This window comes from Leptopilina boulardi, unplaced genomic scaffold, assembly GCF_019393585.1.
Source record: "Leptopilina boulardi isolate dan_hultmark-lab unplaced genomic scaffold, ZJU_Lbou_2.1 LbouV2_221, whole genome shotgun sequence".
Lineage (NCBI taxonomy): Eukaryota > Metazoa > Arthropoda > Insecta > Hymenoptera > Figitidae > Leptopilina > Leptopilina boulardi.
This window is the reverse complement of record NW_026137776.1, coordinates 846,095-907,042: the sequence shown is the minus strand read 5'-3', so window position 1 is coordinate 907,042 and position 60,948 is coordinate 846,095. Positions and strand designations below refer to the sequence as shown.

General features: G+C 23.6%; 2 protein-coding genes across 10 annotated transcripts; both read right to left on the bottom strand.

Moving 5' to 3' along the window:
- Positions 1-1,356: 1,356 nt before the first annotated feature.
- LOC127279682 (ADP-ribosylation factor 6) lies at positions 1,357-14,424 on the bottom strand. Of its 6 annotated transcripts, none has more exons than XM_051302199.1 (6): positions 14,291-14,421; positions 13,774-13,848; positions 13,315-13,427; positions 11,290-11,393; positions 5,417-5,615; positions 1,357-1,615 (listed from the first exon to the last, which is right to left on the bottom strand). In XM_051302199.1, the coding sequence occupies exons 3-6, from the start codon at positions 13,394-13,396 to the stop codon at positions 1,473-1,475; spliced, it is 528 nt and encodes a 175-aa protein (XP_051158156.1). In that variant the 5' UTR covers positions 13,397-13,427; positions 13,774-13,848; positions 14,291-14,421; the 3' UTR covers positions 1,357-1,472. The 6 variants fall into 6 exon arrangements, with proteins under 6 accessions (XP_051158156.1, XP_051158157.1, XP_051158158.1 ...); XM_051302200.1 differs by having other exon boundaries at positions 13,774-13,821; positions 14,291-14,405; XM_051302201.1 differs by having other exon boundaries at positions 14,217-14,362.
- Positions 14,425-16,717: 2,293 nt separating this feature from the next.
- Positions 16,718-54,129, bottom strand: LOC127279680 (rho-related BTB domain-containing protein 1). 4 transcript variants are annotated; one of them, XM_051302194.1, is made up of 16 exons: positions 53,932-54,129; positions 52,978-53,124; positions 39,821-40,121; positions 32,072-32,175; positions 31,459-31,656; positions 30,934-31,141; positions 29,340-29,582; positions 29,161-29,246; positions 27,514-27,634; positions 25,628-25,762; positions 25,010-25,033; positions 22,903-23,059; positions 21,231-21,361; positions 20,834-21,076; positions 20,492-20,640; positions 16,718-17,501 (listed from the first exon to the last, which is right to left on the bottom strand). In XM_051302194.1, the coding sequence occupies exons 3-16, from the start codon at positions 39,998-40,000 to the stop codon at positions 17,318-17,320; spliced, it is 2,163 nt and encodes a 720-aa protein (XP_051158151.1). In that variant the 5' UTR covers positions 40,001-40,121; positions 52,978-53,124; positions 53,932-54,129; the 3' UTR covers positions 16,718-17,317. The 4 variants fall into 4 exon arrangements, with proteins under 4 accessions (XP_051158151.1, XP_051158153.1, XP_051158152.1 ...); XM_051302196.1 differs by having other exon boundaries at positions 52,978-53,048; XM_051302195.1 differs by lacking the exon at positions 52,978-53,124.
- Positions 54,130-60,948: the final 6,819 nt, after the last annotated feature.

Genomic DNA, 60,948 nt, shown 5'->3' with positions numbered 1-60,948 from the left:
TTACATGTAGACAAAGATTTCTGCAAATCAAAATAAAAAAAAAAAAAAAAATGAAATAGAAAACGAGATTTACTTTCGTTATTCACTCGGGCTGTTTTGGCACAAAAGAGAGAGAAAGAGAGATAAGAATAATGAAAACTTTTTGCTGGAAACCTTTGAAATTGAAAAAGAGAAATATAATGTGGTGTTATGGAATTTAAATTTCACCACAAGAGAAAATTTACAAAAATAACTAATTTATTATTCATGATATTCATAAATACGCACAAGCTAATAAAAAAAAAATCGCATTTTATTTAATTATAAGAAATTCCAATTTTGAAGCAAAAGTACCTATCGAAGACATTTTTTTTTTTAATTTTTTCGTACGTTTCATATTTTTTGGTGCATGAAATATACAACAATGGTCGTCAAGTCTAAAAATTACTTAATCGATTTAGAACAAAAAAAAAAAAAAATTATTTTTTTTTTTTGTTGCTTGTATTATTGGTACTTTGAGCTATTAACGTTAATGAATAAATAAGCCCCTGTGATATTCATTGTTCTCCTTAACCTATGAACTTTTTTTTTTTTTTTTAGCTTATTAAGGATCTTATTAACTATCAAACAAACAATTTTTTACATCTCATTGTGACAAATTTTTCAATCGTAGAGATACACGCTCCCTTAAATAGTTATTTTCATGTGGAAAGAATCTTCTATATATTTATATATATATAATACTCTGATATTTAACGTACATTGAAGATAGGGAAAAAAAAATTAAAGGCAAAGTGCTCATGGTCGAATATCGATTTTACATACTTAATGCTCCATATGAAGCAGGTTTAGATAAAAAAGAAAAAAGTTTAACGTTATTTTCCGTTAAACTTTTTGAATTATATATTTTATATAATTTCTCTGATATAGTAAAGGATGCAGCGTACTTGGAAGAAATTAGACACTGTTTATGAAACAGTTTCAGTCAAAAAATTTACATTAAAAAAAAAAAAAAAATTAAGATACATCGTACGTGCGAAGTATTTGTTTCTTTTTTTATGTATAGCACATTACTAGTTGAAAAAACATTACACTGAAAACATGTACAAAAACTAGAGTACGCTCCCATCTAACTTACTCTATTCCGTTTGGCAAAATTCTACAAACGTTGACACCAAGAAGTAATATAACAAAACGCTACATAAGCTTTTTTTTTTTTCTTTTCATTTTATATTATAAATCAATTCTTACCTAGTGCTTGATGTTTCTAAAATCGCCCCATTATTAAATACACCATTTTTTTTTTTTTTTTTTCTAAAAAGTTTCTTGATTTTATAATCGATGAAAGATTCTTATCACACACAAAGTTCTATTCGATTTTTCTGTTTTTTTTTTTTTGGAGCCTCTGCGTATAACAATAATGTTAAAAAAAACACACGAGGCAGGCGTGTAATCCCTGCTTTGAAATCAGGAAAACGTGACTAACTATTTGTTCATAATTTATGATTGCTAGTCAACCACGTAAGGCCTTCATATAGTCCATCACCTGTTGTAGCACAGGATGGTTGAACGTACCAATTTCTATCTCTTATTCTTGTTAACCCTAATTTTTCCTGGATCTCATGAGGCTTCATCGCTAGAAAATTTATGAAATTCATTAATTAGAATGTATTGTTAAAAGTGGGGAAAAAATTGGAGCGCATGATTATTCAATAAAAATCATAATTTAAAATTTTCATTTTAAAGAATTTTATTTAACCGCAGCTAATAATGAAAAAAATTTTTGTTTTTAAATATTTGAGTTTGTCACTTAGGGTAAATATTGTATCCTGTAAGTTAGAAGGTGGTGAGTATAATAGCCCCACAGTTGGGGTTATTATACTCAGAAAAGTTTGTTTATTTATAAAATATCCTCAACATATTGGGACGCATGAATATGTTCTAAAAATCATTAGTTAGAATTTTCATTTTATGAAATTTCATTTGTCATAATTATTTTTGAGCCGAATTTTTATTTGTTCGAATTTAGTATTTTGCAGAATTTTCATCAAAACAATTTTCTATATTTCACAATTTTTATATAACCGAAAATTCACTTCACAGAATTTTTCTTTATTTCGAATTTTTATTTAGTAGAATTTCAATGCATAGAATTTTCTTTCTTTCTTTTATCGACTTATTTTAATAAAATGCGACTTTTTTTTACATTTGGAAAAAAATGTAAATAAAATACATTTTTCAAGTATAAAATGTAAATCTTCTTCAGATCTTCTTCAATTCAATTATTTAACAAATTTTGAACTAAAATGATTCTTCACTAAATTAATTATTTTTAATAATTTTAATGAAATACAACACAAATTCAATTATATCAAAATTATTTTTCAATTAAAATTTTTATGAAATTTAACAATTGTTTATAATTTAAAAAAAATATATCACAATAAAATTGAATTATTTTTTTAAAAATTTCAATTCAAAATAAATTAAAATTCAATTATTACCCGAAATTTTAATTCAAAATCAATTAAAAATCAAATAATTATCCAAAATTATCAATTTAAAATTTAATTATTTACCAAGTTTTCAATTTAAAATGAAATAAAATTCAATTATTTTCTAAAGTTTCTATTCAAAATTAATTATCCAAATTTTCAATCAAAAATGAACTTAAATTAAATTATTATCCAAAATTTCAATTAAAATTCAATTATTTCCCAAAATTTTCAATACAAAATGAAGTGAAATTCAATTATTTTCCAAATTTAAAATCAAATAAAATTTAATTATAATCAAAAATTTGAATTCAAAATTAATTGAATTTTCAATAATTTGAATTTAAAAGCATCTAAAATTTAATTTTTTCTAAAATTGTCCATCGAAAATTTTTTTTTTTAAATTTAATAATTTCAATTATAACTCTAAGGAAATTCAATTATTTTTAACTATTTTAATAATATTCTTTGAAATTTCAACTATCTGAAACCATTTTTCAATTAAAAATGATTTTCAAATTATTGTATTTTGTCCGCATTTTCTAATAAATTTTTAGTGAAATCATCTAAAATTTTAATTAAAAATTACTTAAAGTTTCAATTAATTTCAAAAATCTCAATTTTAAATCTTTGAAAATTCAATTAAATTTAAAAAATGTTTTCCAAAAATTGTTTGATAAATTATTTTTAGTTCTGTAAAATTTAATGATTGTTTGAAAATTAACAATATCTTTTGAAATTTAATTATTTCTAAAAATTTCAACTTTAACCCTTCGAAAAGGATTATTATTTAAAAAAAAATTTTTATTTAAAAATCTGTAAAATATTTTTGTTAAAATAAAAAACAAATCCACTTTTTTTTAGGAATATAAATCGACTAAAACGACTTTTTGTGTCTTTAAGTTGATTCGAGGCCTGTGTTTTTATAATTAATATTTAATAGGTATTCGTTGGCCCCTGGTACCTTAAAAATTAATTTTTAAAAATAAATTTTTTTAAATTACTATCTTGTACGAAATTTCCTAGCGCATCTTTTTTCTCATCATAAATTTTTTGTATTTGTACACAATTTTTGAATCAATATACAACTTTTAAAAAAATTTCGTTGGTAAACGTTGTGTACTTCAGCTTCGTGAATTGAATTTTCGAATTTGGAATTTTAAAGAAACTTATTTCGAAATTTGGAAACACAATTATACAACTTTGGCAAAAATGAGAAAAAGAATAATTGTCAAAATTTGACACGTCATAAGATTACTATTCAACAAAATACATGAAATCAGAAGAGGCCAACTTCAAGTTAGGACAGAAGGACAGACCAAGCATTTTATTATTATATAATAATAATTGTGTAATATAGAAAATCAGTCTGATGAAAATTCTGCAAAATACTAATTCGAATAAATAAAAATTCGGCTCAAAAATAATTATGACAAATGAAATTCCATTAAATGAAAATTCTAACTATTGAGTTTTAGAACATATTCATACGTCCTAATATTTTTTTATACAGCTTTAGCTATATGAAATTTTTTCTGCAGTTAGTCTAGATTATGATTAAAAAAAAATATATAATCTAAAAAAAAATTGTATAGCAATTATTTAACAAATTTAAAAGTTAAACATTGAAATTTTACATTAAAATCTACATTTAATTTATTAAAAAGAGCAAATTTTTTTTAAATTAACATTTTTTAGGTTAAGTAAGCAACTCAATACAATTTCTAACAAGCTTTTATGTTATTTTAGGAGAAAAAGTTACAAAATTAACTTGAAAAACAAAAATATTAATGAAAGTTATTTTTTTGAGGTTATGTTCTGTGAAATCTTATAATTTACATATTTCTGGTTTTTTTTACACAAAAGGATAACAAAAATGTATACATAAGATGCACTATACACTTATTTACCTTCGACAATAAAAATTTTCGAAAAGTAATTAATTTTAAGAAATGAGTATAATTACCCAGAGAATCCTGTTTTTTTTTAGTTTTTCGCTCTTTTTTCTTAAAATATGTAATATAAAGTTAGCGCATCAAGTGTACATCATCAAAATTAAATTGACAAAACTTACTTGCAATATTTTGCAAAATACTTATAAAACTCTTCGAAATCCAGTACTTATAAAATTTGCAAACGTGTAAAAAAAATGTTCAGACTTTCATGGCTTTTTGAATTTTTTTCTGTATTTTAATAAAAAAATTAAATAATAAAATTTAGCCTTTAATAAAACTATTAAACAATATTTACACCAAGCGTCAAGTTTAAAAATTCAAAATAAATATTTTATTAATTAAAAACTGGCGCTGAATATAATAGCCCCTGGGGTGAGTAGAATAGCCCCAGTTGACGGTATTTATAATTTTTAAGCAAGATGTAAAGATTTTTGTTATATGTATTTATGATAGAAACAGAAAAAAAATCGTAAAGTTGCGAAAATTAGGTTAAAATTTTCAAAAGTGCGCAAACTTTATAGTATTTTTCATAAAATTTTTGAGTTTTTCGCCAAATAAGGCATAGGTAAATGTTATGTCAATTTACTTCGGACGATGTATACGAAGTTAGCTAACTTTTTATTGTTTATTTTAAGAGAGAAAAGTGTAAAAAACGAAAAAATCGTGATTCTCTGGGTAATTATTAACACTTTACAAAAATTAGTTATTTATTAAAAATTTTGTTTGTAGCATATAAATAATTTAAAAGTGCATCATTTTTATACGTTTTTATGATACTTTTATGTCAGAAAACTAAAAATAAGTAAATTATGAGAAATTCTGTTAAATGCTAATTCGAAAAATAAAAATTCATTTAAAAAAAAATTCTAACTAAAAAAAATTCTTTAAAATGAAAATTCTAATTAATGATTTTTATGGGATAATCATGCGCCCAACAAAATTAGAAAAATTTATTATTATTATTATTATTATTAATATTATTATTACCGCCTGGAACATCTTGTTTATTGGCAAAAATTAGAATAATGGCATCGCGCATTTCTCTGTCATTTATTATTCGATGAAGCTCCTGACGGGCCTCGTCAATTCGATCTCTATCCGCACAATCAACTACAAATATTAATCCTTGCGTTCCTGTATAGTAATGACGCCATAAAGGACGTATTTTGTCCTGCCCACCCACATCCTAAATGAAAAAAAAAAGTAATTTTTAATTAATTACATTTATTATTTATAGAAATTTCATCAAGTTTGTACACTTTTTATTGATTGTTCATTTAAAAGGTGAAATTATTTAAGGTCAAAGCTTCTTCTAAATATAATGAGATACTTTCACATTATTTTCAATATCATATTGTTTTTTTTTTTTTTTTTTTTTTTTTTATTAAATCAGGGATGGCAATCGAAACTGAAACCGAATACTAAAAAAACATAAATTTTTAAAAAACCGTAAACCAAAAGCCTTATTGTAGGTAAAAATTTAAAAATCGTTAACTCGAAATCTAAATTTTGTTTTCTCGGTTTTTAATATAATTAATAATTAAAACTTTGCAATTATGAAAACTAAAACAAATACAAAATTTTAATTAAAAAAATTAATATTTGTCTTGAAAATTCTTTATTGTATTCTATTCGACTATTTAGAGTTTTTATGTTCAGGCTTATAAAATAAAATAAATAAATTATGAGTAATTAATACATATATTTTGTTTTAATTAATTCAAATCCACACAAATATTTTTATTCATACTATTATTTTTTTATTATTAAATATTTATTATTTTACTATTAAATTAATTAATTTCATTCCATCAATAATTAAAAATAATTCTTAATGAAAACTTAAAGTTTGAATTGACTAAAATAAATTTTTAAAAATCAGGACTGAAATAATTTAAATAAAGTTAATTTAAAATAAAAAGAAAATATTTACTTTTTAAAAAAAAAATTATATTTAATATATTTTTTACATTCAATTTTGTGTATTCTAAGTTTTAAAATTCATCTTTTAACCTATTGGCAAATACTCTCTACTGACATTTTATTCAAAGTTATTTATCGTTTAAAAATAAATTATTTTTTAAAACATGACATTTTGAAGTATTTATTAAAAAAAATCTACATGTAAAAACTATTATAAACAGATAATAGGATATTTAAAAACGTATCAATTGATTTATTTGAAAAATTTTCCTATAAATTATTACAAAATTATTAAAAGTTTCAAAAATAAAAACATTTTTTAAATAATTTTAGTTTAAAATTTTTATACAAGTTTTGATACTTTAAAAAAAGTTATTGTTATTCAAACTTTACTAAGCAATTATTGAATTTTTAAAAATCAATTTTTAAAAAACATGAATTATTGAAGTTTTAATTTTTAAATCAAAAATATTATTTTCTTTGATAAAAATATAAATATTTTTTCTGATACTTGTATTATAAAAAACGATTAAGTATTTATTAAAAAACTAACTACTTAAAAATCAATTTTTAAAAAATTTTACGTGAGTAAAAATAAATTTGATTTAAGGAAGTTCTCTCGCAAACAGAAATGACGAAGAGTTAATTATCAAACTTGATAAACTGATAGATAATGGTTTAAAGAAGATGTAGTTAAATTTTTAGAGGTCTAGGTGGATTTTGACAAAAGATATAAATAATTTTCTCTTTTCACATTTAACACGGGTTCTTATGGGAAATTGAATTTTTTGGTCTGAAATCTCAAATTGTGAAAAATCTGACGAAAAGATATTACTGGAACTTTATATACATAAAGTTTAATAGCCAATGTTCACTTACTTTTAATAAAATTGATCAGACCTGGCTTAGGAGACTCACAATTAATTATTTTGTCTAAAAAAACACCGTATTTTGACAATCAGAAATTACTTAGCACAACGCTTGGCAACGTTGCGTCTTGTAGGTTAGGTATAGAAAAAGCGCGAAATTTGAAAGTAATATAAGTAGTATATACATATAATAGTATATTCTTCAAAGATTCATAATAATGAATAATAATTTGAATTTGCTTATAAAAAATTAAGATTTTTAAAATAATAAATTATTATTATTATTATTTAACGAAAATAAATCAAACAATAGCAGACGACACGAAACGGAACGGGGGAAATATAATCTAACGTTGCCAAGCGTTGAGCTAGTACTACGTGATACAAATGAAAACTTAAATGGGCATTGATTTGACTGACGTTGGAGGGAGAGAACTTCCTTAAATAAAAAAAAATCGGATTTATGTTTTTTTTTAATTATGACTTTTATTAGCCCTGAAAAAATGTTTGTATTTCCTTTTTTATTAAAAATTTTTCAAGTCAGAATTATTCTAATTCAAATTTTCGTCTAAATTTTTAAGATGAAATAATTTTGATTAAACATTTTTTAGCTAATGAAGTAATTTTGTTTTATAATTTTAAACAAATATAAAAAAAACTTTTTAATTATTAATTCATAAAAAATATTATTGCAGAGAGGAATTGAGAGTAAGCACGTAATGCAAATCGCGCTTTTCTATTAAAGTCTGCCCCCTCGCGGTCAAAATATCGAAGCTTAGGTGGTTAGCTATATATATTCCTTAAATCGGTGAGGCTACACACATACGCATAATGTAATGGCTAAGCCGAATGACGTTCGGAATTGATCGGGCGGGCTCGTGTATCTTTGCGTGAATTAGAGAAACAAACTGAAAACGAACCGTGCGGGCCTCATCCAATGTTTTGACTTTTTTTCAGACAAAGTATATGAGCCGGTTTTTGAAACAATTCACTAATCGACAATATTTTTAAGGTTAAATTTAGAAATTTTAATTTAAATTAGTAATTAAAATACAATTTTAATTTATTATTTAAATTTCATTTTAAATTTTTATAAAATTTAGAATTCTAAATGTTCTCTCTTCGAATGCATAGTTGAATAAATACGAAATTCGTTTTCAATAAATCTTATCATAATTATTATAAATTTTTAATTAAAAAATGTTTTTCTTAAACGTATGGGTGATTTCACGTGAGATTTCAGTCGACCCTTTAAATTGAGCCAAATTTAATTTTTTCGTGTTCTGTAGTGAAAAAAAGATACTTTCTTTATGCAAATTTTCGAGTTATAAATTTTCAAAATTTCAGTTTTGTAAATGTAGACAAAAAACTGGATTTTTTCAATTTTTGCCAAGAGAAGAAAAGTTCCAGTTTATTTTTTACTTTTCAATAATGTTAACGAAATTTTTTTTCATTTTTTATTAAAAAATAAAAAAAATTTATAAACAAATTAAGTTTTTTTAAATTGGAATATGATTTTTAAAAAAAAATTTTAAACATACCTGAAAATACTAAGAAATACTGGAAATAACTAAGATTATAGGTTTAAATAAACATTTAAACACTGCGCGCAGCATTGTGCACATTTCTGAAAAGTAAAAAAAATTGTTAAATTATTGTTAAAAAATTTTCTTTCATTTTTCATAGTGAAATAAAATTTCAGGTTTCAAAAAAAAATTTTTTAAATAATTTTTAACAATTTATCAATTTTTTTTACTATTCAAAAATGTGCACAATGCTGCAAGTGGTGTTTTTTTTAAATACATAAAAATATAAAACTTATTGACCGACTCTAAATTTTTTCACTAAATCTTCTTATTTCCAGGTATGTTTTAAAAAAATCATATACAAATTAAAAAAAATTTAATTTGTTTATAAAAAATTGTTACTTTTTTAATAAAAAATGAAAAACAAATTTTTTTGATAACACTATTGAAAAGTAAAAAAAACTGACATCATTTTTATAAATATTATCTTTATTTATTTAATTTAGTGAAACATAAATAATAATGTGAAACTAAACACCATAGAATATTCTATACAAATTAATAATGTATTAAATTGTGGGTAATTTTAATAGGTATTGACAACAATGTTTACAATTTAAATTTTAAGAATATTCTCATTTTATTTAAAATTAAATCATTTTTTACTTGGACAAGCCCAAAGAAAAAATAATTAATTAATTTACAAAAACAATTTTTCTGATTTAAAAACCTATATAAAATATTTTTTAAAATTGATTATTTTATTTATTTATTTTAAGTTAAAACATTTAATCTCTTGACAAAATGTTTTTAAATTTAATATTTTAAAAAATGTAAGCTACTTATAATGTGTAAGCATTTACAAATCGAAAATTTAAAAGTATAATATAAAAAAAAATTATATTTTTTTATAAACTATTAAATAGACATAAATTGATTCAATTTTAAATAAAATGAGAAAATTCTGAAGAATTAAATTATAAACATTGTTGTCAGTATTAGGTAAAATTTTTAAATTCTAAAATTTTATTATAATATTACAAAAAATATTTTTCAAAAATTTTAACGGCAAAATAATAAAAAGAATTTAATTTTTCTTTTAATATGACTTTGACAAAAGCACATTATTTCACATTACTAATCTATGATTTAACTGAATTAAATAAATAAAGATAATATTGTAATATCGAAATTTTTTTTACTTATTATAAAATAATTATGAGATAAGATTTATTGAAAACGAATTTCGTACTTATTCAACTATGCATTCGAAGAGAGAACATTTAGAATTCCAAATTTTATAAAAATTTAAAATGAAATTTAAATAATAAATTAAAATTGTATTTTAATTACTAATTTAAATTAAAATTTCTAAATTTAACCTTAAAAATATTGTCGATTAGTGAATTGTTTCAAAAACCGGCTCATATACTTTATCTGAAAAAAAGTCAAAACATTGGATGAGGCCCGCACGGTTCGTTTTCAGTTTGTTTCTCTAATTCACGCAAAGATACACGAGCCCGCCCGATCAATTCCGAACGTCATTCGGCTTAGCCATTACATTATGCGTATGTGTGTAGCCTCACCGATTTAAGGAATATATATAGCTAACCACCTAAGCTTCGATATTTTGACCGCGAGGGGGCAGACTTTAATAGAAAAGCGCGATTTGCATTACGTGCTTACTCTCAATTCCTCTCTGATTATTGAGTCAAATATGTAAAAAAAATTTCATGTTTAACTCTTAAGATTTGAATTTTTAACATTTTTTTAAAAATCCTAATTGAAAAACAAAATTTCCAAAAACTTATTTACTCAATTAAATAATTAAAAAAAATAATCATCAAATGTAAAATTAAATGATTAAAATTATCTTCAAATATTTAACCAAATTATTGAAATTTTCTTCAATTATGTAGTTTAATAATTAAAATTATATTCATTTTCTATTATTCAATCAAATAATGGAAAATATCTTCAAATATTAATTCAAATAATTGAAATTATCTTTAAAATTGTTTACTGTAATGAAATTTTTATAAAAAATATTTTAAGTTAATTCATGGAATATAATTGAGTCAAATGTTTCAAAGAATTATGAGCCAAAAATTTTTGAACGTTCAAATGAACGAAATTTTTTTTTACAATAATAATAATTTATAGATTGAAAAAAATATTTCGTTCATTTGAACGTTCAGAACTTTTGTCTCATAAAAAATTGTTGAATTTTAACTTTCAATTTTTTTTAAAAAAAGGTATAATTTTTTTTTTTTTTTTTTTTTTTTTTTTTTTTTTTTTTTTTTTTAAATCGAAAATAGTGACAAAAAAAATTCGTGAATTCTGAGTGTTGAATTAAATTCAATATAAAACAAATTAAATGTTAAATCTTGTATAATTTTTACAATAAATAAATGGTATTATTATTATTATTATTATTATTATTATTATTATTATTATTATTATTATTATTATTATTATTATTATTATTATTATTATTAAATGCAATTTTATTAATAAATAAAAAAAAAATTTTTCAACTTACCCACACGTTAAATTTAACGTTTTTGTACGTAACAGTTTCAACGTTAAATCCTACTGTAGGAATAGTAGTCACAGACTGACCGAATTTGAGTTTATACAATATAGCTAGAACATATTGTTAAGGAAATCAGATGCAGATATATTTATGTCAAACAATAGCGTCACGCACAATAGAGAAAGTCCTAACTGTATTTAATAGAAAAATTAATATAATAAAATAATGTCACCAAAACTTGATATAATATTGAAAATAAATTAAAAAATTTTCATATTATTATTTAAATATAATCAAAAATAGATGAACGTATAAATTAAAAAAAAAAAAAAACTTCCATAATTTTAATTCTCCTACGATGCTGAAGTACGCAACGTTTTTATGATCAACGATTAAAAATCAATTTTTATTTAACACGGAAAATTATAAAAATTGTTTACCTAAAAAAAATATTTTTTGTTATAATTTTTTGATTAAAAAAAGCCACAAGAAATATATTTCAGGCAAAAAATTATAGAATTTTTCATTTAAAAAAATTAATTCTTTAAAAATTGTTTATCATAATTAAACGTTGAGTACTTCAGGATCGTAATTTTGCTATCAAAATTTGTTAAAATTAGGAATTTTTAATTATTTTACTTCCACGTGGATCCCTTTTTTGTTTAGAAGATAACTTTAACAGATTTTATTGGTTTTAGATAAAATTTGGTAGGCTTATTTATCATATAAATATCTGAAAACTGACCAAAGGATTTTAAAAAATACCCAAAAAAAAAATAATTCTATCGTCTTTTTTCCAAATTTTTTTTTTAATCAAAAAAATTTTTAAATAGAAAAATTTAAGGTTATTTATAATAAAATTGTATTCCTTACGTCAAGACAAATCGATCGATATATATAAAGTATAGTTTTAATTTAAATTTAAAGAATTAATGAAAGTTAAAAAATCAAAAATTCACATTTTGGCTATAAAATTTTGTGATTATTTAAATTTAAGTTTATAGATGAAATAATTGTATTCCTTGCATGAAAACGAATCGATTGGTATATATAAAAATTTTATATTTGAGGTAAATTTAATAAATTAATGAAAGTTAAGAAATAGAAAATTCACAATTTAAGGTGAAAATTTTTGTATTTATTCAAATTCAAGTTTAAATATAAAATAATTGTGTTCCTTGCATTGAAACAAATCGATATAATTGTAAATAATTATAAATTATATATTATTTTTCATTAATAATATTTAGAAATTTCGGGTAAAATGTGAATTTTTGATTTTTTAACTTCCATTAATTCTTTAAATTTAACGCAAATGTATTATTATATATTATCATATTATTATATATTATTATATATTATCAAATATTATTATATTACTTTTGTATGTTTATTTCAATGTTAATGCTTTCTCCACAAGGAAGCACATTTTTTTTGCTGGTCGTAATGAGGAAGTAAAATGTTCATGTAATGAACATCTGAATTTACAACTTGTTTTATTTATTTATTTAATTTAATAATAAATTCTAATTTCGAAAATTTACCATTTAATAGAATTGAATTATTAAATTATTAAATGAGACAAAAAAGAATTTTTTTAAATTTATCAAAATTATATTGCATAACATTTAAAGAAATGAAAAAAATAATTATAATCGAATTAAAATAAAATTTCTCAATACATATAATGGAAGAAAAAAGTAATTTTTATGATTTTAAATATTGAGCACTAACGATAAAGATACAAAATATATTAATTAAATCATAATAATGACAGAGATAAAAAAAAATTTGGCCTCTGGGTTCAGACATAGTTATCAAAAAAAAAAAAACTCTAAAGCGAAAATAATTATCTAAAATGTGGATGTCAGTGATAAAATGAGAATGTGGGTGTAGAGTAGGAAGAAGTAATCACATGTCTTTTCTACAATGTTAAAAGTTAGTCTTAAAAATAATAATTGTTAAAAGTAATATTTTGTTAGTAAAAGGAAATTAAGAAATAATTTTTTTTTTTTTAAAAAAAAAGGATACTGGTCTTTCCGGCAGCATCCAGCCCCAGCATAAGAATGCGCATCTCCTTGTTGCCAAAGATTTTTGACAAGAGTTTGCCCATTCTACTGGCACACTTCCTACACAGCTGGCACCTGCAATAATGACAATTATTATTAAAAATTGATGACATAACAAAAAAAAAAAAACTCATTCATAAGCCGAAAGCATTGTTTATAAAATTCACACTTCAATCTTAAATAAATTTATGAAAATTTTAATTTTTACGAATAATTAATTAAATTTTTTATAAAACAATTTGTCAATTTTTAATGATTTTACATTAATGCAACAAGTGTGTTAGTAAACAATAATAAAAATTCGTTTACGTTAACATAAAACCAAGTAATTGAACAAAATAAGTAAAAAAAAAAGAGAGGTGTTAAAATAATAAACAGTAATAAATGAAATGTTGTTCATTAGTGAACAATAATGACTAACCTTAATATGTAATTGATTTTGCAAGTGGGTGTGGATAGATGTCATATCCTGTTTGTGTAAAACATGATAATTTCACTTTAAAAAAAAAAAAGAAAAACAAAAACAAACTATTATTCGTGTAAAATCTATGTGAATTTTAATATAGTGCGTGAAAGAGTCTAATTTAGGCATTCTATTCAAAGAAAATCAAAATAAAAACCGGTGGCAAAAAAAAAAGGTTAAGTGAATATTTCCACAATGTATACATATATATATACATGTTTGTTGCAAAGTTTTGTAAAATTTATTGACTGTATAAATACCATGATATTATTTAGAGATATGAGTATAGCTGACGAAGCAATGTTTCGAAATATAAAAAAGAGAGGCAGTATACTGGTTTTCTTGTCAAAGTATGGCGTTAAAGATTTAGGAAAACCGTTAACATTTTTTTTTTTACGTACACAAAACTGTAGATCTTGGGCAAACTTTCTTCTCGACTGAAGAGGTTTTATCATTTTTTGATATTAAAACTCACCAAAAAACATCTACACTGAAGAGATAATTTATCATCGACAAGATTGCATATCACAACACATTTTGACTGCGATTTTGACGGCGCTGCCAGAAGCTGTTCCAAAAGGAGAGTCTCAAGTCTTATTCTCATTTGGAACAACAATACTTGTTTCCAAGTTTTTAGCATTTTTCCTCTCGTTCCGAGGGAGTAGCCAATCAGAGAATAGTACCAATAGGCATAGAACGCTTCTTATTGGTTGACGGCATTTTCGTTCATAATTCAACCGCTTTCTATGCATCGGCGGGAAATTTTGATATAAACTGTCAGATTTTAAACTAACGGTAAAATATAACAAAATGATTCACATTTTTTTTTTTAAATTATTCTCTGAAATTCCCGAGATAAGTCAGTTTTTTATGTTGAATAAATAAACTTTTTTATAAACATAAATTAAAGAAATATAAATTAATAAATATATTATTTTTTCAAATTAAAACATGATATTTTTAAAAACTGAACTTTAACAATTTTTTTTTTTGTTAAAATAAAAAAAAATTTTAAATGTTCATAAATTAACTCAGTTTTAATAAATAACAATTTTTTGAAAAATTAAACTAAATTTTTTCGAAACTATAATTATTTTGTAATTTGTATAATTAATTTTTAAATATTTTTCCAAAATCAAATATTTAATAAAATTCAAAATTTGTTATTTTCTAGTCTTGTATAATTTATTTCTAATAAATAATTAAATTTACAAAAGAAATTAAATTTTAATAAATAATTACATTAGGTATTTAGATATTGACTTTTTCACAATAATTAAATAAAAAAATATCAAATTTTTCAAAACAATTGAAATTTTTTAAATAATTGAATTTTCTAAATTATTGTATTTTATTGTTAAATAAATTAGTCGAAATTAGTAGTGTGATATACATTAAAGTGTTTTTTTTTTAAATTATTGGTTTTAGAAAAAAGTGAAATAAAATATGAAAAATATAAATTTACAAAAAAAAAAATTTTTTTTTCAATTAAATTAATTTTGAAAAACGATTTTTTAAAGTAATTCAAATTTTCCTAATTGAATAAAAATAAATAATTAAAAAATTTAAGGTGTTATAATTAATTGTATAATTTAATATTTTAATTTTAAAATATTAATTTTTTAAAAATTAATTTATAAAAAATTCAAAGAATGAATAAAATTGGATTAAAAAAATAATTTAAAATGTTATATAATTATACAATATTAATTTTTTAAAAATCTATTTGTTTAAAAAAAATTGGAATATAATTTTGAATTAAAAATAATAATTAAAGGTTAATTTTATAATTAATTATGTATTTTAATTTTTCAATATTAATATTTAAAACATCGATTTTTACAAAATAATTCATTTCTTAATATAAGTGAAAATAAAAAAAATAATTGAAGTTTACTATTCTTATAATTAATATATATAATATAATTTAATGATTTAATTTTTTAAAATTTGATAAAAAAATACTATATTTGAGAAAAACAAAAAACTTTTTAATTTTTTAATTTGAAAAAATAATCTAAATATAAAATTTATATCTTTAAATTAAAATTTTGTAATTTACGTTTAAACTGAATAAATAAAAATTTATTTCCACTAAAATTTAATGTAAACTAAATTTTGGTATTAAAAATAAAATATTCGTAAAATGCCATTATAAGAATTAGTGTTTAATTTAATTATTAAGATTTACGTACAAAATCTTCTTACATTTTGTTTATAATTGTATGTATTTTTCTCACACTTATAAAATATATATATACGTTCGAAGAATGTATACGAAAAACATGACACATCTATATGTATATAGATCATATATATTCTAATTAATTAATAAATGATATGCTCTTTTATAAACAAAAATTTACAAAGTTGATTTTTTCTTAAATCATAGTTTTTTTTTTACTTTAATGGTTTTAATTGATTATTCGTTAGATTTTTATTATAAAAAATCACTTTAATTGACCAGAATGTCAGTATATTAGTAGTTAAATGTTTTTTTAAATGAAAAATAAATTTAAAAAATTTCACATATCTTCACTTTTCGAATTTTTTAAAACAATTTTTTTTTTAATTTATTTTAGGAAGACTGTTAATGAAAACTTTTAATAGATTAATATTGAAAATTAAAACAATTTGAAAAATAATTACTGAAAAAAATTTTTTTTTTATTCAAATAATCGGTTACTTGACTATTATCAAATATTTCCTCGAACCAAAGAATTTTCGAGACAATTTTATTTGTTTCAAATATAGAAATGGTTTAAATACTGTTTATTTAATTCAAATGAAAATTATTTGAAGCTAATATTTATTTGATCCAAATACTTATTTGATGCAAATATTTATTTGATAGAAACTATTTGATACAAATAAATATTTATATAATAATCAATTAACCGATTATTTGAATGACAATAAATTTTTTTTTTCGTCTGAGTAATTTTTTTTAAGAATAAAAAAAATTCATTAAAACAAATATTTTATTTTGTTGTGAGTAAATATATAAGATAAAAAAATAAATTATATTTGATGGACAAAAGATAAAATTTAATTTATTTTCAATTTTAAAATCATTAAAAAAATTATTTTGTTTTATCATTTATAATATATATAATAAAGTATGTTTTCTCACTCTGAAAAATCGTTTCGAAACGATTCTTCGAATCATCGAAGTAAAATCTTTAATTCTCATGCGATTATAATATATATATATATATATTATATATATTGTAATTATAAATATTCTATCACTTTGACTGAAAGTCGATGGAGTTTTTTTTTATATATATATAACGATATAGAGATATGATAAATGGGAACTGGTATATATATATATAGATAATGTTATATCGAATGCAGTCCTCATTATTATCTTATATAATTATAGTCGATCTTAAGTATAAATCTGTAGCAGTATCAAAATGGTAAAAATAGTGCAGACAAATATGATGAGCACAATAAATGTGAGTCTGAATGAGCGGCTAATGCCGCTTGGCTCTCGTCAAATTGATTCGATTGACGCTTCAAATAATGGACGATTTGGTGTACTTTCCTCTCGTCTATTTTTATTAGATGATGAAAAACAAAGGCAACCCGATTGATTGCGATTTCTTTTTAAATTTGGCTTACTTTCTTTATCTTGCTCGGCTAAACACTTTTGATAGTAGTCATAATCTTTCAAGTACCTAAAATTTAAAAAAAAAATAAAATCGAATTTATTTTAATGTCTGTAATCGGGCGCAATGATTATCCCATAAAAAATCATTAGTTAAAAATTTCATTAAAAAATTTTTTTAAATACACGAAAAAAAATATCTATCTAAAACAGCGATATGTTTCTCTAGAATAACGAAAAATTTCTCTGTTCCAGTGAAACTTATCGCTATTATATGTTCCAGGTGAAAATTTCTTTCTGTGTATAATTATTTTTTAGACGAATTTACATTTTTCGAATTAACATTTGACAAAATTTATTTTTAAAAAAGAATTTTTGGGGTAATAAATTTTTATTTGGCAGAATTTTTATTTTAGAGAATTCTCATTCATCAGAATTTTAAGATTTCTAAATCACCGAATTTTTAAAACGCCGAATTTTCATTTTTCCGAAAAAACATTATTCACAAATTTTTACATAGAAAAAAATTTTAAACACCTTATTTTTATTTGACTTAATTCTTATTTTAGAGAATTATTATTTTATAGAATTTCTTTTTATACAACTTTTTATTTAAAAAAAATTCTAATTTAACCTAATTTAAATTTAGGGTCAGTCACTTTCGTTTGAGAGTTGTTGCGGTCAAATTATTAAGAAATCTAGTTTTGAAATAAGTATAATATGTTAAACTTGAACATTTTCTTAGTTCATTAATCATATTATAATTTTATTTTTTTGTATATGAAATTAATAATCAAGCTCAAGCTATTATCAAACTGCATCTTACAATTAGAATAGTTTTTTTTTCGTTTATTTTTTTTTTTTATTTTCTCTCAACATTTTTCTTTTCTGTTCTTTTATAACTAGCAAAATTAAACGCGCGCCAAATTGAGTATTTAATTATTTGTTATAAAGAAATTAAAGATTAATATTATTAATAATAATTTAATTTATTAGAATATTATTACATATTAAATGATAATAATGAAAATTATATGTTTACAGGCCTCGGATTATACGACTTTTTCCGACTTTTTTCAAAAATACGACTTTTATCGACTTATTTTAATAAAATGCGACATTTTTTTTTACATTTGAAAAAAAATGTAAATAAAATACATTTTTTTTGGTATAAAATGTAGATCTTCTTCAGATCTTCTTCAATTCAATAATTTAACAAATTTTGAACTAAAATGATTCTTCACTAAATTAATTATTTTTAATAATTTTAATGAAATACATCACAAATTCAATTATATCAAAATTATTTTTCAATTAAAATTTTTATGAAATTTAACAATTGTTTATAATTTAAAAAAAAATATCACAATAAAATTGAATTATTTTTTAAAAATTTCAATTCAAAATAAATTAAAATTCAATTATTACCCGAAATTTTAATTCAAAATCAATTAAAAATCCAATAATTATCCAAAATTTTCAATTTAAAATTTAAAATTAATTATCTAAATTTTTAATCAAAAATGAACTTAAATTAAATTATTATCCAAAATTTCAATTAAAATTCAATTATTTCCCAAAATTTTCAATTCAAAATGAATTAAAATTCAATTATTTTCCAAATTTAAAATCAAATAAAATTTCATTATTCTCAAAAATTTGAATTCAAAATTAATCGAATTTTCACTAATTTGAATTTAAAAGCATCTAAAATTTAATTATTTCTAAAATTGTCCATCGAAAATTTTTTTTTTGAAATTTAATAATTTCAATTATAACTCTAAGGAAATTCAATTATTTTTAACTATTTTAATAATATTCTTTGAAAATTCAACTATCTGAAACCATTTGTCAATTAAAAATGATTTACAAATTATTCTATTTTGTCCGCATTTTCTAATAAAATTTTAGTGAAATCATCTAAAATTTTAATTAAAAGTCACTTAAAGTTTTAATTGATTTCAAAAATCTCAATTTTAAATCTTTGAAAATTCAATTAAATTTAAAAAATGTTTTCCAAAAATTGTTTGATAAATTATTTTTAGTTCTGTAAAATTTAATAATTGTTTGAAAATTAACAATATCTTTTGAAATTTAATTATTTATAAAAATATATAATAATAAATAATATTAATATAATAAATAATATTATTAGAAAAAGAAATTTTTATTTAAAAATCTGTAAAATATTTTTGTTAAAATAAAAAACAAATCCACTTTTTTTTAATATAAATCGACTAAAACGACTTTTTGTGTCTTTAAGTTGATTCGAGGCCTGTGTTTTTATAATTAATATTTAATAGGTTTATATTTTACACAACGAATCATTTATGTTTATATAGATATTTTTCCCTAAATGTATTCTTTGGTACAAAAAAAAAATTTTTTTTTTCTAAAAATATTATAAAAATCATTACAGATAATTGAATTTCAGAAGAGTTATAATTAAAATTATTAAATTTTAAAAAGTTTTAGATGAAAATTTTTTAAAATAAGTTAATTTAAAAAGATTTTAAATTGAAATTTTTACTAATTTTATTTGATTTTTTTTTTAAATTGTAAACAATTGTTGAATTTCATAAAATTTTTAATTGAAATATAATTTAAGATAATTGAATTTGTGAAAAATTTCATTAAAATTATTGAAAAAGTAATTAATTTAGAGAAAAATAGTAAGTTCAAAAATTTCTTAAATAATTTAAATAAAGAAGATCTGCATTGTATACTAAAAAAATACGTATTTTATTTAAAATTTTTGTTAAAAAAATGTAAAAAAAAGTCGAAAAAGTCGCATCTTATTTAAATAAGTCGAAAAAAAGTCAGAAAAAGTCGAAAAAATCGTATAATCCGAGGCCTGTTTTGATGTAAAAATTTAAAAATGTCAATTCTGTCAAATGCTAATTCGAAAAATGAAAATTTGTCTAAAAAAAAGAATTATACCTAATAAAATTTTTTAAAATGAAATTTCTAACTAATTATTTTTTATGTGTTAATCATGCATTGAATTACAATTTTTTTTTTAGTGATTTTATGTGAAATATAAATTATGTTTTTTTTTACCAAACTGGAGGCCAACGATGTTCGTTCAAATATTCCTGATTTTCAGGATGAAGAAGTCTCACACTACGAGGAGACATTTTACAAAGTTTATTGTAATTTACACAAAGATGATTCATGCACCAATCAGCGAGTTGATCAGCATTGTGCAGCTGCAAAAAAAAAAGATAATTATTGTCACAACTAATTAATTTCATTGAGTATAATTAAATTAAAAATAAATTAACTTTAAAAAAATATTTTTTCTAAGTAATATAAAAAAATATTTTTTTTTTCTGATTTGTACAAAAATGTCGATGAAACGATTTAATGTGATTTCATATATATTTTTTCTATTTCTCAGACCTTGCATGGCTCCAGTAATCTCAAACAAATTTCCACTGCTTCATTTCCATCGTTTTGTGAGATGCGATCCAAATCTTCAATCACGCGATTTTCCACGAGATTTACGAGACGCGGTAAACAAAGTCTATTTGCCAATTCTAAAAGATTTAAACACTTTGTTGCGATTATAGGAGGCACCTCATCAGTATAAAGATAGCACAATAATTTATGGAAGGTATATTCTCTAACACCGGGAAATACAATCTGAAAAATCAGAATCTTAATTAGTTCTACAGTTTGTTCGAAAGTTAAAAAATAATTAATTTCAAAAAAACAGTATTTTTTTTAATCACATATAATTATAATGTAAATTTCTTATATTAAAAAATTGAATGGAAATTTTACTTAAATCGCGTACAATTTTTGCACTGCTTTCTCGAAAATCACCACGAAACATAGCTTTCATCATATCACAGCGAGCAGCAAGAATTGCTCGATGGGCGGACATACTACCATCATCCAAATCAAAAACAACATCAGCAAATAGTCCTAAAAGTAAAAAAAAAAAATTGAAATACAATATATACCGTAAAATTAATAAATAATAATAAATGAAATATTATTTTTAATGTTTTAACATCGCTTTAAATATTAATTATCATCATTTTTTTTATAACCGAAAAAAATATTAAGAATTTTCTTTCTCCATCTAAAATCGAGACGCATGAATAATGTCTAAAATTAATTTTTTAGAATTTTTATTCGATAGAAATTAAGGAGGTTTGACCCATTAATATAAACTCAAAATAAAAAGTAGTTTATTTAAAAAATATAAAAAATAAAAATTTAATTTGTTTATTAACTTTTGAACAAAATATATTTAATAAAATTCAATTTTTTTGTTAATAAAAATATCGATTTGACTGAAATTTTGCGGCAAAAAATAATTCGAATATAAATAAAAATTCGGCTAAAAAAAAAATTCTACCGTTGTAAAATTCTAGCAAATAAAAATTCAAACAAATTAATTTTAGGTATTATTTATGTGTTTTGAATTTTTATACACCAAATTTTAATTTGTCAAATTTTTTAATTTACAGATTTTCTCTTTACTCAATTTTCTATTTTAAAGAATTCGCTAACTTAACTGAATGTTAATTTAACTTAATTCTCATTCAACTGAATTTTAAGTGATTCCAATTTTTTAAATATTATAATTTTCAATTCGCAAAATTATCTTCAAAATAATAGATTAAAAAATTGACGCTTAATTTTTAAAATTGACCTATCAAAAATTATCAAGATAATCGTGATTGGTAAATTTTAAAAATTGCACCTAAATTATTCTGTCGATCTTTTGTTCGACCAATTGGAATTTTGGGCAAATGAAAATCCGACGTTTTAAGAATTCTACGAAAAATCAATTCGTACAAACAAAAATTCGGCCGCAAAAATATAAAGATTTGAATAATTGGAAATTATAACATTTAACAATTTGAATCACTTAAAATTCAGTTTGAATGAGAATTATGCTAAATTAAAATTTTTTTAAATAAAAAATTTAATAAAAAGAAATTCTGTAAAATAAAAAATCTGACAAATAAAAATTAGGTATCTAAAAATTTTGTTAATGAAAAATTCTCTTAAATGCCAATTCGTAAAATAAAAATTCGTCTAAAAAATAATTATTTTTTAGACGAATTTTAATATAATTAACGAATTATAATATATCAAAATTCTTAAAAATCACTAGCAAATGTTTTTAGAGTTCTGAACGTTCAAATAAACGAAATCAATTTTTTGGTTAATTTATTTTTAAATTACTACAACAATGAATAATAATAAAGTACATTAAAAATTTAATAAATTATTAATTTACTTACGGATACAGAAAGCAATATTTTGTAATAAACTTTGAAATGAAAAAAGTAGTAAATTTTTCGTTAATTTGAACATTCGCAGAACTTGAGGACAATATAAATTATTGTCATATTATATTTTTTTTTCATAAGAATTATAATATTATAAACGAATAATATTTAATACTTAAAGTACAAAATATTAAATTAATTAAAAAAAAAATAAAATACCTTGTTCCAAACACAAATTTTCCAATCTTTGTCTCACAACTTGCTTGTACTGGTTATTAAGATCATTTGTGATAAATTGTTGTTCTCTTGTTTGAATACTGTTAATCACCATCAGCAATTGATGCAACTCAAGAAATTCAGCCGCTTGTCTTATTTCCTGTTGACAAAAATAAAAATTACTTTAATAAATTCACTCAAGAAAAATGTGCCAATTAGGAAAAAAAAAAAAAAAACTTTCATCTAAACTGATTATGAATAGGAGCTAAAGTAGTGACAGTGCACAAGGAATTCGAAGAATTAGAAATCTCTATATAGTATGATAATATATATCTTTGTGACTCTTTAATAAAATTTAACTCTTTCAGTAATCCAATTCCACAGCTCTGAAAGCAATATTTTATTGATAAAAAAAATAACAAAAAAAAATATATATATATATATATTTTTTTTTTGATAAAATTATCCTTTTTCATATAAATATTATTTTCAGTGTATTAAAAACAGAATGAAAATAATTTTAGTCTTTCATGTTAATATATAGATTTATTATTTATATGGGCGATTCTCCAAAAAGAGGGCATTTTCATGTCTTTGACATCTTATAATATTTAATTATTTTCTTTAGACAAAAATTTGTTCGATTTTTCTTCAATATTTTTAATATATGTATGTAAATAAATGATCGAGTTTTGAAATCTTTTTTTAATTCAGTCTCTGATAAATAAGAGACTTTTTCTAATTTATAAAATAGTGATGTTTTTTTCTGTTAAATTTCTACCGTCAACCGGGGCTATTATACTAAAAAAAAAAAAACACTACTTTTTTACTCAATGCTTCACGAAAATTCAGGAATTTAAATAAAAAAATATTTCAACTCTTGTGTTGTGTTATGAACATCAGTCTGAAGGTATCCTATAAGTTAGACGAAAAAAAATTTTTCCCAAAATTATAATATAGAAAATTGAAGTTGGTGAGTATAATAGCCCCGCGATTGGGGCTATTATACTCAGAAAAGTTTATTTATTTATAAAATATCCTCAACATTTTTTTTAAACAGCTTTAGCTATATGAAATCTTTTCTGCAGTTAGTCTAGATGATAAAAACAGAGAAAATAAAAAAAAAATTTTTTTTATAACAATTGTTTAACAAATTTTCGAATGTGTAAAAAAAAAATTCAGACTTTCACGGCTTTATGAATTTATTTCTGCGTTCTGACAAAAAATGAACTATCAAACAATATTTACACCATGTGTCAAGTTTAAAAATTCAAAATAAATATTTTATTAATTAAAAACTGGCGCTGAATATAATAGCCCCTGGAGGGTGAGTAGAATAGCCCCGGTTGACGGTATTTATAATTTTTAAGCAAAATGCAAAGATTTGTATTATGTATTTTTGAAAATAATACAAAAACAAATGAATAATAATAAGAAAAGTTTACCAAGTTTGCTAACTTTTTATTGTATATTTTAAGAGAAAAGTGTATAATAAAGGAAAAAATCATAATTCTCTGGGTAATTATGAACACATTAAAAAATCAGTAACATATTAAAAAAAGTAACATTCATTAATATTAAGATATTTTCAAGTTTATTTTCTCACTTTTTTCTTAAAATACCTTAAAAATATTAGAAGAAACCATATAGTGTTATTTAATATTAATCTAAAAAATATTAATTTGTGGTTTTTGAAAAATATAATTTCTAAAATTTCAAATAAGGTACCAGTATAGTTGTTGGCATAATGTTTTAATTCCAAATTTCTTGTTCTATTCCGTTTTTTAAAAAAAAGTAGGTCCAATAAATAAAAATTGATATAAAAGAAATCGAATTTCCAGTTTACTTAAAAAAAAAAAATCTCTTCCTCGAAAAGTGACCAGTTTCTCAAGAATCGCAGCCATATATGTATATATAAAATCATCGGGCATCGAGTTACATGTATGTGTGACTATGGGTGATCGATGAATGATCAATATATTGCTTGGCTATTGCGCGTAATGAATTTGCAAGTCTAAGAAAAAGCCATGAATGGTAAACGAGATAACTAGATGTGATTATACGTGTGTACATACCACCATAGTGTCTAACACATACATGTATTACTAACCAGTAGGAGCCCAAAAGGAGCTGTCTGGAAGAATAGAACCTTGTTAGTTTCTTTTTTCCTTTACATATAAACTGTATATTGTAAAGGACAGCTGCTAATATTTCAAATATCTAAATTTTACAAAACTATATATTCACCAACCCCTTATTTCTTTTGGTTCAAAATTATCTGTTAATAGTTTATAACGAAGAGAAATTTTTTTATTCGAATCAAATAAAATTTATTTCAATTAAATACGAAAATTTTTTTTCTCCCAGTACTAAATATTTATTTATTTGATTCAAATATAGCACAATTATATTTTTTTTCTTATATAGAGCCCGTTTTCACCGTGTGCGGATAAATTTAATCTTCCAAGAGGTTAAATATATTCTGCGTCTGCGCAGAATGTTTGTATATAGATTTTGCGCAGACGCAGAATATATTTAACATCTCGGAAGATTAAATTTATCCACACACGGTGAAAACGGGCTCATAAAAAATTTATTTTACTGTTAAATTGCTATAAAATTAATCTTCACGCGACTATAATTATCAATATAGAGTGAAAAAGTAAAGAAAAAAAAATTATATTTATTTAATTTTAAAAGTAATAATCTTTATTAATAATTGACTTACTTGTAAGTCGTGATATATTTTGTCTAAGCTGCCAGTGTATATAAACTGTAAACATTGCTTCATGCAGTGAGGAGTTACGAGTTTTGAAAGTGTTATGATTGTTGATTGTTGCTGTACTCCATATGAATTTTCGATCTAAAACATATTTTTAAAACAAAGAAAAATGAAAAAAAAGTCTTATTTTTATAATCGACTGAATCCATTTCAAAACGTACAGACCGACCACCTTCAGGTTGTAGATTTTTCTGTCGATAAAATATGTTATTCTATATGAAAAATAAAGAGACACGTATTTTTTTATTTTTCATAAAAATTATGTTTAACGAAGTTATGGTCATTTGAAGTTTGAATGGTAAAACTCGAAAGAACAATGAAAAAAAATTGTTTCGCCTGTAATTTTTTTTCTAATGAATGCAATCAAATTATTTTTCTTGGATCTTGTAGGGGGTATATTCCTCTTTAAAATCCCATTTAAAATTTGAAAAAAGATTCAAAATTAACAAAACAGGAGATGACTTTCTAAAAATCATTAAAGTCAATTTTCACAAAAACCCCACTTTTTTTCTCTCAAATTTTTACCATAAATTCTTACCAATATGAAGAACCAATCCTAAGAGTTTCAAGCGGGCTAAACAATCTTGTTAGTAAGGAGAAATTTTTTCGAAATATTTTTTTTTGTGAAATTTGAAATGGCTGACGTACATGGCTCGAACTGCCAAACATGATTTTTTGGAAATTAATTAAACATTTTTTAAATCAATAATAAATGTATTCCAATATTCAGTTACTTTAAATGTGTTTTAATGTGCAATAAAAATATTTAATTATTTATATGTGAAAATAATTCATAATAATTTGAAAAAATATTTTTTTAATATTTGAATTATTATAAAATAAACTATCTTGAATTTTTACTTAATCAATTTATTTTAAAATGAAATTTGCAAATATTAATTTCTAAATTGAAAATTAAAACTTTAAGTTTTTTAAAAAATTTTTGAATGATAATTTGAATTGGAAAATATTTCAATAGTATATTACTGAAAGAATCACAATATTTATAAAAAATATTTTTTCTTTTTTCACCTTTTTATTAATTATATATTTATTATTATTGGTCTTAACGATACTTAAAATGTCAAATTATAAATTTTTTAATGTTTAGAACCTGTTTGAAAAAAGTGATTTTATGGTTATTTTCTATACATACATTATTGTTGGTTATAAAATGACTCACTTCAGTTAGTTCATTTGTTCTTGAAACTGCACGTCAGCCATTTCAAATTTCGTAAAAAAAAATATTTCGAAAAAAATTTCTCCTTACTACCAGGATTGTTTAGCCCGCTTGAAATTCCTAGGATTGGTTCTTCATATTGGTAAGAATTTATGGTAAAAATTTGAGAGAAAAAAAAGTGGGGTTTTTGTGAAAATTGACTTTAATGATTTTTAGAAAATCATCTCCTGTTTTGTTAATTTTGAATCTTTTTTCAAATTTCAAATGGGATTTTAAAGAGGAATATACCCCCTACAAGATCCAAGAAAAATAATTTGATTGCATTCATTAGAAAAAAAATTACAGGCGAAACAATTTTTTTTCATTGTTCTTTCGAGTTTTACCACTGAAACTTCAAATGACCATAACTTCGTTAAACATAATTTTTATGAAAAATAAAAAAATACGTGTCTCTTTATTTTTCATGTAGAATAACATATTTCATTGACAGAAAAATCTACAACCTGAAGGTGGTCGGCCTGTACGTTTTGAAATGGATTCAGCCAATCGTATACAATCTAGAATCTAAAATATTAATTTTTAAAGTAAAATTCATTTTTACTTTTTTATATTATGTATATTCTATGGGAAACTTTAAATTGTAATTACTTACCATAGCTAATCTAATACTTTGGAAGGCCGGATGATTCAGTTCTCTTGAAGCACCAGTGGGTTTTGTATCCACTGTTGGCAGTACTTGGAAGCTGGAACGTCTTTTAATTTGTTCCCAAACTCTGAAAAAATACTTTTCATTTTAAATTTAGTATCTAATTTTAGAAATTTTTTTTTTTACAATTATTCAGAAAAATAATCTTTTTTTGGTAAAATCAATACATTAGAATTTGTATTTTTTTCTTTAAATTAAAAATTTTAAAAACCCATACGATAGATTGTTTGGAACCATTAAAAAAAAGTATATAAAAAAATTGCAGATGAAAAATAATAGAAATTGTGGAAGAAATTGAATTTTAAATAAATATATATTAACAGTAAAATTTAAACCAATACAAATTTAAGTTATTTTGAAGTGTTAATTTTATTTTTACACATTTTTGGAACGTAAAACCATATTCTATGATAAACAATTGAAAATAATAATTTTTTGATCATTTTACAATTTTTTGTAAATATTTTAAAAAATTTATTTTTTTTAAAAATGAAATTCAAATTTGAAACTTCTAAAATTTTAATTCATCTAAATTTTAAACGATCTTTTTAATTTAAATTCTAAGTGATCCAAAATTCAATAAATTATAATTTTAATTGGTAAAAAAAATTATTAATTAAAATTTTAATCCTAAAAAGCAAATTCAATTGAAATCAAAACATAAAATTAACGAAATTTTAGTATTCTGAAGATTATAATAGATTGAAGTTTCAAATTATCCAAATTTAAATCGATTTATTCTTCAAATTATCCGAATTTCAGTTTGTTTAATTTTTTATTGATTTAAATTTTAATTCATCCAAAATTCAATTTACCCGGAAATTTTAAACTATTAATGCTAATGATGAAAAATTTCAATTAATAAAAATTTTGATAGAAATTAGTTATTTTGCACGTTAATTGGTATTAACTATCAGTTTTTTTATCACATTTTCGTCACCTATTTTGGATAAATAATTCATTTTTGTATCTATTTTTAAGAAAAAAGGTACTGTGATCTCTGTTTTAATGAAAAGAGTGAAATAAAAAGCATTTTTATCCAACATGCACGGTAAACACGGCTTTCCGTGCATGTATAGCGGGCAGAAAGTAGGCGTTTGTCGCCCGACCACCAACAACGGCGGAAAAAGTTAAAAATAGATGCTCGGTCAGAATTGTCGATTCTGACTTCGTGCTCGGTCAGAAATTGACAACTTTCCGCCCTTGCCACGCAATGTACTATTTTCTAACTTCAAATTATTATAGATTTCTATTAAACTAATTTAATTTAATAATAAAAATTTGTCACGGAAAATTTTGCTATTTCAGGGAAATATCAGAAAAATTAAAATATTTATTCTTGTGGCAACACTGTATATTTTAATTCGCAGTTAAAATTGGTAAAAAAAAATAAAAATATGTTCAAATCTGATATGTTTATCGAAGAAACAGACTGCCAATTCAAATTCAGTGTCAAAGTTAATTTAGAAACAGATTTTCGTTACTCTCGAGTCCAAATTCGTGTTTTTTTGTATATATATGGATAATTTTTATAAAATAAAAAATATTACCTAAAATTATTGACAGAAAACAATTTTAAAAAAAAAGACTTACTTTGTTGGCTTATTTTGATCAATACGAATCAAACATTCAGTATCATCATTAAAATCCCCAAGTGTGGCTTCGCCAAAAGTGCTAACCTAAGAATATTTACAAAATCATTTATATTTATAAATTTTTTTTTGACATAATATTTGCATTTATATATTATTTATTGAATAACAATAATTTACCATACTAGATTCACTGGAACTACGGGGAGTGTATTCTTGAATAAGTTCCATGGCAAAAAGACGATGAAAAGCAGGTGAAGCTGCTGCTAATAGACAACGATGAGCATGTAGAGAACAACTTCCGGTGATGAGTATAACATCAGTGTGAACTGGTTTGGTCCACAATGTTTTCATGTTTTCTTCATACGTGCTAGGTGTGAGGCACACTTCCGGTGGAAGAGGTTTCGGTGGACAGAAGGGTGCCTTTAAATTAAATCATTCTATTTTTAATCAAATATTCAGGGTCCATTTTTTTTTTTTTTTTTTTTTTTTAAAGTAGTATGAAAGATTCGTAATTTTTTTCATATCAGTGGCGAAAAACAGCAAAACTTTGTTTTTTTTTTCAAAATTCGAAATTTTGAAAAAATTTGCCAAATATATTTTTTATGACAAAATTGTAAATTTATATTGTTAAAATATTAGAAATTAAATTTTTTCCCTAACTCTAATGATAATATTTCAAGAGGTTTTCAATTTTTAAAAAATTAAGACAATTTTTTGAAGCAAAAGTTTGAATTGAATTTATTTTAAATATTATAATTTAAGTAGAATTTTTAGAAATTTTGATATTTTTCCAGTACTTTTTATAAAAATTTCCCGATTTTTCACTGATTTCTCTAACAATACTGAGGCGCATGATTTTTCCCAAAAAATTAAAAAGTTCGAAATTTTGATTGATCGAATTACTTTAAATCGATATTTTATTTGGTCGAAATTCTAAAAGAACGACAGTTATGAAAGTCGACATTTTATTTAGACGATATTTTATTTGGTCGATATTTTATTTGATTGAAAATCTAAATGCTCGATATTTAAAGTGGTCGACATTTTATTTGTTCGATATTCTAAATGATAGAAATTTAGAAGCATCGAATTTTATATCCATCGAAATTTAATTTGGTCGATATTTTAAAAGCTCGACATTTTTTTTAGCTATACGAGTTTCCTCTCTATGTTGTTATTATTATTTACATTAATAATTTCAAATTTCCCGCAAAATTTCAATGTACTTTACCGACAAACTACATAGAAAGGAAACTCGTATAGCTAAAAAAGTGTCGAGCTTTTAAAATATCGACCAAATTAAATTTCGATGGATATAAAATTCGATGCTTCTAAATTTCTATCATTTAGAATATCGTCTAAATAAAATGTCGACCACTTTAAATATCGACCATTTAGATTTTCGATCAAATAAAATATCGACTTTCATAACTGTCGTTGTTTTAGAATTTCGACCAAATAAAAAATCGACTGAATAAAATGTCAAACTTCATAAATGTCTATCATTTAGAATTTCGATAAAATAAAATATTAACTAAATAAAATATCGGCCACTTTAAATATCGATTATTTAGAATTTCGAATAAATAAAATGTTGACCATTTTAAATATCGATCATTTTTAGAATTTCGTTCAAATAAAATATCGACTTAATGTAATTCGATCAATTAAATTTTCGACCTTTTTAATTTTTGGGAAAAATCATGCGCCTCACGCAATACTGAGGACTAGTAGAGCAAAAATAAAAATATTTTTAAAAATAAATTACTACCTGCAAAAAAGGCCTTTGTACTTTTTTGAGATTTGTTATCCAAAATCGTTGCTGACGTCTGGCTATTAAGGCTGCCCTTATAGAATTTTCGAAAACCTCATTAACTCCATAATAAGTGAAAACACTCGTCTCGTAATAAGACACACCGAGATCTCTGGCCATGGCTCGTGCCTCATCTGGCATTACCAAATCGCTTTTGCGCGTCGCCCTAAAATAAAAAACAAATTATTATTATTATTTCTTTCTATCATTTAAAAAAAATATTTTTTTTTTGCACAAATTTAACACAAGATTTATTTTTTTGAAAACTTTTTATTTTAGTCTTTTTAAAAATGTTTTTTGATTTTTTTGTCTGGAATTTTAAATTTAAAAAAAAAACGAATTTAAGCACAAATGAGTAAAAGTCAATTAGTACAATTCAACACAATATTTGCTGTTTGAAAATTTTTACTTTTTATATATTTAAAAAATATTTTTTGGTTTTTTTGCCAGATTGAAAAAATTAGAAAAAAAGAGAAATATTACCTCACAAAAGGACTGCGATCACGAAAATAACTCAGATAAGTCTCATCACAGTACATATATCGCAGATCATTTTTACATCCCACAAGTAGTATTGGAGTTTGGGGACAAAATCGTCGAATCTCGGGATACCACATAACTTTGCAATTTCGCAAAGATACGGGATTTGTTATTGAAAAACAAAGCAGTACAACGTCAGACCTAAAGAAAAATTTCAATTATTTATTTTAATTAATATTTCTCGAAACTTTTTTCCATCACATGAATAAATTCTCATATATAAAGAAAATATTAAAAGTTAGACGGTACTAAGAATAAAATTTACTAATTTACCAATTGCTATACATTTATAAATAATCAATTTTGGTTTAATGGCATTTTATAGGACAAATTAAAGAATTTAATTTTTTCTTTTCTTTCAATTTGTCCTATAAAATGCCATTAAACCAAAATAATTGATTATTTTAGTATTTTACTTCATATAATATCTTAATTTATAAATTGTTTTTTTTTATATAAATTTTTTTTAATATTTTATAATTATTTTTATAAATTATATTTTTCATATAAATTCTTGTAATATTTTATATTTTTATAAATTATTATAAAATCTCACCTTCCATATGCGAATTGACGATCTTTTTCGTGATCGCCAAACGTGTCCCAAAGACGCAATGAAACGTTGACATTGTCTACAACTTCCCATGATCGCTCTAGTACCTATATATCAGCATTAAAAAAAAATCCATAATCACCTTAGGTTTTTAAAAAATTAATAAAGCATCACTATGGTTAGAGATACATGTGGTGGTTATATTACTGATTCTTAAACCTTGAAAATCGGAAAAACGACATGAATTTAGCCTTGAAAAAACCATAAAATTGATTTTTTAATCTATCTTGCATTTTAAAATTTTTTTAATTTTTTTAAAGATTCGCATTTTGATTTTCTTTTAAAATAAAAACTTGTGATTATTGTGCTATACTTTTTAATCTACTTTGATATCAAAATTTTTTTTTTTTGAAAAGTCAAAATTTATCCAAGTGAAAACAAATTTTAGAACAGATTTTTTATAACCTTTGAACTGATAGGTATAAAATAATTACACTTAGTGCATTCCACACGGTCTGTCAGACCACTATTCTTTTTTTAATGTTTTCTTTAGTGGTTTTAACTTATGTAATGTATTTTTTTAAATTTTTACATTGAAAAGTCTATTTTATTATTATTTTATTTATAAATAATTGATTATAGTTTATAGTTTTTATGATCAAATTAATATCAGGCAATACTTAATTAAGTTTTACAGATTTTGAAATAAAAATTTTTTTTTAATAATACTAATTTTGGAAGAGTTAAAGTTGAAACTTTTAGAAATATAATTGAATTTCAAAAGATATTCTTAATTTTTAGACAATAATTAAATTTTACAGAATTAAAAATAAATAATTTATCAAATAATTTTAGATAAAATTTTTTAAAAGTAAATGGATTTTTAAAGATTTACAATTTAGATTTTTAAAATTAATTGAACTTCAAGTGATTTTTAATTAAAAATTTTAGATGATTTCTGTTACTAAAAAATTTATTAGAAATTGCCGACAAATATACAAAAATTTAAAAACAAAGTGAAAAATGGTTTCAGATAGTTGAATTTTCGAAGAATATCATAAAAAGCATTAAAAATAATTAAATTTCAGGAAAGTTATAATAGAAATTATAAAAATTCAAAAATTTTTAGAAATGACAAAATCGCTATTTTTCACAAATTACGTAAGTTTCTTCCTTTAAAAGGTAATATTTGGGGGTTTATTTTTTTAAGTTGTTATTTACGTTCCCAGGATTAATTTTATGCAGCAGAAAAAAATTTAGATAAGCTTTAAACGCATGAAACTAACTGTCTCCATTTACCCCAAAATTTAGAAAATTTCATAAAATTTGGGGTTAATGGGGACAGCATAGTTTCTAAGAAAGTTTTAAGAAAAAAGTTTCCTTAAGTATATTACTGTATTAAGGGATGAAAAAACTTGAAAAAAAATTATAGTAGATATATAATAGTTGAACCAATTGAAATTTATTTATTTTTTTTATTTTTTTTTATTTCAGTATTTTGTCTCGCATTTGAAAAAAAAACAGACTTAAAAATCATACAAAATTTTTTTCTTATTCCTTATGACTCCCATAACAGAAATTCACTTGAATTTTTGATTTTTGTTAATTTGGTTAATAATGACAAGCTGTCCCCATTTACACCAAAAATTTGAAAACTCAGGGTAAATGGGAAATAATTAAATTTCAAGTGATTTTAAATTAAAAATTTTTGGTAATTTTTTTTTAAATTATAAGCAATTATTAAATATTCATGAAAATTTTAATTGAAAAATGATAATTGAATTTGTGAAGAATTTCATTAAAATTTTTAAAAATAATTAATTTATAGTGAAAAATTTTAGTTAAAAATTTGTTAAATAATTAAAATCAAGAAGATCTGAACAAGATCTGCATTGTATATCGACTAAAAAACGTATTTTGTTTAAAAATTTTTGTAAAAAAAATGTAAAAAAAAGGTCGAAAAAGTCGCATTTTATTAAAATAAGTCGAAAAAGTCGTATAATCCGATGCCTGTAAGTGCAAAACATTTTCTCAAATAATTGAATTTCTCAAAATATTAAAAAAATTTAGTAATTTTTCTTTTTGTCGCATTTGTATATATTCAAAAATTGTTTTCGTAGCTCTAAAAGAAGTTTTTTTTTTTTTTTTTATAAATATTTTGGATCAAATTTTGATTTTTTAATGCAATTTTTTGATGACATGAAATTTTTTGTATATTTTTCTGTAACTTAACACGATGTATAACAAAATTGTTATTTTTTAATATACTTATTTAAATTTATTTCTACTTTGCATAATAACATAATTAGTCTTAATTTAAAAAACTTACGAATTTTTTTCAAAAACATAAAAAAAGCCTTGAATTTTATTTTCAAATTTTAATGACCACCGCCCGAGTTAAAAAAAAAGAGGGAAAATAAAAAACGTTGTTTTGTTTGGCCAATCATAACGCGCAAATAGTTACTCATAAAACAAATATTGATTCTTTTGCTCCACATTTACTCTAAGAAGTGCATTAAAGTTGGAGTTTAAAAGTTGTAAAATATATAATGTTTTAAAATTCAAAACAGCTTGACATATACTACTTTGACAAACAGTACAGTAGTTATTTAACGGTTGGTGACGTTTGTCGTATTTATGATTATTTTCCTTGCTACCTATATATATATATATATATAGTAAAAATGGAAAAATTTCACATTTTAAATTTCGATTTACATAAACAGTCATATATACATATGTATTGTTTCAGAAAATATTTGTCATATATATATTTTTATAAAACTAAATTCTAAGAGAAAAAAAATGATACAAATAATTGTTTTTTTTTTAATTTTAAGACATACATGTATTTTAGTAGCATATTTTAATTACTGTCAAAATTTGAAAAATAAAAAGAATCAATTTTCTAAATAATGAAAAATTTTTCAGTTCTTAAAATGTTGCAAACATAAATTTTATAGGGTGATACAATTTATTTCTAGTTATAAGTTGAGTAGCATATGCGTCTTTTAATAAAAGGTTAAATTTAATTTTAAATATAAACAAATTGAATGGAAAGCTAAATTTAAGAATTGACTATTTACTACTGTGTGCAACAAGAGATCATAAGAAGAATTTAAAGTGCTTCGTTCAATCCAAGGTTCATTGAACGGACAAATCTCTATTATGAAGGCCGTTTGTAAACGTGATTTATCAATTAGTATTGTGCCAATAATAGAATTGGTCCTGAAATATATAACTCTCTACATCTTGTGATTCTATAATAGAAAACCCTTTTTTTATTTATGTGACGCTTTACGTTGAAAGGGATTTTAGCTGCGCAAACAATGTTTAGTGATAGTTTTAGCTTGATTAAACGTTTATTTTTAATTAAATGTAAATCAAAATCATTTTTTATTATTGAATATTTTGGATCTAATGAAAACATAAGCATCAGTGCTTTGTATTAAGAAATAATCATCTTTTTGTAGCATCATTCCTAAAATTTGTTTGCATCTAAGATCTCTTTCATCGTGGAGCCATCAAAATTTTTGATCTTCTCCATCACAATTTCAAGGGAAAAATTTTATTCGACCGCTAGAGAAACTCGCAAAAAAATCTGCAATAACATTTTATTAAAAGACAAATACTTTTTTCAAAATGCAATCATATTAAGAACGCATGATTATTCCCCACATTAGATCTGTCGTAATTTTTGCTGTGTCATATTAAAAATTATATAATTTTTATATTTGTTCGAAATTACAATTTACAAAATTATTAAAACGCCGAATTTTTATTTTACAAAACTTTTATTGGTCCAAATAAATGACAGTAAAATTTTAGGGGCAAATTTTTAAATAAATCCACAAAAATTAGTTAAATTATTCTTGATTGGTTATTTATAAAATTAGTTCCTAAATTTTTTGGTCAGATATTTATTTGGACAAATGAAAGTTCTGTAAAATAAAAATTCGTCGTTTTATAATAATTCTGTAAAATGTAAATTCGGTTAGAAAAGAATTCTTTTCAATATTTTTTCTGTAAAATAATTTTTTTTTTTAAATAACTATTCCGTACAATGAAATTCTGGCATTTAAAAATTCGATTGAATGAGAATTGTGTTAAATTAAAATTCTTTTAAATAAAAGATCATTAAAAAAAATGACTGTAAAATAAAAAATTTTCCAAACAAAAATTAGGTAGCTAAAAATTTTTTTATGGGAAAATTATAGTATCATAAGAAAATCCATAAAATTTTAATTCAAAAATTGAAAATTCGTCTATAAAATAATTATTTCTAATAAAATAATTTAAAATAAAAATTCTAATTAATGATTTTTATGGGACAATCTTGAACTCCGTTTTTTTTAATCGAAATTTGAATGATGAAATTTTAAAAATGAAAAAAATTTTGAAAAATCAATTTTAAGATTCATGAAGGTAAAAGAAGTTTGGATAAAATATGTTACGGTTCGGATTATAGAGGTTCCACACTGTACTATTAAATTTGGAATATTTCAAAATTTAACTCACGATAGTTTTTAGATTTTTTGAAAATATTTTCAAGTTTATTATGAATTTTTTTCTTAAAAATTTTTCGAATCTGATTGGTGGAAATTATTGCATGTTATTTAGAATTTCAGTAACATTTTTGAGTGCAAAATTTTGAAGATTTGAATTTATAAAAATTTTAATAATTAATCTAACTTAAAAAAAGTCTCATTTTATACTTATTACAAAAATTGCATTTATTGATAAAAGTCGAAGAAGGACTTTATTTTTTATATTTTGTTAAAATTATTTTAAAAAAAACAGTGCCATACAAAGACTTTTAGTCAAAATTACGTACTTTTTGTACACGGAGAAAAATGGAAAAACGAATAAAGTAATTTTTACTATACTTTAAAAGTAAAACCGGAACTGTCTGCAGTTCTTGTGCATTTCTGACAATTTTTACTTCAGAAGTAACAAAATTTATTATTTCCGGAATAATTTTTACTATTACAGGAGTAAATTTTACACTATTTCTGGAGTAAAAATTGACAGAAACTACGGACAGTTCCGGTTTTACTTTTAAATGTAGTAAAAGATACTTTATTCGTTTTTCTATTTTTCTCTCCGTGTACTTTTTTTTTAAATCAAAATTACAGACTATTACATACTATTTTAAACATTTTGTTCATTTTCTTAATTTATGCACTTGGTTCGAGGCCTGATTTTATTTTTTTTTTATAAAAATCAAATATGCACGAAAAGAAGAAATTAATCATTTCGATGGTATTGCATGTAAAGGTTTTGGTGACGAGTTTTGTGAATGGAATGACTTGCAGTATACTTATATATAGGTTTGCATAAAATTAACATACATTTCCATGTTATGAGACAATTGCAAGGACTTGCAGTGCGAATTTCATGTAGGATAAGCATTTTTGGCAAAATAAGTGGTATGGGCGTATATGGGCAAATCCACGAAACTTTTAACTTTTGTGATTCTCGAATCGAACACTTAGAAATCTGAATTATTTTTAATTATAAAACTTTTGGTATCATTTTAAAAAAAAATCAATTGAACGTCTTCTTATGAAAATATCTATTACGGCGTTGGATTAAAATAAAAGTTCAATGCATTCCTTAAAAGGTGATGAAAAAACAAAACTTTTAAGACCTTCTTGATGTGATGATGTGCCTCTAATTGTGTTTCTGTTACAACAATTTAAATATGATAATAAAAACCGTGATTTCATTTAAATTTATACATTTTTGAAAGGCACAACTGCATTTTTGCTTTAAACAGGTCAATATATGGTGTGATAGAAACATTTTCATACATATATTTGAACACAAAAACGCCGCTTAAGGATTTTGAGTGAAATAAATTTTATTAAGTTAAGACTATGCAGAAAACACTTTTTTGGAGTCTTTACCCCCTCTTTTATCAAAATCCTGACGTGCTAAGTAAATTTGGGTGCCAGAATCGTGTTCAGAGGACGAAAATACTTTGGAAACCACTCCGATATCAAAAATAAAAAAAGTTGAATTTTTCAATTTTATATGTAATTTATTAACATTAAAGAGTTTAAAGAGTTAAACATTGACGGCGTGAGCTAAAAAGGAATCACACATATCAATCACAGAAAAAAAGGTGGGTAAAAAGTTGTAAAGATAGAGGATAAAAGTTGTTAGGATACAGGGTAAAGGATAAATTTGTGATGGATAAAAATGTTACTAAAATACTACTAGAAAAATGGATGTCATATTTGAGTAAACTGTCTAATTTTAATAAAAGTATTAGTAATTTTACACTTAACTTATTAAATCCACAAATGTTTTATAAATAAGTAATTGCATGTGGAAATATTTTGCCTATTAATTATTGTCTATTAATAAAAATATCTTTGACTAAGACAGCTGACGACAGAGCGTAAATAATCAGAACTGGGAAATTACAACTCAACGTCTGTATTGTTGCACGAAAGCAGAGTTGGGTAGTAACTGAATTTTTTGTGCATATTAGGCTGTGTCAGTTCATCGAGATATTTCGAGTTCAAGATATGACGTCAGAGGTCTGGAGGGACAACAAACAGACGACACAATGTTATTCTTACGGGGAAGAAAATTTGTTTCCACTTTCATCAATTTTATTCATACTTTACACATGGAAAACGCTTGTTGACATATAATAAAATTAAAATGTGTGTTGATAATTAATTTTGTTATATATTTGATTCAATTGCATTTATAGATTCTCTGAATTCGTGATAAAATATAAATTTTGAGGTTAGGGGTGTTTGTTTACTAACTTGAAATCTTTTACTGCTACGGTAATTCCCACTCAAAATATATATTTTACCTATATCTTTTTTAATAGCATGCATACTGGATATTGTTTAATAATGTTGTTAAAATGTAAAATGTGATTAGTAAACTAACTTTTCTAACCTCAAAATTTATATTGTATCACGAATTCAGAGAATCTAATAAATGCAATTGAGTCAAATATATAACAAAATTAATTATCAACACACATTTTAATTTTATTATATGTCAACAAGCGTTTTCCATGTTTAAAGTATGAATAAAATTGATGAAAGTGGAAACAAATTTTCTTCCCCGTAAGAATAACATTGTGTCGTTTGTTTGTTGTCTCTTCAGGCCTCTGACGTCATATATTGAACTCGAAATATCTCGATGAACTGACACAGCCTAATATGCACAACAAATTCAGTTACTACCCAACTCTGCTTTCGTGCAACAATACAGACGTTGAGTTGTAATTTCCCAGTTTTGATTATTTACGCACTGTCGTCAGCTGTCAGTTGTATTAGTCAAAGATATTTTTATTAATAGACAATAATTATAGGCAAAATATTTCCACGTGCAATTACTTATTTATATAAAATTTGTGGATTTAATAAGTTAAGTGTAAAATTACTAATATTTTTATTAAAATTAGACAGTTTACTCAAATATGACATTCATTTTTCTAGTAATATTTTAGTAACATTTTTATCCATCACAAATTTATCCTTTACCCTGTATCATAACGACTTTTATCCTCTATATTTACAACTTTTTACCCACCTTTTTGTCTGTGAATTTGTAGTGCTAAAATGTACATAAACGTGTATACAAAGTGACAACAATGTACCTGCAAATGAAAAAAAGAAATTTTTTTTCTTGAAAGTTAAAAGTTTCGTGGATTTGCCCATATAATTATAAATATTGAAGAAAAGAGAGAGAGAGAGAGAAAGAGGGAGGAAGACTTACATCTTTGTAAATTCGATACTGATCAATGGCCCATACTGTAGGTACGTGGGTGGTAAGTAACTGCGATAATGAAACATGTTTGTTACAAGCTCGGGCACAAATTAGTCTGGTTTTTCCAACAGCAGTGTCCCCCACAACAACGCACTTGACCAATTCTTGGTGGGGTTGCTCATTGTCCATCACCGGCTATCTCCCCTTTTCATCCAATTTATCTTGTCTCGTTCCAGTTCGTTCCAAATTCTAACTGTTGCTTCGAAAATAATTGTTAACCCTCCCGGGATACGCGTCCAAAACATTCGCCCTGTAAATAAAAAAAGAAGGAAAAAAAAGTAAAATACAATAACAATTTTTCTTCTCCTTTATATCTATATCTGACATGTGTAGACTTTTCTGATGGTAAACCACATCATATTTCACAGCAATGTTCATCTTTTTTTTTTATTTTTTTTTACTTCGAAAATTCTCGGCACATTTTGCAATTTCAGGTGATTTATGGATCTGTACGGTATGCCAAAAGGGAAATGGAATTGTGAAGAGTATATTTCTTTGATTTGTTTGCCCTTTTCAAAGAAGTCTACAAATTTAACGAACGTAGTAAATTGAAATATTGTAAAATTAAAAAAATATGATAAATGTATTACAATTTTATTTTTAAGAATGACGAAAATAGAAAAATTTACATATAGCTTCTTATCAATTTTCCAGTATAGCTTTTGGGGTTGGAGGCGACTTTTACTTAAGAGAGTGCGTCGAACGGTCTTTGAAAGTATTTTAAAATCTACACACAAAAAAATGCCAGTGTAATTTTACTACGTCGGACGTTAGAAAAAAATGACCACGCGTCGGACACAGTAAAAATACTTTCATCAAGTTGTAAATATACAAACCGGAAAGTTAAAAGGTTACATAACCTAAAAGTTGTTTTTTATATTTTATAAATTTTTCACTTATTCTGTTTCTTTCAGTTAAATAAGTATACTTTTCTTTTGTAAAATACCATTTTATGATATTACAATACATAACAAGTAGGGGGTCCTTTATGTTTATTTCATAAACATTATGCTTCCTCATTGTGTGAAGCAAAAAATTCGCTTCCTCGTGAAGGAAGTAATGAATTTGTTCAATTCAATTGATTGATTTAAAAACTTTCGAATTAAAAATGTTTTAAATTAATTAAATTTTTTGAAAAATAAAGAAAATTTTAATTAATTTTGAGTGTAAAATAAACTTTATATATACGAATCGATTCGTTTTAATGCAAGGAATACAATTATTTTATTCATCAACTTGAATTTAAAAAAAACACAAAATTTTTTAGCTAAAATATGAATTTTCGATTTTTCAATTTTTATTAATTCTCAAATTTTAAATCAAATCTATACTTTATATATACCAACCAATTTGTTTCAATGCAAGGAATAAAATTATTTCATATATAAACATGAATTTAAATAAACACATCATTTTTTAGCTAAAATGAGAATTTTTGATTTTTTAACTTTCATTAATTCTTTAAATTTCAATCAAATCTATACTTTATATATATCAATCGATTCATCTTGACATAAAGAAGACGATTATATTATATATTACCTTAAATTTTTCGATTTAAAAATTTTTTCAATTAAAAAAAATTTTTTGGAAAAAAGACGATAAAATTTTTTTTTTTTGGGTATTTTTAAAAATCCTCTCGTCATTTTTGAGAGATTAATTTGTTAAATAAGCCTACCAAATTTTATCCAAATTCATTAAAACCTGTTAAAGATATCGTGTTCACAAAAACGATCCACACACACATACACACACACACATACATACATCCGGACAATTGATCAGGATCTCATATAACATGTTTCTATATAGAGGAAAATTTGTTTTCACCATTTTTAAAAAGTTTATAAACGAAAGGACTACATAGCTTCCTCCACGAGGAAGCAAAATTAATTAAAAAATTCGCAATTTTATTAGAAAGTTAGTGTTATTTGTAATAATTTAAGGTGGTTTAAAAAGAAATAATACATAGTTGCACATATTTTTTTCAAAATAAAGTAATTTTGACCAGCATTTTACCCATTTTTCATCCATATATTTTGGTACACTTAAAGTGTATACCAAATTTGAAGTCGATTCATTAAAATTTGTTCGAGTTATCGTCGGACCAAATTTTGTCTACAGACATACATACATACATACAGACAGACATTTTTTTAAGACCCATTTTTTCGGCATCAGAAAGTCTCAAAACGTCGAGATTCACTGAAATTAGAGAAGGCTCAAAATCGCCCAAATGTAATACCTTCTCATTATGATGAGAATTTAAAAAAATCATTAAATTTTTAATTTTGAAAAAAAACAGTTTTTTAAAAATATTTCAAAAACTATATTATATGGGAATTTTTGTCAAAGAGAAAAAAAAATGCGCAATAAAATTCTCCATCGGAATATGTTTACAAAAAACTAAAATTGAAAAAAATAATTTTGTCTACTCAGGGGCCAACTAATTTGAGCGTCAGAAAATTATAATTGATTTTTTGATTGGGACCCTGAATTTGGTAACACTATAGTGGTTAGAAATGCCTACACTTTTTGTCCTTTTCTAACGCACGTGTTGTCATGGCAACACGCGTGACAAAGAAAAAAAAGTGTAGGCATAATTATCTAGCCACGGCCACAAGTGTTCAACTGTCAGTTACTGAAACATTGTCATCAGGGTTCGGAATCTAAATTACTATGTACAATTTACAGTAGAACATCCAAAATGTGACATCACTTTTTCGAGTGAGATTTTTAAAGGCATTTACACGCATCTTACTAATTTAAAATTAGATTTTTTAAATATTTCTGAAAAATACTATTGTAGAACAAACCTCAAATATGATTTGAAAAATATTTTTAACCTATAAAAACACTTATTATTTTCTTTTTTATTCTACTTATTATGCAAATAAAAAGTTTACCTAATGCTATATATAATAAAATTATTCCATGTTACTTTTATCTGCAACCAATAAAAAATTTGATCATAGTTTTATTATTACAAAAGATATGACATAAAAAAATTCGTTTCTATTTTATATATAATTTAAACTTTTAAGACTATTATATGACGAACGTGAATATATATGAAAGCAAATAATAATATAAAACTAGAACTCAATATTTTGTAAATAAATATGTAGTAAGTAGTAAAAGGCTGTTTTAGTCAGACTTAGTATTTTTGAAATATTTATAATAGTATATCTATAGTAAATGGCAGTTTCAACCCCCCCACAGCACCTAAAATTTTAGCAATATTGCCAACATTGACTCAATAATGTCACTATGTATTTCTGCAATGTTGCAGCAATTTTAGAATATTGAGGCAATGTTGCGAATATTGTTGCAAGTTTAGGTGCTGTGTGGAAATGTTTTGAATTCTTGTAAAATTGGTATATGTCAATTCAGGCTTCGAAGTGACACACTTTTCCACTTTTTTGACACTTTTTTTGGTCAGGGCTACTTTTTGATACTAATTTGGGCAAAAAGCTACTAAATGCTATACTTTTTTCCAAAAAAAGGTAAAAAAAATTGACAGAATTCAAGAATTTTAGTTTTTTTAAATGAATTTTGTTGATTTCAAAAAGCCCTCCAATTAATGAAATTTATTATTGAACGCGTGAACTTTATATGATTAAATGACAACTTCTCGCAGCTTGATTGATATTGTCATAAATGGCCAGCCATAACCTACAGGTTTTTCTTGACATAACCTCAAAGATTTATAGGTTGCGACGTCACTGTCTATGAATTTGAAGTCAGATTTTCAAAATCCAAAATGATGGATCCAATATGATGGTAGAATTTTTAAAAAATTACACTAGAACTCCCGAACTATATTCTGCCGTGTTTTCTAAAAACTTAGGTAACTGCAAAAAAATCGAAAAATGAGTTTTTTATATCGTTGGAATCGTGGAAAAAAGATACACCTGTTAATGCAAATTATTTTTAAAAATTGTTAATATTATTAATAATAATTTTTGCATAAATAATTGAAAATACCGGTAACTGCAAAAATTGATGAGTGACAATTTGAGAAACTTAGGTAACTGCTATAAAAACTTGGGTGTCTTTGGGTGTTGTGACGTATTTTGTAGGTCGTGATTTGAAGAACTTAGGTAACTGCACCAGTGCCTAAGTTTCTCAAAACACGGACCTCATTTTTCGAGCCCTCGTCGCATGGAAAACTTAGGTAACTACAGAGTGCTATCAGAGCACTGTAGTTACCTAAGTTTTCTATGCGACGAGGCCTCGAAAAAGGAGGTCCGTGTTTTGAAGGACCAAGTAACTGCAAAATCTTATACATTTCTTTAAAATTACAATGTTTTTTGTGCAATTAATAATTTATAATGACAATAAATAATGAAATAAAAAACTCCAATACTATATATATATAATTATACCTAAATAATAATTTATCAATTATTGAAAAATTAAGTATTAATTTTAATAAATAACATAAAAGCATTAATAAATTAAGAAAATGAAGTTCAGTAATATGTTTATTTCATGATTAATATATAATTAATTTAGTTCAATTATTTAAAAAATTAAAATCGTTTTTAATTATTTAAATAAACGTTAATAAAGCAGCGAACTACATTACCTACAATAATTTGACTTTAATATTGTAAAATTAAAATAAATTCAATCATTTAGTTTAATATTTGTAAAAAACAATAATTCTAATGATAACTTTCGCATCTTATTAAATAATTACACTTTATTATATATTATTTATTTTTATATTATTTTTCTTTATTTTATTTAATATAATTATTTAATATATTTTTACTATTTTTTAATTTTTTTTATGTATTTTATTGTATTTTATATTATTATTTAATATATTCTGAGTTAATACAATATTTGACTCTAATATTGTATAATTAAAATAAATTTAACCATAAAATTAAATATTTGTAAAAAACAATAATTATAGTGACAACTTTCGCAGCTTATTAAATAATTATAGTTTATTATTTAATATATTTTTACTATTTTTTGCCCAGAAAGATGAAAATTCTTATATATTCCCTGCAGTTACCTAAGTTTTCTGTGCGACGAGAGGCCTAATACGGGCGCTCGTAGCACGAGGGACCAAGTAACTACCAGTTACCTAAGTTTCTCGTGCGACGACCCTCGAATCAGCATACCGGTAACTACATTTTTAATAATTTATTGAATGTTTAAACAAATACAACATTTATTTTTACATAATTAAAAAGAATAAATTTAGACGAATCGAAGGAACAAAACGGCATTTAAAAATTTTAATTAGGCTTTGCGGTACATATCAATGAAGTTTAAACAGTTTTTCGCGTTTTTCTCGTAATCTTTCATTCTGCAGTTACCTAAGTTTTTAGAAAACACGGCAGTATTGAATTGCAGGCTTCGAAGTCTAGTAGGAGACCAAAAAAAGTGTGAAAAAGTAGCATTTTGAAGAAAATAAGTGTCCTCTAAATTGAAAAAAAGTAGCAAAAAATAGCATATTAAAAAAGGAAGTAAATTAGTTTTTTAAGTAAGAAATTTAAGTGAATATATTTTGTTGCCGAAAAAATTGAAAATAAAAATTACTAGAATTAGGAATTCACAAAATTTTTATTAAATTTTGAAATAAACATGAAACATGGAAACATAATAGCTTTTTCTTGATATTTTACATTAGAAAGTAAAACGCACTTATTCATAACATTTTGCATATAATAAAACGTAATTGTTAAATAATACTTATAGAAGATCTTTCATAACAGTTTTTTAAAAACGCGATCATCATTTTGAGGAGTAAAAGAAACAACTTCTTTCACCTGATTACACGGTGCTACAAAAAATTTTTTTTAAAAAAAACTTCTTATGAAACCTATTGGAGGTTGTAGGTCACAAAAAACTAAGAAGAATGGTGTATATAAAATTCTCCAAACACCCCTAAATTTTCATTTTTGAGCCAGAAAACCATTTTTACGTATGTTTACGTATGCTGTGAGACAAATATACGTTTATTTAACTCAAATATATTATATTTGATTAAAATAAAACATTTCTCTCAGTGAATAGTTATATAAAAATTCATTAAAAATTTAGTTATTTTGACATAATTTAAAAACTTATTTAACTGATTAGTTATTATAATTAATTATTAGAAATATTACTATTTTTTTGAAAATATTTTTTGTTAACAAATTATTTATTTTTAAGTAATTCGAATTTAGAGAGCAAATTTAATATATATCAATATAGAAAGAAACCCGTTATTGACATTTTTTTTCGTTAATAGAAATAATCTTACGTAAGATTTCATTCAAACCCTCTCCTTTAACCCTTGTTTAAGAAATCGTATATATTCAAATAAGAAACCCCTTCTTCTCAGCTATACATATATATAGATATAGTAATAAAGATGTTTATTTTTGTTTTTTAATATTGTAAAAAGTTTATATATAGATATAGTTATACTTAAACTCTTATGTAAACAATTAAAACAAATAATGAGGTACGAAGTAATTATAGTATATGTGTAAGAAAAAGATTTATCGATCATCAATAATAATGAAGTAGCTATGATAGAATAATGGAACAGATGTCAGAGCATAAGCAACATTGTCTATTGATTTGACCCCGCAGAACCACCCGTGTATATGTATTTTAGAATCGAACACATCACTAGAACTTCAACCTCACCTTAACCCTCAACAAAACTGCATGATGTACAACTTTTCAGTAATTACTGGAATTTCTCAATTCACATTTTCAGATGTTAATGACCTATTTTACACGTGCGGAATTTCAAGTGAGTCATGGATTCCTAGAATTATATATAAAAGAGGGCTAAATCCATTTTACATTTCAAAGGTATAATTTCCTTTTAACGATTGAAGGAAGAATTCTGATATGCGCTTTAAATAAAATATATATTCCAACCTGCAATTGTAAAATTTAAATGCAGGATTTCAATTCAAAATTCAAAATTAAATGTTGAATCGATATAAAATTAAATGATATATTAAAATTTTTATGGTTTAATCGAATTATTAAAGGGAATATTATATTAGGTATATATAAATTCTGAATATAAATAAGTATACACTGAAAAAAAAATTATTTGGTTCAATCAATATAAATTATTTGAAAAATATTAACTTGGATCAATTATTTTTTATTTCCATCTAAAAAATATATTATTTGATTCAAATAAGTTCAATTAATTGAATTACAATTATTTCCTTCAATTACCATATTTATTTGTTTTAAGTAATTTAAATTTAATCCAAATTATTATTATTATTATTATTAGATACGATAAAATAACATATTTAGGTGTAGTAAATATTTATTTTGTTCAAATACACTTAGCAAAAAAGAATTATTAATTTTTATATAGAGATTATTTGAACGATTAAGTTTAATTTATTACAGTTTGTAAATTTTGTTTTAATATATGCAAAATAACTATCACTTTCATTTAAATATATTTTTTGTTTGAATAAAAATAACAATATGTTTGATTTAAGCTGAAGAGTTAGAGCTCTGACACATGGAGCAGATTATTAGAATAGATTTTAACCAATCAAAATGGAGTCTCTTACGGCAAAAAAATTACCTTGTCGCAAGAAATTAAATTTTGATTGGTTAAAATCTATTCTGCTATTCTGCTCCATGTGTCAGAGCCCTAACTCTTCAGCTTCTGCCTGAGCAGAATAGAAACGTAACGGAAACGGGAAGAATGAGTTAGAGAAGGATAGACATATTGTTTGTCCTTCTCTAACTCATTATTTCGGTCCGATTACGGTTACGTTTCTATATTCTGCGTTGGCCTATAATCTCCTCCTTTGTGACAGAACCCTTAGATAAAGGCGCTTGTATACCTCACCAATCCCGAGTATATACTTCTGTCGTGTACCATTGGAGTTAAAGAGACAAAAGATATTTCCGTCTCTTTTACTCCAATGGTACACAACGCAAGTATACTCGGGATTGGTGAGGTATACAAGCGCCTTAAGAATGGGCGCAAGTAAATTTCCACTGAAATTCTAGTAGAAAGTCCGAAATATGCTATATATTTATATTTTTGACACCTACCTCACTCTGCTTTTCTCTATTGTAGTTCCCTGCCATGTTTCAAAAAAAAACCTACCATTCCCTGCAAAATGTCACAATACGGATGTTTCACTGATTATTTTATGTTTAAAGGCCTAAGCAGAATAGAAACGAGAAACGTAACCGGAATTGTAATCGTAAACGTAACCGGAAGAATAAGTTAGAGAAGGACAAATAATCTATTTATCCTTCTCTAATTCATTCTTCCGGTTGCGTTTACGATTACAATTCCGGTTACGTTTCTATTCTGCTCAGGTCTTAATGGAGGTTCTACAATGGGTTAAAATTTTGGAGTAATGATTTTGTTTGGTACAAGGAAATCTCGCTGTTCTACTCATTTACCATATAACTTAACGCAAAAATAATAAAAATAAAGCAATAAATAGTAAAATAATGTATTACATCATAATTCATTCAGTGGCCAAAAGCTCGAATTGGCGCTGTTTACTGGAGCACTGACGCACTCAAGGAACGTCTGTGTATGCGCCGCCATGTTTGTTTTTATTTTCGTTTAAAAATCACACTTTTTAAACTTCATTTTTTAATAATTTAACCCAAAATTATGTATTTTTCGGAGAACAGCGAGATTCCTTGTACCCTAATCTATAATCTCTCAAAATTTTAGACAAAAATCTTTTCTCATTTTAGAGTAAGATGTATACTACCAAAACACATTTTCCCATACTAGGTCACGTGGGAGGCTCCAACATACCCTTAAATCAATTATTTTTTATTCAATATTTTAACTGCATATCAAGAATATATTAACTTTGAATGAAACAAAATTTACGTTTAAATAAAATATATTTTATTAATAAAAATGTTTTGAATAAAACATAAATATGGTTCAACTAAAAATATCATTTTCTCAGTGTATACATATATTTAATGGATATTTAAACAAGTAAATCATTTATTTGATCTAAATAATTTTTTTTCAGCATAATATTAACATATTTGATAATACCGAAATATTTATTGCCTATTAAAATTTATTTCGTTATTGTATATTAATTAATATATACAGTATAAAGCAAAAATATCTGTCCGATATGATTTTTTTTTATTTGCTAGTGTAAAATAAATGAGTCTATGTATATATAATTATTATGGCGCAATGCAGAATATCAGAGAGGTCAATGATACCCGAGTAAAAAAAAGAAAGTAACAATTTCTTTTACCATTGTATTTAGAGTACTTTGCCAAAAATCAAAGGAAATTTTAAGCATTACTCATTGTAGAGATAAAATTGAAATTTTTGGCTAGACTACTAGTTTAGAGATGTATATATATGAGAGGCAGATTTTTTAATTTTAAACTTGTACTCGTACTAAATGAGTTATAAACAAACTAATAAATATTTTTCTAAACTAACAAAACCATAATTTAAATTCTATTATAATTTATATTAGAAAACTTATTTATTGTTTTTAATTATTTACAAATTAACAATTAAAGATTCAAAAAAAAAATAATGTAAAAAAATGTCTTATTAAATAACGCAAAATGTTATAGAAAATTTATAGTTAAACTGAAAAAAAAATTTATTTGATTCAAATAACACATTTTTTTTTAATCGAAAGTATTTCAATTTTTAAAGAAGGTTAAAGTATTTTAAACTAATATTTCAAGAAACTCTTTGCATAGTCTGAAGGGTGGATATCTTGAAAGTGACAATAATATTAACAATTTAAAATATACTTTTGCCGTGAAAAAGTCTATATATATTTATGTCCATATACTCTTTTTTTTAAATATTGCAAAAGTCAAACTTTCTTTCAAGTAGAGTAAAGAACAATTATAATATGACAATTATTTAACCGTTTTCCTTCTGTTTTCTTTTAAATTTTCAACTATATTCTATTTATATTTTTATATAATTGTTTATAAAAAAAAGTTTTAAAATAAGTGGTAAAAAGTTGTAAAAAAAAAATTAGCAATAATGTTTAGAAATGTTCGAATTATAAAATAAATGAAAATAAAAAAAAAATTTAAAAAAAAATAAAAAAGAAAGGTTTTTTCTATCAAATACGTATAAATTTTCCTTATTTTTCATATAATGTAAAAATTTTATCCATAAATAGTTCAAGATAATGTTTTTTTTATAAATATTAATAAAATAGAATTGTACTTTTGATAAGAATTTTATATAACAAGATTAAAACAAAAAATACTATATCTTTATAATATTTATCGTAATAAACATTTATGACGCATTTAATGTTGAGTTGTTTCCCATTAAACAAATTTTTTATTTGATCGAAATATTTTTTGTTTCAAAAAATAATGTATATTAGCATTGAAAACATTCATTACTTGTATTAAATAATTTAGTTTATTCGAATCAATGAAATAAAATTATATCAAATAATTTTATAATTGCATCAAATAACCAAATATTTCAATGAAATAAATAAATAAATTTTTTTGAAATTAATTTATTAGATTTGAATTTTATTAGAATAAATTAGAATTAGAATCTTATTAGAATCAATAAATTATATTTACTTGATCTAATTGAAATTTATTTAATTTAATTAATTTAAATTATTAAATTTATTTGAATCAAATAGATATTTTTTTGATGCAAATAAAAATATATTTTATCCAAGTAATTATATTTCAAATAATTTGAATTAATTGAACCCAAATAAATTATTTTTTCAGTGTAAATAGGATTGTTGAAAGTAAGGGTTGTGGTGGATCTCTCAAGGGATTTGGTGCTATCACCATCGCATGCAACACACGGAAATCATGGCACAGTTCAGTATATGCTTAAAAGCGTCAATGTAACGTATTAATTCCGTTACGTAAGTCATTGACAAATGGCGCTACACGCGATAGTAAACCAACACTTAGCAGCTTTTTAATATTAGTTTCCCCTTTTTTTTAACGAGAAACTTTTTAATACACCGCTAATAACATTATTTAATTTAAAAAAAAATATTAAATCTCAAGCACATTAAAAATATTTTTTTAAATTTAAAAAATATATAATATAATTAAAAATATCACAACTTTTTAAAAATAAATTTTAGTGTATCTAATTAATTATTATATTTGGTTAATTCTTCTATTTTGATATTTGAATATATAATATTCTTAATTCGAATATTCTATTTTAAGCGTTCCTGAACTTAAATTGAATAAATAAAGGGTTCAATTTGCTCCGAAATAAAGATCCTGTTGACAGAGTCAATTAAGATAAAAGATAAGATTGATGTAACCAATTTGTTAAAGTTATAATATAAATGGATATACAATAGTGCAATATTCAATTTAGTTGTTGCAAAAAATAATTTCACGTGACAAAAAAAAAAAAAAAAATAAGATACAGAATATATATTTTTATAACCAGACGGAGAAAAAATTATTTTGTTTTGACAACAAAAACATTTTGTTGGATATATTTTTTTTGTTATTGCAATAATTTTTATTACTAATGCTTTGATATTATAATTATTATTTATAAGTTATACATTACATTGTTATTACATTTTTTCTATTGTACAGAAAAAATGTAATAACAATTGTATAACAATTAAAAAAGTCAGTAAATTTTAAGTTTTGTAGAAATTTTATTGTAATTAAATTATTTTTTTAATTATTTTATTCTTATTTAATTTTATTAACATTTAATTGTTATTAGCATTTAATTTAAATTTTATTAACAATTATTTATAAATTCTATTGATATTTAATTCAATTGTTATTAAAAATTATTGTAAAAAATTTGTTACACATTATAATGTAATTCAAAAATTTTTATTGACATTTAATTATTATAAATTTCTAAAATATTTATTACCTAATTATTTATGTTATATTTAACTGTAAACATTTTTCAATAAATATTTTAGTTGTAAAAGATGTAATTTATTATTTATTTATATTTACGTCACGGTAACGTGACAATAATAATGTTCTTAAATAATAAATTTTCATTTTAATAATAAACAATGTCTCATAAAAATTCGTGATTATCTCTTTTTTAAATTCAATCAGTTTTGATAATAATTTAAGGGGAGGGACCGGTGAAATTTCAATCCATCGAAATTAATGTTGAATAAAGGGTGACAATTTTTTTTCTCTGTCATTATTTGAGATTTAAAATTATTATGTATTATTAAAAACTGAAAGAAAAAAATTTAGAAATTTTATTTTTTGAAAATATTAAAAATTTTAAAAATTCATACAATTAATTGTTCAGAATCATAAAAAAAGCCTAGGAAAAAATAATAAAAATTGTATAGAAGAAGTTGAATTTTTAAAGAAGAATCATTAAAATTTAAATTAAACAAACATTTTTTTTTTATTTTTCAAAAATTTTATTTTTTTGGAAAAAATTGAAATTTTTTTAACATCCATACGATTGATTGTTCAGAATAAAAAAAAACCGTTTCAAAAAATTTGCTAATAGAAATTGCGACAGAAGTTCAAATTTTTATTTTTTTAAAATTCGAAGTTTTATTTAAAAAATTATTAATGAATTATCAGTTTTTTAATTTCCAATATATTATAGTTTTAAATACTCAATATTGTCAGAAAAAACAATTGACAACCTTAAATACTATTAATTTCAATAAGTTAAAATTTCACTAGTCTCTTCCCTTAAAGAAAAAAAAATTTACAATTTTCTTAATCTAACGAAAATCTAATATTTATATTTTTTTAAGACAACAATAATTTTGCATAAATATTTTAAGTCTACAATTTTTTTTTTCCCATAAATATTTGAACAAGAAAAAAATGTCGTGGGAGAAAATTTATTAGGATAAAAACCAAAAAATTTTCTATATTGAAGAGAAAAATAAATTCTGTAATTATCTGATGTGAACTTTTACATTTATTACACAGCAGAAGAGATATATAGGTTATAAGACAAAAACATTATAAAGAGCAAAAAAAGAATACCGCACAATCCCTCCTAAATGGAACGACTCCCTGGAGATAAAGAAATAAAAGCCTATATAGAAGTTTCGCGCTTTAAAATTCTAGGGCATCTGAAAAGTTAGGCGAGAACCTACCTTTAAAGCTGTCAGGTCGAAGACGGGAATCGATGTTGCGGATTGGGAGCAATGTTTCCTCACGTGAGTGCCTGAGTGGTCCGTCGACAGAATGCGCGAAAAACACTCGTGAATTTAATGATTTCGATGAAGGATAATTCTTATTTCCTGATTATTAGCCGGAATAAAATACAGATATTAAATGAATGTTGATTCTAAATTGTAATTAGATTTGCCAAATGATTGTATTTTCATATATACTGAAAAAAGGGTTTTGGTATTAACAACCAAACGTTTGGTTGGTATTTAAAATTTTTTTTATTGAATCAACAAAATTTTTTGTTGTCCCAATCAAACTTTAGTTAGGACAACAAAAATCATTTTTTTCTAATTTTGGTTGCGTAAAACAAATTGAGACAATTAAAATTTTGTTAATTCAACAAAAAAAATTTTTGTTGCTTAAATACCAACCAAACGTTTGGTTGTCAATACCAAACCCTTTTTATACAATCGGTATTGTAATTAGCACATTAACAAATTCTGATGATTTTGGTATTTTCGGTTATTGTTCTGTACAATTATAAAATATATTTTCAAATAACTATAACTATTTGTAGTTATTTTCTAGGTTAACATGATTCCAATAAGAACATCTCTCTTAAAAATGGAATTTGGAAAATAGATAAAGATGACAATCAATATTTATAAATACAATTCAGAAATAAATAGCAAACTTTATAGATAATCGATGATACTAAACAATTATTAACAAACACATCAATAGTACAAATTTTATCGTTTGATAAAAATAATATTTAAATAAAAATAGTTGTGTTAGTAAATAATTGATAGTATCACAAACAGATATAATTGAAATAATCAATGAATTATCAGAAACAATAATTTTATGATTATGTGACTTGAGATGATTCTAGATGTGAAACAGAATCTATGATTTTAATAAAAAGGACACACCTGAGAAGTGCTTTTTATCCTGAGTAATACTGGGATGCAGATTAACTCCTTGAGGGGTATTTAGGAGAGGAAAGGATTGATAGGAGAGGATAGAGGACAAGAAAAATGTTGATTGATAGCAACGTCACGGTTAAACCGTGTCGCGGACAATCGCAGACTGAGTCAGGTTCCCGGCAAGCGCGCCACTAAACCCGATATGTTATCCCACACTTCGCAACCACCCACCCACATTGGTTTCAACCAAAAACCTTTCTTCGAATCTTGGTAATTCTATATATATGTATATATAGTTTCTCAAAGGGAGGATATTGCTGCGGAAAAAATCTCGTGCGTAATCACTTCAGGGTGTTTATTCAGTATACGTTACTTCCGGATGAAAAAAAAAATATATGGGTGATTCTTCAGAATCTGGGCACTTTTTGATAATAGTAAATATTTTTTAAAAAAAATTTTTAATTTAATTTTTTTCACACTAACTACATTAGTTATCACTAAAAAAAATTAATCAATAAGTATTTGAGCTTAAAAAAATTTTTTACGTCCTGTGCGAGATATTGTGGAATTTTTCTTTTCCACTCTAACTGAGCGTTTTAATTTTAATTTCAAATATTAAGTTATATGATCTTAAAAGTAAATAATTATTTTTAAATAATTTGTAAATATTATAACAGCAGTAGTTTGTAAAACTTGTCTTTATTTAAGATGAGTATTTTTTAGTTTTACATGTAACAAATCACTTTAAATTTATACAAATAATTCTATTTTTTTTACTTTGCACTCGTTTTTACATAAAAACATAACCTCTCTCAATTTACCCATCAAATATATACTTACTCGGATTTATACAAAAACTGTAAATAATTCACCAAAGTTAAAGTATAATTAATGTTAAACTTAATCTTAAAATTAATAATATGATTAATTATATACATGACTTAAAATAAACTAAAAGTAAATTAAATACTACAGACGAACGTCTAAACGACTTCGTCCACTTGTGTTGTTTGTATAAACTGACAATCAGTAGTGGACGAATTGTATTATTATGTATGTGCTTTAAAAAATTTTAATTCTTATAAATTAAAAATATTTTAGTTATTTATCTCACTAATACCAAAAATTGTTTTCTTTAAATGTAATTATTATTTTCTGTATTCGTATTTAAATACAAGTAAGATATTTTAACAAAAAAAAAACGAAAGGGCCCAACATTTGCGTTGTACGTACCTGAGCTCAGAAAGAGGAACCGGAGATTACAAACCAAAGAAAATTGTTTATTATAAACAAAATACCCAATGAAATAAACTGTCCTTTGGTATTTATATACAGGTTTGCTAACTCTAACTAACTAGTGGTTTGATTTTATCCGAAGTTTTAAAAAACCTTTATTTTAAGTGGAACCGGAGTTTACATATGTAATAAAACTACGCAATATAAAGACGATTATTATTATAGTTTTAAGTTCAAAAATCACATTTTTTCACATGATTCAAGCGTCAACATAATTTTTTAACTTGATTACACAAGGAATCGGTAAAAATAAGTTATAAGGTTGAGTAAAATCACAATTATGTAAACTCCGGTTCCACAAAAATAAAATCGGGGAAAAGACTTAAATCCGATTTTTGTTATAATACAATTTATGAGAATCGAAATAAGATACACAGTAATTATACCTTTTGAGTTAAACTTTCGACTAGTCTATTTCAAAAAAAAATTTTAACCCATCCCAAGTAGAAATATCCGTAGCTCGCCGTAATTAAACACCGGCATGGTACTGATCCAATACTGGCTGTCGGTATTGACTTTCAGTACTGGCAGTGTACTGACTAATACACCGAATCAGTACTATGTCGGAGGTAAAAAAATATTAAAACCAGTACTGGCAGTACACTGTCATTCACACCGAATCAGTACTATGTCGGTGATAAAAAACATTAAATGAAAAAGTCTTTAAATTATTCCAAAAGGTAGAAAACGATGATTTTTTATTTAAAAAAATGTATATTAATTTCTTTCGAATACTTTCCCTCAAAATTTTGGATGTAATTGTAATGTATTATTATATACCTATATAAAATATATTTATGTTTTTTTAGTTATTTTAGTACTCATATGTGCATTAAGTTATTTATCACACTGAGAGAAATGGATAGTAAGAATTTGATAGTAAAAAGAAAGATTGTACAAGGTACTATCATTGTGTTACTGACAAGAATCTACTATCAACATTTTACTATCCAAGATGTTACCCAAAGACGTAAAATATGTTAGCTTTTGGATTGTAGTCACTACTATCAAATATTGTAAAAATTAAATGTGAGCGCATGCGCTGATTGTGGTGTATACTTCGCCTATTCAATTGCGGTCCTTGTGTTTTCACGCTCGTGTTTATATATAGTGAAAAAAGTTGTGAATAAAAAAATGGACGAGTTTGTTAAAAATTTATTAATGTCGTGGAATATGGAATCTTTGATTCCATCTTTTGGAGGTAGGTTTATTATTTTGATTGAATTACGAAGACTGAAGTGTGAACGTGTTTATAACCTCAAAACAATTTTGCGTTGTTTAGACGGTGAAATTGATGAAGAATCGTTTTACTTTACAATATCACTCATTATACCAAAACCAGTACCTCGCTTAAAATTTTTTTAAAAATTTCAAGATTACAAAAATCAAGTAAGTTTTTTTTTCGTTTGTATAAATGTAAATGTGTTTATTGAAATTTTTTTTTGGAAAAAAAAACTTTTTCATATTTTTTCTTACTTTTTTTAAACTTAAAAATTAGTAAAATAATACAAATTCAATTGACTCTGTGAAAAAAATATACCGTTTGATAAATATATTTATGTTTAAGCAAGTCCTTTTTATAGACGGAGTGAAAAAATAGACATACTCTTTTTTATGTAAAAAGTTTAAAGTTTAAATTCTTATCGAAATGTCTTATTAAAATAAAATGAAATTATTTAAGTTTACAAAAAAAGCGAGGTTAGGTTCGTGTATTTTTGCCACTCGAGAACGTAAAGAGATCGTATAAAATTTTTAACATCAAAGATTGTAAATTGTACAATCAAATTTCTATAATCATCTGATAGTAAATACTACAATATATATCGCTGTCTGTATATTTAGCACTAAATATGGTTGCCCTTAACATCATTATGTTACCCAGTAGCATAAATTTCTCTCCGTGCATGCATACAATAACAATAAGTTGAGAATTTTTTTCTAATAGTTTTAAAAATAAAGCAAATGTAATTTTTTCACTGTAATTTTTAAATATTATTAATAATTAAATATTAAATTTAAAAAATTTTTCATTATTCATATTTTACAGTCGTCTTTTATTAACTTATTTTTAATTATGTAATTCATCAAACATTTTTGTCTGTTTTAATATTATTTACCGTAAAAATAATTTATTAAAAATATTTAACTGAAATTGATATCCAGTTTTATTTCATTAAATCTTTGTAAAAATTGAAAAAATTTTATGAGTTTAAAAAATTTAAGAATAAATTCATTTTATTTTCGTGATCAATAGATAATACAAACTTTGAAATCAAAACTTTTGTATTAGGTGAACTACTTCAAGTCAGCACTTCAAGCCAGCGCGGCTGTGCGGTATGCGTATCTGACTTGCGTTCTAAGGGTTTAGGGTTCGATCCCCCATGCGTGCGAGATTTTTCGTTCTTAGTTTTAAGTGTTATAAGTACAATATTTGTTCATGTGTAATATCAATTATTAAATAATTATTAAATTAAGTATAAGTGCAAAGTAAAAAAAATTAAATATTATGAATTTAAAAAAATAAAAAAATTTACAACACAAATTATTTTTTGTAAAATAATTTATTAAAAATAAAATAATTTAATTAATATAAATGATAATTATTATTTTAATTATTTATTGTTAATAATATTTTATATATTCTAAATAACATTAACTATTATTGGCTTCACATTACCTGTTCGTGGTAAAAATGGGAGTAATAAGCTAATAAGGATGAAATTTGCATTGGAAAGCGTGTTTTAGCATTTTGTAAAAAAGTGAGATTTTAAGTCCGGATGAGTACTTTGCCAGTATTATGCCAGTATTATTCTAGTACTACGTTAGTACTGGTGAGCGGGACAAAATCAGTACTGGACAGCGTTACCAGCCAGGGTTGGTCCACTACTGGCCCAGTACGGCAGTCAGTACCGTTATACTGACTGGCAGTGTTGGGTCAGTACTATGCCAGTGGCACATTTCTACTTGGGATTATATACGTAAAAAAATTCCTAATCTTAACAAGTCCCATGACGAGAACTGCAAAAAGTGCATTTTTCGAGGTAATTTTGAATTTTTTAAAGGATTATAAAAGCAAAAAATGTTTCTTTTGCTTTTGCTATTGATAAATATAAACACGAAGAATATCTGTAAAAAATTTCACAATCTTTTAAATAATACTTTTTTAGTTATTAAGTGGGGAACGAAAAGTGACACATTCCTGTGGAGAATCACCCATATAGTGCTTCTTTAAAAATATTTTTATTGATATTTACATAAATCTTATTACATTTTTCTAGAATGGTTTCTATATACAGAAAAGAATTTTATTAGATATATATTTTTTTAGCCAAATAATTTCTTTGAATTTTAGTTTTTCTTTTTAAACAAAATTTTACTTTACAGAATTTTTATATAAGGTCACTGAATTATTATTAAACAAATTTTTGATATTTAATTCAAAATTTCTCTTTAAACAACCTTATTTAAAAAAATTCTAATTTCAACGAATTTTAATTTAGCACACTGAAAAAAAATTTATTTGATTCAAATACTCGATTACTTTACTATTATCAAATAAATATTTATTTGAACCAAATAATTTTTATTTGAATTAAATAAATTGTATTTGAACCAATAATTTCTGTATTTGAGCCAAATACCATTTAATTGACTCAAATAATAATTATTTGATACAAATAAATATTTATTTGATAATAGTCAAGTAATATTGAGTATTTGAATCAAATAATTTTTTTTTCAGTGCAGAATTTTTTAATTCAAAGAAATTTTCCTTTAGATTAAAAATTTCTTTGATTCAAAACACTTCAAATTTTTTTTTTTTCGTAAAATCAAAAAAACTTTTTTTTATTCAGAAAGTAATGTTTAATCAGAATTTCTTTGTTTCAAAGAAATCTTATTTCTTGGTGAAAATTCTAATACTAATAAATTTTATCATGTGTGCTTCGATTCTTTTTAGATTCCGATAAAAACTTTTGATTATAAATCTTTAAGAAATGGAAGTAAAAAAATTATTTGTTGATATTTTGAACAATTTATTGATATACGAGACTCTGATTTATAATTCTCTATAAATTTATAAAATAAATGTCTCACTTTGATTCTTTTATAGACTCATATATAACATGTTTATTTGAAGAACAACTTAGATATATACAATATATGGAAGAGTTCACGCCAACTTTCAGCATATCATCGACTTTGACATTTGGGGCATTCTGCAACGTGAGATTTTCATTAAAAAAATTATTTTTTTTGACTTTAACCTTTTTTTTTAAATCTTTGTGAACAATTAGAATATGATTTTTTTTTAAATTTAATGTCGTCTGAAACAGACTACTTTTGAAATACGTTTTTCTCTGTCTTATTAACAGATAAAAAATAATATTATAAAACAAATTTATTTCAAATCAGGCAGGCTGAAATGTCGTTTATCTATAATTTAGAGAAAAAACTTTAAAGTGTTATAACATTTAAAGTAATTTAGATATCGCATTTTTTTTCTTTTTGCATTTGAAAGAGCTTTCATTTTTCTTTTAAAATCCGTTGGAAAAATTAAAAAATGTTCAAAAATAACAAAATGGCGGCCATTTTAATTTTAAAAAAATTGAAATTACTCAAAAACCCCACTTTTTTTTGCTCAAAAACTTTTTGTCTTCATATTTTAAATATTAAATAAAAATTAACATATCAAAGTGACTGTTCTCCAAACCGAAGTGTTCCAAGTTTTGAATTTTTTTCTTAATCCGTTGTCAGATAAATAAGCGGAATTTTTTCCCTGTTATGCGAAAGTGTTTTATTCGGAAAAACGGATAAAGAATTGATAAAAAAAAATATATTCCACACGGAAATTCGAATAGAATTCTGCCTGGTAATATCTACGGCAAAAATTTTTGAAAATTCAGGTTCAATTTTCTGTACGAATTTCGGACGTTTTTTTGAAAAGAATTATGCTCGTAACTTTTGCTGTAAATTTTTCTTTTTAAATTTGACCACATTTTAGTACGAATTTCGTACGATATTACTGCGAATTAAAAACAAATTTTTTAAATAATTTTTTAGAAATTCTGCATGTATAATATTTACTGTAAAATTTTTTACTTAATTTTTAATTAATTTTAAAATACTTATTTTTCTCGAAACGCGGACACGTTTTATAAAATCGGCCAAAACACCATAAGGATCATTATGTTATAAATTTCCTAAATCCGAAAGATTGTGCGAATCCTTACAAAAACGCGATTGAAAAACAAAAAGTATAGTAATATAATAACAGCTGCGACTTTGTACTCCCTGCATGCTTCTGCCATCTGACGGCGGCAGGACGTAATGAACCTGCTATTATATTACTTTCTTACTTTTCGTTTTGCAATCGCGTTTTTGTATATGGATTTGCACTATCTTTCGGACTTAGGGAATTTATAAGATAGGGATCCTTGGTATTTTGGCCGATTTTGTGAAAATTGTTCGTGTTTCGAGAGAAAAGTATTTTAAAAACCCTTTCCCACATAGCACGACTTCTTGCTGGGAGGTTACTGTAACGATATCTGTAGGGTTTGTAAGGTTACCGTGTAAGCCTGCAGTAAACTTGAGGTCATCTTAAAACTTCCGCCTTACAGTAAGCTTACACAGTAAAGCTAAGGTAAGCTTACACAGTAAAGCTAAGGTAAACTTACACAGTAAGGTCGTGGTAAGTTTACATGGTAAAGTTGTGGTAAGCTTACACGG

What these genes read in the sequence shown, in the direction of transcription:
- LOC127279680 (XM_051302194.1), bottom strand. Translation starts at nt 40,000, where the DNA reads ATGGACAATGAGCAACCCCACCAAGAATTGGTCAAGTGCGTTGTTGTG. An exon ending in CTCCTTTTGGGCTCCTACTG is followed by an intron (nt 23,060 to 25,009) that starts GTTAGTAATACA and finishes TTTTGTCAACAG; the next exon opens with GAAATAAGACAAGCGGCTGA. An exon ending in CATCGTTGGCCTCCAGTTTG is followed by an intron (nt 17,502 to 20,491) that starts GTAAAAAAAAAC and finishes TTTAAATTTTAG; the next exon opens with GTACTTGAAAGATTATGACT.
- LOC127279682 (XM_051302198.1), bottom strand. Translation starts at nt 14,325, where the DNA reads ATGATAAATTATCTCTTCAGTGTAGATGTTTTTTG. An exon ending in TTCAGTGTAGATGTTTTTTG is followed by an intron (nt 13,428 to 14,290) that starts GTGAGTTTTAAT and finishes TCATTATTGCAG; the next exon opens with GTGCCAGCTGTGTAGGAAGT. An exon ending in ACGTTAAATTTAACGTGTGG is followed by an intron (nt 5,616 to 11,289) that starts GTAAGTTGAAAA and finishes TTTTTCATTTAG; the next exon opens with GATGTGGGTGGGCAGGACAA.